The sequence below is a fragment of the Anomaloglossus baeobatrachus genome, chromosome 4 (genome assembly GCF_048569485.1).
Source record: "Anomaloglossus baeobatrachus isolate aAnoBae1 chromosome 4, aAnoBae1.hap1, whole genome shotgun sequence".
In the NCBI taxonomy this organism is placed as follows: Eukaryota; Metazoa; Chordata; class Amphibia; order Anura; family Aromobatidae; genus Anomaloglossus; species Anomaloglossus baeobatrachus.
Window position 1 is genome coordinate 685,546,854 of NC_134356.1, and position 72,089 is coordinate 685,618,942.

At 46.0% G+C, this 72,089-nt stretch overlaps 2 protein-coding genes across 5 annotated transcripts; one reads left to right on the top strand and one right to left on the bottom strand.

Annotated features, from left to right (window-relative positions):
- Positions 1-5,737: 5,737 nt before the first annotated feature.
- LOC142302162 (uncharacterized) lies at positions 5,738-50,319 on the top strand. 4 transcript variants are annotated; one of them, XM_075343245.1, is made up of 8 exons: positions 5,858-5,943; positions 28,734-28,774; positions 33,061-33,161; positions 33,246-33,273; positions 36,351-36,508; positions 37,430-37,588; positions 47,431-47,571; positions 50,022-50,319. In XM_075343245.1, exons 2-8 carry the CDS (start codon positions 28,765-28,767, stop codon positions 50,307-50,309), a joined length of 885 nt encoding a protein of 294 aa, XP_075199360.1. In that variant the 5' UTR covers positions 5,858-5,943; positions 28,734-28,764; the 3' UTR covers positions 50,310-50,319. The 4 variants fall into 4 exon arrangements, with proteins under 4 accessions (XP_075199358.1, XP_075199360.1, XP_075199359.1 ...); XM_075343246.1 differs by lacking the exon at positions 5,858-5,943 and adding an exon at positions 26,890-26,911; XM_075343244.1 differs by lacking the exons at positions 5,858-5,943; positions 33,246-33,273 and adding an exon at positions 26,821-26,911.
- A 4,165-nt stretch (positions 50,320-54,484) lies between these two features.
- Positions 54,485-55,444, bottom strand: LOC142302834 (olfactory receptor 10A7-like). The gene has a single exon (XM_075343946.1). It carries the CDS (start codon positions 55,442-55,444, stop codon positions 54,485-54,487), a length of 960 nt encoding a protein of 319 aa, XP_075200061.1.
- Positions 55,445-72,089: the final 16,645 nt, after the last annotated feature.

Consider the following 72,089-nt stretch of genomic DNA (forward strand, 5'->3'; position numbering starts at 1 on the left):
GCTCCATTTGAGGTAGCTTCCATCTGCTCCCACTAGGTTATTCTCTGAGTTTACATAGTAAAAGTGGCGTGTGAGAAGGTAGATCTGGAAGTCATGTGCTAATCATGCTCCCACAAGCCGGATCAGGAAGACATTTGCATTTCACAGGGATTATTAAACTTTCAGGAGTCAGTTGAAGATATGGGTATGCAGATGGACATTTTATACAATACACATACATTGCAATGGCCAATTTTCTATACATCTCTCACTTTTATGTTCTGTCATTGGAACATGGCCTGCATATGATTTTTTAAGGATACCTTCTTAATGTGTTCTCTTGGAGTAACCCCCCTCTTCCCCTTGCCATGAACAGTAGTATTCCTGTGACTCTATTGGAGCAATTTCCCCGGGCTCGCTGACTTTCTTGGCATCGGCCAGGTGCATTTGGGTCAGTTAGAGAAGAAAATTAGGTCAAGACTAAACGCAACACGCAGTTGGGACTTTAGCACCCTTGGTCATTGGTGATCACATTGATTACTGCCCAGCCATCCAGGCTCCTAGATCACTCATCTGACAGCCCCCTACCTCAGCCGGTGGGCTGTAAGTTGCCACAGTTTTTGCATTTTGCTTCTGATAAACTTCATTTTGGTGCTAAGAAGCATTGTCCAATCCTCATTTGCTTCATTCTTTTCCCAAACACATATAAAAGTGTTAACATCCTGAGCATTCAGACTTTGGGGTACAGCAGCTACAGGTAGATTATTTGCCATCATCTCCTCTTCTCTCCGAAGACTTCTATACCCTATAACTCTATTCCGGTGGTCTCACAGAGTCACATGTTTCTAAGTCAGGGCAATTGTTAAAATTGTCACATTTTCCATTGCCCTTCTCAGATAATTTTGAACCCTTTAGAATTGGAGCTTTACCATACTGAGATATAATTTTCCCAAAATAATGTTCCACCAATTCCTTATTAGGTATGATGTCCGTTACCTCCACCTTCCTGGGTCCACCTATGGGAGGGTTCTTCACTACACAAGCACACCACCTACCTCTGTCAATTGTTGTATATGAAATATTATACATAAAATATGAACCTTGCCTGAAAGATCATAGAATCATAGAATCAAAGAATGGTAGAATTGGAAGGGACCTCAAGGGCCATCGGGACCAACTCCCTGCGAGTGCAGGCTTTCCTAATAAAGCTTCAGCGTTTTTCCAAGATGGTTGATGGCTTTTTCCACTTCTCTTGATCATCGCTGTTACACCAGTATCCAGCCTGATGTGACTGGCACTGTCCACCATTTGGGATACATGGTGAGCTGTGATAACACATTCTTTTCCTAATTCATCCCAGCTATATGTTTATCCAGTTTCTGCTTGAATATTTTCATTGATGGAGAGGTCACTACCTCCCGTGGTAGCCTGTTCCTGTTCTTTGACTGCCCTCACTACCTCCCATGGTAGCTTGTTTCACTCTCTGACTGCCCTCACTACCTCCCATGGTAGCCTGTTCCACTCTCTGACTGCCCTCACTACCTCCCATGGTAGCCTGTTCCACTCTCTGACTGCCCTCACTACCTCCCATGGTAGCCTGTTCCACTCTCTGACTGCCCTCACTACCTCCCATGGTCGCCTGTTCCACTTTCTGACTGCCCTCCCTACCTCCTGTGGTAGCCTGTTCCACTCTCTGATTGCCCTCACTACCTCCCATGGTAGCCTGTTCCCCTTTCTGACTGCCCTCACTACCTCCCATGGTAGCCTGTTCCACTCTCTGACTGCCCTCACTACTTCCTGTGGTAGCCTGTTCCACTCTGACTGCCCTTACTACCTCCCGTAGTAGCCTGTTCCACTCTCTGACTGCCCTCACTGCCTCCCGTAGTAGCCTCTTCCACTCTCTGACTGCCCTCACTACCTCCCTTAGTAGCCTGTTCCACTCTCTGACTGCCCTCACTGCTGTTAGGGCCAGGTGGACGGGCGGACCCAGGAGGTGGATCCACTGGGCCGAACACCTTACTGAAGGCAAGGGGTCCGGTAGCCGGAGCACAACAGGTAGCAGGACAGTCCGTTAGAAAGAGTGGAATGTAGAAGTCCCTGGGACCACGGAGTCACTGATGGTAGTCCGGGTGACGGAGCTCAGGTTCGGAGGCCGAGATGTTGTCAGGCGGAGTCCGGAACCGATGGAGCGAGAGGACGGGTCACCACAGGGATCAGAGATGGTACGGACTGACGGGATGGCAGACAGTCAGCGTTCGGGGTTCGGGAATCGGCAGGACCGGATGGCGAGGCAGGAGCGGCTCTAGAAGAGAGATAGGTAAGTATACCAGCAGAGACAAAGAGACCTGACTCCTAGCTTAGGAAACACGAAGAACAGGCCCCACCCACTTGGACATTAACCCCTTTATACCCTGTACCTGTGTGATCAATATCCTGTTCGTGGACGCTAGCCCTTTAAGAAAGGGTCAATGACCGCGCGCGCGCCCTAATGCGCATGCGCGAGGCCCGGGTGCCAAAAGCCAGGGCAGGGAGCGGTGTATAGGAAGCAGGGGAGCCGGCCTGGAGCAGGGCTGCCGACGGGCGCCGGGAGCGGGGACCGGGCCGACTGGGGACCGCAGGTGATGGAGGCTGGAGACCGTGGAGCGGGGGACGCCTGACAGAGGAGCCGGGGAGCGAAGCAGGGAAGCCGGGGAGCGTGGCAGGTGAGCCGGGGAGCAGAGCAGGGGACCCGGAGAGCGTGACAACTGCCTCCTGTAGTAGCCTGTTCCACTCTCTGACTGCCCTCACTACCTCCCATAGTAGCCTGTTCCATTCTCTGACTGCCCTCACTGCCTCCCGTGGCTGCCTGTTCCACTCTCTGACTTCCCTCACTACCTCACATGGTAACCTGTTCCACTCTCTGACTGCCCTCACTACCTCCCGTGGTAGCCTGTTCCACTCTCTGACTGCCCTCACTACCTCCCATGGTAGCCTGTTCCACTCTCTGACTGCCCTCACTACCTCCCACGGTCGCCTGTTCCACTCTCTGATTGCCCTCACTACCTCCCATGGTAACCTGTTCCACTCTCTGACTGCCCTCAGTACCTCCCGTGGTAGCCTGTTCCACTCTCTGACTGCCCTCACTACCTCCCATGGTAGCCTGTTCCACTCTCTGACTGTCCTCACTACTTCCCATGGTAACCTGTTCCACTCTCTGACTGCCCTCACTACCTCCTGTGGTAGCCTGTTCCACTCTCTGACTGCCCTCACTACCTCCCGTGGTAGCCTGTTCCACTCTCTGACTGCCCTCACTACCTCCCATGGTAGCCTGTTCCACTCTGATTGCCCTTACTACCTCCCATGGTAGCCTGTTCCACTCTCTGATTGCCCTCACTACCTCCCATGGTAGCCTGTTCCCCTTTCTGACTGCCCTCACTACCTCCCATGGTAGCCTGTTCCACTCTCTGACAGCCCTCACTACTTCCTGTGGTAGCCTTTTCCACTCTGACTGCCCTCACTACCTCCCGTAGTAGCCTGTTCCACTCTTTGACTGCCCTCACTGCCTCCCGTAGTAGCCTGTTCCACTCCCTGACTGCCCTCACTACCTCCCGTAGTAGCCTGTTCCACTCTCTGACTGCCCTCACTGCCTCCCGTGGCTGCCTGTTCCACTCTCTGACTGTCCTCACTGTCAGAACGTTTTTCCTAATGTCTAATCTGAATCTCCTTCCTTTACGTTTCATCCCATTGCTTCTTGTACTTCCTTGTGCTAATGAGAATACGGTGGTTCCCTCTGCACTGTGACTTCCTTTCAGATATTTGTAGACCGCTATTAAGTCTCCTCTCAGCTTATCACAGAATGTCCTCACACCTGAGGTCCTAGAGGAAAAGGGACACTTGCTTCATGTTCTCCTCGTGGAAAATGTTTTCAATTTCTGAATTCTGTCAGAATTAGGGGTTCACTTTCAGTAGGGCAGGGGATTTTTGTGTTGTTATGTGTACTGGTTGACTTGGAAAAGTTTCCTAAAGAACATCATGCTGGCACAGATATTTCTTGTTGGTGGTGCTTGTGTGCACATGTAGTCCGGCTGGAAACACCTTGAATGTTTCCTTTCCTGAGAAGTTGACAGGAATGTCAGTAAAACATCCTAAGTAATTATTATTCCTGATTCACTCTGTTCCCAGATACCTCGTTAAAAAACATTGGTTCACTGATATGGAGGGATTATTAATCCTGAATTGTAAAGTGCTGCGGAATATGTTGGCGCTATAGAAATAAAGATTATTATTATCTGCATTTTTCCTGCTCCATATTTTCTACTGATGAACACATTTCTGGATGATCAGGATTCCAAGCAGACATCTTATAAAAACAGACCAGATTATCAACGGGATTTTGGCTGGAACTGTGACTGCATCATTCCCACAAATGAATATGCTCTGACCTAATCTATTTCATTGTAGCTCGGCCAATTATGTTAAGGTTTTGGAAGGTTAACCTATGTCCCAATCTATAGTCTAGTGCAACCTTTAGCAGGTTTTCCTTTAGGATTTCCCTGTATTTAGCTCCATCCACCTTCCCATCAACTCTGACCAGCCTTCCTGCCCCTGCAGAAGAAAAGCCTCCCCACAGCAGGATGTGGCCTCCACCATGTGTGACTGTGGGGATTTTCTTTTCAGGATGATGTGCAGTGCTAGTTTTCCTGCAGGAGTTCCCTGTATTTAGTTCCATCCACCTTCCCATCAACTCTGACCAGCCTTCCTGCCCCTGCAGAAGAAAAGCCTCCCCACAGCAGGATGAGGCCTCCACCATGTGTGACTGTGGGGATTTTCTTTTCAGGATGATGTGCAGTGCTAGTTTTCCTGCAGGATTTCCCTGTATTTAGTTCCATCCACCTTCCCATCAACTCTGACCAGCCTTCCTGCCCCTGCAGAAGAAAAGCCTCCCCACAGCAGGATGGGGCCTCCACCATGTGTGACTGTGGGGATTTTCTTTTCAGGATGATGTGCAGTGCTAGTTTTCCTCCAGGATTGCCCTGTATTTGGTTCCATCCACCTTACCATCCACTCAGAATATCTTCCCTGCCCCTGCAGAAGAGAAACCTCTCCACAGCATGATGCCGCCACCAGCATGTGTGATAGTGGGGATCGTCTTTTCAGGGTGATGTGCAGGGTTAGTTTTATGCCCCACAAACAGTTTTTAATTTAGCCCAAAAAATCTTACTATCGTCTAATCTCTACTCATTATGCGATTTCTGGAGGCAATTGGTCACTAAAAATTTGATGTAGTTGGATCAGATTACAGGGGGCTGAATACAAATGCACAATTTTCAGATTTTTTTAAAAAATTTTTTTTTAGAAAACTGTGAATCATTTCTGTTACACTTCTCAGTCACTTGTTGCTTTGTGTTGTTGCATTGACATTAAATCCCAATAAAATATATTTATGTTTGTTGGTGTAATGTTAAAAAAATGGGGAACAGTTCAAGGGGTATGAATACTTTTTAAGGTCTCTATATATTGGATAAAATGCAACGAAAATTTAAAACCAGCAAGAAATGGATAGAAGATTTATAAGACCCTGGTGGATTTTACATCGGTGGAATGTCTCTATTCTTCTATAACTATTATATTGACACATTAGCATTGTGGAAATGAATTCTCTTGCAGACATGTATAGACTAAGCCCTCGTAGTACAGGAATGCAGTCCAGGGCCCGGGGCATTTCTTACATAGACTTTTCACTACACCTTACTGCAGTTGGCAGCTCGTCTGCTCTTCGGAGCTCAGACTCTTGCTCACCACTCCCATTCATTTCCTGGTAGTTTCAACACTTTTCATGTAATAAAACTCTGAAATCTCCATTATGACAAAGCTTTTGCTGGTGACAGAAACTCCCCAATCTCTGGATATTCAACCTCTCCATTTTGTCCAGCCGTCCTCCCTTGAGAAGAGGAAGAACAGAGCTGGATCTGACCTGGACCATCAGTGAGTTGATATTTTCCAATGAAACGAGCTTCCTAAATATTCCCGGTGTCACCTAGAGTGATGGGACTAAGCTTGGTTTAGTATAAATTGCTATATTGTTTTGGGGCTAGTATATAGACTCTTATAGGATTTTATACTTATATTAGTCCATAAGTATAGTTTATAATCTCATTATCTATAAGCTGATCATTGTTCATTAGTTGTTAATCAAGGAGCATGAAAGTGGAGTAGAGACAGCTTGACCTTCTATGGAACCATCTGTTGCTTTGGTTCCTCCTAAAGGGGAGGATGCATCCATGATGACAGCTTACATGATAACGGTAACCTACAGCAAGCAATAGGGAGTTATATTTTCTTGCCCTTCAGGCAATCATTCCCAATTCTACCACTGTTCCTGGAACTACTGTACCGCCCCGCTGCCTCGGCTGCGGCCGCCGAGCCGCTCGGATCCGTGCTCGTGTACTGCGGGTGGCTCGAGCCTCTCACGGACCCGGGGGTCACGTCGCTCTGCAAGGGGGGGCTGGCGCTACAAGCGGGGGATGCGGGTATTTGGTTTTGGAATGATAGTTCGTGACGCAACCCACGGGTTGTGGTGATCGTGGACACCACCGCTGCGGTTAAGGTACCGGGACTCCCGGGAGCGGTGTAGTGGCACAGGTAGGTGTTGACCGGTCCGTGGGTAAGGGATGTTGGTCCCGGGGCCCGGTTGCGGGGGCCGGGGTGCAGGGCACGGTGTTGCGGTGCAGTGCGGCGCAGTGCCTAATGGCACTGGTGTACTCACTCTGATACAAGACACTGGAGTCGCTGGTAAACCAAACGGAGTGATGAATGGGGCCCGCAGCCGGCTGCAGCTTTTCCTGTTAGGTTGGTAGTGTCCGCCTTTCTCCTGCACCTGTGTGTGAATCTTGACTCCTGTACCTGGGCACCGGTACAGGGACAGGAGTCAAGGGGTTAGGCCCCTGGACTACTAGACTAGGTGGCAGACGGCAAGCAGGACCACAGGCAACGGAAATCCGGTCGTGGGAGACCTAAAGTGGACTGGGACAGGGTCATAGCCCGCCGGTGCCAACAGGGGGAATCTGGTCCAGAGGCTGTGCACAGACGAGGTGCCTGGACCCTTGTCAATTGACCAGCCAGGGACAAGGTTTCAGGCCTTGTTCTACAGAAGCACAGAGAGCGAAACGGAAGCCCAACGCGGGGGATAGGGTGTCTGCCAGAACCCACAGAGATCCCAAGGGTCAGATTTCGCGGGCCACAGCTCCCAACATACACAGTACCGGGAGTGGACTTCCCCGTTCCAAGCGGAGTTGTCCCATTGAAAACACAAACACTGAGTGCAGGAGGAAAGGACCCCTGTTTGCTACACCCGGGTGTGGGACCCGAATACACCCACCGGAGGCGACCGGTCACTGGCAATTTAGTTTACCACTGGACTTTGTGTGCAATTCTTTGGAACTGTGAGTACACCAACCATCCCTGGTACAACCCTGCACTTCATTCTCAGCAGTCATTGCTCCCATATACCCCTGAGCCCCGGGAATACACCTCCCCTACCCATGGAGGGGATTCCATCCTGCTGTCCTGCTTCATCAGCCCCGGGCATCCCATCACCAGGCAGCGGCGATGCTACCAACTCTCACCGCAACCCACGGGTGGCGTCACTGACAAAAACTCTCTCCCCTGTAAATATTCCCCTTTCCTATGGTTGTGAGGATGGACGGTTGTACGAGCCCGGGTCCGGCTACCACTCGAGCCGCAGCAATGAACCCAGATCCGAGCAGCCCCTGCAGCGGTCCGGCCCCCGTCCACACCATATTGATAACACCAGAAGCCTAACACCCAGTGATAGCCATGTCATATACAGGGACATCTACAACCCTTTGCCCTCATGTACAATAAAATCTATAGCATCTTCCTAACAATGCAGTTACAGACACAAAGTCTTACACTATATACAGTTATAGACACAGATTGCCACTTTTATAGACAGTCACAGTCATGGCGACTTCACATCAAATACTGCTACAGTCACAATCCATCCCCATATACAGTTACAGCCACAACCTGTCCCCCTATGTAAAAATACAGACAAAATCCATCCCTCAGATACAGTTACAGGAACAACCCATCCCCAAAAATATTGTTAGAAAGAAACCTTTCTCCCTAAATTCAGTTACAATCAAACCCAGCCCCCATATCCAGTTACAGACACAACCCATCCCACCTAATACAGTTAAAGACGTGACCAATCTCATATAGTGATGGACACAACCTTCTGATCCTATACAGTGCAAGAGATGGCCAATGGACATGTCATGGAGGGGAGATATGTATCACAGTTGTGGTTATCCTCAGTGATTTAAATCCGGAAGCAATCTCCAGTACATTTAGGATTGAGAGTGTTAATATGTTTGATAAGGGCCAGTTTTATGAGCAGTCAGAGTGATGAGTGGGATTGACTGCTTACATATCCCCACTCCAGGGTGGGGTATGTTGGATATAGAAGGATCCAAGTGTATCATTAGCTGTCTTTATGTGGAGGTACGAAGGCCTCCTTTGTGAAGTCTCCATGCTTCTGTACCGCCCCTGTGCAAGTGGCTGAGCCGCTCGGATCCGGAGCCGCGGTGGCTCGAGGGGTCTCCGGACCCGGGGGTCCGCGCGGACACTCAAATTTAAAAGGAAAGAGGGGATATGTACAGGGGGATTAGAAGTTCGTGATGCCACCCAAGGTGCGTGGTAATGTGAGAGACCACCGCTGCTGTTGGGGAGCCCGGTGGCGATGGTGAAGCAGCAGGATGTTTAACTCCTCCATGGGTAGGGGGTTTGTGCCCGGGGCCCGTTGGATGGTTGGTGTTGGGGTTGCCGTCGGGGATAGGAAGAGGGGCTTTTCAGTGTACTCACTCAGTCCAGGAATAACAACACTGACAGCTTGTAAACCAAAGTTCTGAGCACCACTGCAGCTTGGAGGGAGCACGCTTGGGTCCATGCCCTTGGTGTTGCAGTTAGCCTGTGGCCCTTTCCTTGGTGCCTGTTTCTCTAGTTGGACCCTCAAGCACATAAAACTCTTCAGGTCCCGCTGACCCGTATGGCTAACAGAGTGAGCTTGCTCTCAGGGTTCACGCGTAGGATTTCTTTGGACTGTATTGGGAAAGTCCTATCCCATTGGTGTGCTAGTACCCCGATTTTGGAGCGGGTTGGGGATGAATCTTGAAGTCTTCACCCGCGTCGGGTAAATTATTGGGACGCGTGAAGCTACTTCTCGGCCCAGGGTCTACGTACCCCGTCGAGCCCTGGCCCCTGCCTGGAGATGGCGCAAGGCCGCCGGCTACCCTCCTCGGCATTCCATGCCCCTTGATACGATCCCCTGAGACCAGGGTTCCAGCTTTTACCAGGCCCAGACCAACGTCTGCCAGCTAGTACTGAGGAGCCCTGCTCCTGACCTCCAACAACACTCTCGTGACCTCTCTTCTTGAGAGTCACTACTCAACTCCTTTCATTTTTTCACTTTCCCCTACCAACCCCCCATGTGGGCGGCCCTATTCCCTTCAGGCCCCCTAATGGTGTTTCTGGTGCGTACAGTGTAAAGTGTTCCTAGGATTTTGATTGGCTAAGCTGTTAGCAACACCAAAGGACCAGGATCCGTAACTAAGGAGGGTGGAAACTGTTCAGAAGGGCAGATTGTACAGTACCCTGTGATGACCTTATAGGTCAGGGCGTCACACTTGGACTTGTGTGCTGTAATAACACTGTAGTGCCGCTGTTAGGACTGTGTATCCTGTTTTCCTGCAAATAAAGACGATTTATTTTTCCTTGCTTTTGGCTCCTTTTTGGAGTTTAAATACAGTACCCTGGACTATATAAATATGTATGAAGCGATCTCTTTATTATGGTGGCTGTATAAATAATTAGGCAGTGAGCCCCCACTCTTCCCAAGTAATGACTGTATAAATCAGTATGTAGTGAACACCCTTATTGTTGACTCTATAAATTTGTATCCAGTGAGCTCCCCAAGTTTTAACTGTATGCAATGAGCTTCTCCAAGTGGTGACTATATAATTTGTATGTAGTGAGATCACCCTAGTGGTGACTGCATAAAGCTGTATGTAGTGAGCTCCCACTAGTGGTGACTGTATTCTGTATATCTGAATGCAGTTAGTAGATGGACATCTACTACATTATCTGTACTCAGATATCACTGTGTTATCTGTGGTGTTAAGGGCACTTTACATGCTGCGATCTCGCTTGCGAGATTGCTAGCAATCGTACCAGCCCCCGTCGGTTGTGCGACGCGGGCAAATCGCTGCCCGTAGCGCGCAACCTCGCTTACACCCGTCACATGGAGTTACCTGCCGTCCAATAGAAGCGGAGGGGCGGAGATGAGCGGCCAGAACATGCCGCCCACCTCCTTCCTTCCTCATTGCCGGTGGACGCAGGTAAGGAGATGTTCGTCGTTCCTGCCATGTCACACACAGCAATATGTGCTACCGCAGGAACGAGGAACAACATCGTACCTACAGCAGCAACGACATTAAGGAAAGGAGCGACGTGTCAACGATCATCGTTTTTGACCGATTTTGTGATTGTTAATCGTCGCTTCTTGGTGTCACACGCTGCAATGTTGCTACCAGCGCTGGATGTGCATCACTAACGACGTGACCCCGACGATATATCGTTAGCGATGTCGCAGCGTGTAAAGCACCCTTTGCATAGGACTGCAGCTGACATCTCCTACATTATCTGTTCTCAGTGATAACACTGTGTTATCTGTGGTGTTTAAATAGGACTGCAGGTGACATCTACTGCATTGAACCGCCCCTGGTAGTTACTCTATATATCTGTATGCAGTGAGTAGAGTTGAGCGATGTTCGAGGTTCGACAATTTCATGTTCGAGTGATTTTGGGGGTGCTCGAGATCGAACGCGAACGCGAGCTTCATGCTAAAAGCTCGATAGCTCGAGTTATGTTCGAGAACGTTTCGATCAGCAAAAAGCCTAGCTAGTTACTAGCTGGCTTTTCACTGTAATAGTGTGAGTCTCTGTGATTCACACTATTAAGTAAATTTCAGCGTATAGTGTGCGGGGGTGGCGCGTTTAGATCAGTGCTGCTGGGATAATGGCCATTTTTTTTTTTTCCCCTAAGCGCGCGTGCAGTGGAGCGGGCCAGCATGTCAGCCAATCCCAGACAGACACACAACTAAGTGGTCTTTTTTGCCAGACAAGCAAGGGCATGTGTCATAGGCTGTCCATGTCACATGTCCCTGCATTATAAATACGGGGATTTTCTCTCACGACGCCATTATCTGCTTTCTGCGTGTATGTGACAGTCACCGCTCACGCAGCTCCTGTTGCCGGTCCTGCTGTGTACGCTATACACACAGCGCTCTACAGATTAGGGACAGAAGTTTATTTCAGTCCTTTTCATGGCTGATTTCCTTGGGCTTAGAGCTATAGGTGACAGTCAGGTCCGTGGAAACGCTGTATACAGCTTCAGATAACAGCATCTGTGTACCTAAGCTCAGGGAATTCCTTGCTGCATTTCACCATTAGGAGGGATAGAAAGTGAGGCTTCCTTTCCTCTCCCCAGACCCAGAGAACCCGGCCACTGTACCCTCCTGCACACTTTTGCCACGCTATTTTTATAGCAAACAATGCTGGACATAAGTGGCATCCAAACAGTGTCTGCTATATTAATTTTGTGTTCCACTGGTGCCTAGCATTTTCCAGCACCTCTGCATTAAACCCTGATGCACATTTTGCTACGCTATTTTTATAGCAAACAGTGCTGCCAGTTTTAGGGCCATAGTTGCATTGTCAGGGATAGTCAGTGTTGGTTCTTCAGCTGTCAATAAAGATAGACCACCGCTGCAATCTACACCACCTCTCAATTTTTGCTACCACATTTTCAGTGCACAATCTTGTCGCTAACAAAATGAGTGGCAAAATGACAGATGCTGGTGGAAAGGGGAACAGGCGTGTTGGAAAAGGAAAAAAAGTTTGTGTCCGTGGGGAAGGTGGCAAAGCTACATTACCATCTGCTGAAGATAAGCCATCTTCCAGCAAAAGTAAGATGTCTACTACTTTCCATGGACAATCCGATGTGCTCCCTTTTTTACGGACCCGAACAACTGTAAGAAAGGTAGATGATGCACAAAAAAAGAACATGCTTGAATGGATCTCAAGTGCTCCAACAAGTGCTCTCTCCTCCACCTCAACTACCACATAAAAAAACAGTCCTCTGTTGTCACCCCAATCACAATTGCTTTCTCCCAGCTCTCAAGTCTCCACCCGCCCTGCACAGTATGGTGGAACTAAGATGGCTGAGTTTGCAGAGCTGTTCAGTCACACTATAGCCTGGGAATCAGAGGTCTGCTCCCAAGCTACAGTGAGTACAGACCAGAAAATGGTCTGCAGTGATGCCCAGAACCTTTGTGACTCAGATTCAGGCCCTGATGACCAAGTTTCTGAGCATAATGTAGACCCTCATTCCCAAACTGTAACACCTGTTGGTGGAGACAATGAGGAACATACTGATGACGATGAGACGCAGATACCAGATTGGGATGACAACTTAAATATTTGGTCAGGGCAGGAAGAGGCTAGGTCTGAGGGCGAGGGAAGTGCAAACACAACGCTTGATGATGAAGTTCTAGATCCCACTTACTGTCAACCCACAGGCAGGCACTTGAGGAGGTCAACAGAGGTGGTGGAGGAGGATGCAACTGACGAAGAAGTTACCTTGCGCCTTCCTGGACAGAGTCGGAGTACTGGAAGCACGTCTACAACTGCATCCTCAGCCACCACTCTGCCTCTGAGCACTAGTCGGGGTGGATCAGCAGGTCGCATGTCCTCTAAGCCTTGCCTAGCCTGGTCATTTTTTGACCTTGCAAAGGATCTCCCAAATCATGTGATCTGTAAAATTTGTCGTGAATCTATAAGTAGAGGCAAAAACCTCAGCAGTTTGACAACTTCTTCCATGAATCGTCACATGAAAAAATATCATATGTCCCAGTGGGAAGCTCACCGTGCTGCAATGCGGCCTAGCGGAGCGGGCCAACCACCGCCTGCCCCTTCCAGTGCATCCGCGCGCTCTTCATCTTCTATGACTGTGGGGACAGCTGTCAGACCTGTTCTTCCTCGCATACCTTCCACCACTGTAACCACAACAGGCAGATTGCTTGTTAGGTCGTCAGTTGGTTTGGAAGGGGAAACAAGTGCGTGTGTACAGCTCTCTCAGACATTGATAGCACCAACGTTGGATGAAGGCAACATCATGTCTACGCCTGCACTTTCCTCACAAACCTGCATTTTTCCAGGGACACCCTACTCACCACCGTCTACACACAGCAGCCAGATCTCGGTCCCTCAGATGTGGACATATAAAAGGCCATTTCCTCCGACCCATGACAAAGCTAAGAGGTTGACTTTATCCCTCTGTAAGCTCTTGGCTACCGAAATGCTGCCTTTCCGCATGGTGGACACACAGGATTTTAGAGACCTTATGTCTGTCGCTGTGCCCCAGTACCAGATGCCCAGTCGCCACTACTTCTCCAAGAAAGGTGTGCCTGCGCTACACCAGCATGTCACACACAACATCACTGCTTCCTTGAGAAACTCTGTGTGTGAACGGGTGCATTTCACCACCGATACTTGGACCAGTAAGCATGGACAGGGGCGTTACATGTCGCTGACTGGGCACTGGGTAACTATGGTGATAGATGGAGAAGGGTCTGCTGAATAAGTCTTGCCATCCCCACGACTTGTGTGTCAATCCTCTGTATGTCCAAGTTCCTCCAACACTTCTGCCTCCTCAACCTCCTCTGGGTCCTCCACCTCCACCCCAAGCCTGCCTGGTCAGGCCACCCGCATTGTAACTGCGCACAAGTAATCACGCACCCCTCATTACTATGCTGGCAGCAGAGCGCAACAGCATCAGGCGGTCTTTAGCTTGAAATGTCTTGGAAATAAGAGTCACACAGCGGCTGAGTTGTGGTCAGCTCTGCTGTCCGAGTTTCATAAATGGTTGTCTCTACTCAACCTGCAGCCTGGTAAGGCCGTGTGCGACAATGCTGCAAACCTGTGTGCGGCCCTTCACCTGGGCAAGGTGACACACGTGCCTTGTATGGCTCACGTGTTGAACCTTGTTGTCCAGCAATGTTTAACACTTTATCCCGGCCTAGATGGCCTTCTGACCAGGGCACGAAAACTGTTTGCTCACTTCCGCCATTCAACAGCCGCAGCTGAGCGACTTGCATCACTCCAGAAGTCTTTCGGCCTGGCGGTTCATCGCCTGAAATGCGATGTGCCGACACGCTGGAATTCGACTCTCCACATGTTACAGCGACTGTGGCAGCACCGCCGAGCCCTGGTGCAATACTTCATGACGTATAGCCTGGGCCAAAGAGATGCAGAGGTGGGGCAGATCACCCTGATGGAGTGGTCTCAGATCAAGGACCTATGCACCCTTCTGCACAGTTTCGACATGGCGACGAATATGTTTAGCGCTGACAATGCCATTATCAGCATGACAATTCCAGACATTTACATGCTGGAGCACACGCTAAACACTATTCGGAGTCAGGGGGTGGGACAACAGGAAGGGGAGGAACTACAGGAGGATTCATATGCGCAAGGGACAACAACATCACCAAGGTCCAGACGTTCATCATCACCAACGCGGCAGGCATGGGACCATGGGGGACAGGGATCAACAAGGGCGCATGGTAGCAGGCGAAATGTTGAGGAAGGGGCAGGAGAACATGAAGAAATGGAGGACGAACTGTCCATGGACATAGAAGACTCAGCAGATGAGGGAGACCTTGGTCACATTTCAGTTGAAAGAGGTTGGGGGGAGATGTAAGAGGAAGAAAGAACGGTTAGCACCTCTATGCCACAAACACAGCGTGGACTTGGTCCGCATGGCTGCGCAAGACACATGAGCGCCTTCTTGCTGCACTACCTCCAACATGACCCTCGTATTGTCAAAATTAGAAGTGATGATGACTACTGGATTGCCACACTATTAGATCCCCGGTACAAGTCCAAATTTTGTGACATAATTCCAGCCATAGAAAGGGACGCACGTATGCAGGAGTATCAGCAGAAGCTGTTACTCGATCTTAGCTCGGCTTTTCCACCAAACAACCGTGCAGGTGCAGGGAGTGAATCTCCCAGTTGTAACTTGACAAACATGGGACGGTCTCGTCATCTTCAACAGTCTACCCGTACCAGTAGGACTGTATCTGGTGCTGGTAACAGCAATTTTATGGAATCTTTTCATAATGTTTTTAGACCCTCCTTTGCAAGGCCACCAGAGACAACAAGTCTGACACATAGTCAACGGCTGGAGAGGATGATACAGGAGTATCTCCAAATGAACATCGATGCCATGACTGTGCAAATGGAGCCTTGCTCCTTTTGGGCTTCAAATCTAGAAAAATGGCCAGAGCTCGCAACTTACGCCTTGGAGATTTTGTCGTGTCCAGCTGCCAGCGTTGTCTCTGAACGTGTCTTCAGTGCTGCTGGGTGTGTGCTGACAGATAAGCGCACGCGTCTGTCCAGTGACAATGTGGACAGACTGACGTTCATCAAAATGAACAAGTCATGGATCCAGAAGGAATTTACTACCCCTGTGTCATCCTGGGGAGAGTAAATGCTTGTGGATTTGGAATGTGCTTGATGCAAATCAAAACATCCTGTTTGCAACTAGGGCACAAGTGCTGCCACTGATGGGGTGTCTGTGGAGACTCCGCTTGGAGTAACCCTTTCTGTGTTTTTAAAAATGTGCCAAGATGAACAAGTCATTGTTCAGCAAAGACTTTGCTACCCACCCCGGTGTCATCCCGGGGACAGTTAAGGCTGGCGTATTTTGGAATGTGCTTGATGCTAATCAGTACATACAGTTTGCAACTGGGGCACAAGTGCTGCCACTGATGGGGTGGGTGTGTGTGTGGCCCAATTTTTGGAAAAAAGGAAGACTCCGCTTGGAGTCACCTTGCTTTGTTTTACATGACTTTAGAAGGGCGTGCCATGCCTATATCTGTGTCTCCTCCTGTTTTTCCTCATCCAGCTGTTTAGTTTTCGCATGGGTATTTGTTCCTGTCATTTTCCCATGTGTTTGTGTTGTCTTGGGAGTTGTTTGGCACCTTTTGGACAACTTTGAGGGTATTTTCCAGGTGTTTTTAGGTGTTTGTGATTGCCTCCCATTGTTTTCAATGGGGTTCGAGAGGTTCGTCCAACGGCTTGACGAGCTCGAACTCTAGGGGGGTGGCTCATCTCTAGCAGTGAGCATCTTTTAGTGGTGGCCATCTACATCTGTATTTAGTTAGCTTCCCTTTGAGGTGAATATATATATATATATATATATATATATATATATATATATATATATGCAGTGAGTTTTCCCTTGTGGTGGCTGTATATATCTGTATGTAGTGAGCTTCCTCTAGTGGTGGCTGTATATATCTGTATGTAGTGAGCTTCCTCTAGTGGTGGCTGTATAATCTGTATGTAGTGAGCTTCCTCTAGTGGTGGCTGTATAAATCTGTATGTAGTGAGCTCTTCCTAGTGGTGGCTGTATAAATCTGTATGTAATGAGCTCCGTCTAGTGGTGGCTGTATAAATCTGTATGTAGTGAACTCCCTCTAGTGGTGGCTGTATAAATCTGTATGTAGTGAGCTCTCTCTAGTGGTGGCTGTATAAATATGTATGTAGTGAGCTCCCTCTAGTGGTGGCTGTATAAATCTGTATGTAGTGAGCTCCCTCTAGTGGTGACTGTATAAATCTGTATGTTGTCAGCTCCCTCTAGTGGTGACTGTATAAATCTGTATGTAGGGAGCTCCCCCTAGTGGTGGCTGTATAAATCTGTATGTAGTGAGCTCCCTCTAGTGGTGACTGTATAAATCTGTATGTGGTGAGCTCCCTCTAGTGGTGGCTGTATAAATCTGTATGTAGTGAGCTCCCTCTAGTGGTGGCTGTATAAATCTGTATGTGGTGAGCTTCCCCTAGTGGTGACTGTATAAATCTGTATGTAGTGAGCTTCCTCTTGTGATGACTGTATAAATCTGTATGTGGTGAGCTCCCTCTAGTGGTGGCTGTATAAATCTGTATGTGGTGAGCTCCCTCTAGTGGTGGCTGTATAAATCTGTATGTGGTGAGCTCCCTCTAGTAGTGACTGTATAAATCTGTATGTAGTGAGCTTCCTCTTGTGATGACTGTATAAATCTGTATGTGGTGAGCTCCCTCTAGTGGTGGCTGTATAATTCTGTATGTAGTGAGCTCCCTCTAGTGGTGACTGTATAAATCTGTATGTGGTGAGCTCCCTTTAGTGGTGGCTGTATAAATCTGTATGTGGTGAGCTCCCTCTAGTGGTGGCTGTATAAATCTGTATGTAGTGAGCTTCCTCTAGTGGTGGCTGTATAAATCTGTATGTAGTGAGCTTCCTCTAGTGGTGACTGTCTGTAATGTAGTGAGCTCCCTCTAGTGGTGGCTGTATAAATCTCTATGTAGTCAGCTCCCTCTAGTGGTGGATATATAAATCTGTATGTAGTGAGCTCCCTCTAGTGGTGACTGTATAAATCTGTATGTAGTGAGCTTCCTCTAGTGGTGGCTGTATAAATCTGTATGTAGTGAGCTTCCTCTTGTGATGACTGTATAAATCTGTATGTAGTGAGCTCCCTCTAGTGGTGACTGTCTGTAATGTAGTGAGCTCCCTCTAGTGGTGGCTGTATAAATCTCTATGTAGTCAGCTCCCTCTAGTGGTGGATATATAAATCTGTATGTAGTGAGCTCCCTCTAGTGGTGACTGTATAAATCTGTATGTAGTGAGCTTCCTCTAGTGGTGGCTGTATAAATCTGTATGTAGTGAGCTTCCTCTTGTGATGACTGTATAAATCTGTATGTAGTGAGCTCCCTCTAGTGGTGACTGTCTGTAATGTAGTGAGCTCCCTCTAGTGGTGGCTGTATAAATCTCTATGTAATCAGCTCCCTCTAGTGGTGGATATATAAATCTGTATGTAGTGAGCTCCCTCTAGTGGTGACTGTATAAATCTGTATGTAGTGAGCTTCCTCTTGTGATGACTGTATAAATCTGTATGTAGTGAGCTCCCTCTAGTGGTGACTGTCTGTAATGTAGTGAGCTCCCTCTAGTGGTGGCTGCATAAATCTGTATGTAGTGAGCTCCCTCTAGTGGTGGCTGTATAATCTGTATGTAGTGAGCTCCCTCTAGTGGTGGCTGTATAAATCTGTATGTAGTGAGCTCCCTCTAGTGGTGGCTGTATAAATCTGTATGTAGTGAGCTCCCTCTAGTGGTGGCTGTATAAATCTGTATGTAGTGAGCTTCCTCTAGTGGTGGCTGTATAAATCTGTATGTAGTAAGCTCCCTCTAGTGGTGACTGTCTGTAATGTAGTGAGCTCCCTCTAGTGGTGGCTGCATAAATCTGTATGTAGTGAGCTCCCTCTAGTGGTAGCTGTATAAATCTCTATGTAGTCAGCTTCCTCTAGTGGTGGATATATAAATCTGTATGTAGTGAGCTCCCTCTAGTGGTGGTTGCATAAATCTGTATGGAAAGCGCTCCCTCTAGTGGTAACTGTATAAATCTGTATGTAGTGAGCTCCCTCTAGTGGTGACTGTATAAATCTGTATGTAGTGAGCTCCCTCTAGTGGTGGCTGTATAAATCTGTATGTAGTGAGCTCCCTCTAGTGGTGGCTGCATAAATCTGTATGTAGTGAGCTCCCTCTAGTGGTGGCTGCATAAATCTGTATGTAGTGAGCTCCCTCTAGTGGTGGCTGTATAAATCTGTATGTGGTGAGCTCCCTTTAGTGGTGGCTGCATAAATCTGTATGTAGTGAGCTCCCTCTAGTGGTGGCTGTATAAATCTGTATGTAGTGAGCTCCCTCTAGTGGTGGCTGTATAAATCTGTATGTAGTGAGCTCCCTCTAGTGATGGCTGTATAAATTTGTATGTAGTGAACTCCCTCTAGTGGTGACTGTATAAATCTGTATGTAGTGAGCTCCCCCTTGTGGTGGCTGCATAAATCTGTATGTAGTGAGCTCCCTCTAGTGGTGGCTGCATAAATATGTATGTAGTGAGCTCCCTCTAGTGGTGGCTGTATAAATCTGTATGTAGTGAGCTCCCTCTAGTGGTGGCTGTATAAATCTGAATGCAGTTAGTAGATGGACATCTGCTACATTATCTGTACTCAGAGAGATATCACTGTGTTATCTGTGGTGTTACATAGGACTGCAGGTGACATCTACTGCATTATCTGTACTCAGGAAGTTATCACTGTGTTATCTGTGGTGTTTACATGGGACTGCAGGTGACATCTTATGCATTATCTAGTAATCAGGCCTCATTCATAAAAGCTTTAATGCCCAAGAATTAACATTAAAAAACCCTCTGCACAATTCAGAGTTGAGCATTTTGTGATTTTTGGCTTTTAAGCAGCTCCTAAAAAATAGGTGAAGCTGGGGTGGGGGTGGGACGAGGCTGCACCTGTCCATCAAACGTAACATAAGGGCCTGCACCGACTTTGAGCCCCTGACATTTCTCAGAGAAGAGGCACCAATGTCATTAAGTGGCGTGGTTTCTGGGCATCATACAGTAGCGAGTCTGGTCATCAAGACTGATGTGCTGTACTCCAGGCTTTATGATTGGGCCCACCACTGCGTTATGTTCTGCAGGTTCTGGATTGTCTGCATGTTTAGACCTCAGGTAACAGCAGAAGTCTAATGAGACACCTGCTCCTAATCTCAGCTCCTTCCTCTCACTCCATCTCCTATTACCAAGAAGCAGTTGGGTGGACTCATGTAATAATCCCACCGACTCCATCGCTGACGTCCAGTCTTGAGTGGACTTGGTCCTCCTAAGGTTCTTGCAGGAACTGAGGTATTGTCTCCTTTCCTCACTCCTCGTTGAAGTTTTGTCTTTTTGTGTTGTTTCATGAGATCATGGTCATGTTGAGTCATTTGGTTGATGAGAAGGTCCCAGGCTTCACTTTGTCTCCCTGAGTCGCATATATTCAACAATGCATTGTTTACATGGAGCTGAAGATATTTTAATCCCTGGCGCTTTGAGCTGGTTTTTTTTACACTAATGGCGCCATTAGACGAAAACGTGGTAAAAACCCTTATGTAAGTTGGGCCGATCCAGTTCTGATGACGTTATGTGTGTGGAGTAAGCCCCCCGTTACCTGCAGTGTGTGGAGACCCTCCTCCATGTGAGCGCTGTGCTCCGTCTCTAGCATGGAACCATTCTTCACTCTGGGGGCTTTGCTCCTAATGTGTAAGCATTTGGGAAAAAAAGCAGCTGTAGGCCTTGTGCACACGCTGTGGATTTTTCCGCAGATTTGCTGCAGAAAATGTCTAACATTGCTGCAGTCAATTCCCCTATGGGTTTTAAAAAATTCTGTGTGCACGCTGCATTTTTTTTTTTTTTTTTTTTTTATACCCGCGGATTTTTCGCTTTGGAATTAGACTCTGTACCCGCGGATATATCCGCAGGTGCGTCCGCAGGTTTCCCGCAGCTGATCCCCCGGAACCCGCAGCTATCCATTGCTGTGGGATTTCAGCGAAATATCTGCGGTAAACCTGCGGACATTCATGCGACTTACCTGCGGAAGTCCCGGCCTCTATCTCCATAGTGGAGGGCCGGGATTTCCACATGAATAATTGACATGGTTATGTGCAGCTGCGGGACATCCTCAGAATATTCTGCAGCCGCACGTATATACAGCATGGACACTGCACTCCCCATGTCCCATAGGATAATATGGGGAGTGTGTGCACTTGCTAAAACGTGCGGATTTATCTAGAAAATCTAGATAAATCCGCAGGTTTTCCGCGGCAAATTCCCCGGTTACAGAGTCCCGTGGGCACATAGCCTTAATGAGCATGTCACGTCTTTTTCGCAGGTACTTTTGGTTTTTGCCATAGATAATGGTAAAAATGCATGGGGACCAACTTGCGGCAAAAACGTGTGTGTGGTTTCACCACGGTTTTTACCGCGGGTGCGGGATTTTTTCAGAGGGTCAGTTTTTTTTTCTTCTTAAGAAAAAGGCACTTTCTAGTGCTCACATGGCCTCACTCCTCCTAAGATTGTGTTCACATTGTGTCTTTTGGCCATCTGCTGCTAAAAACTGCTGAAAAAACGCTTAAAAGAATTTTCAGATTTATTTTTATGGACTGTAAGGCGGGCTTTGCACACTACGACATCGCAGGTGCGATGTCGGTGGGGTCAAATTGAAAGTGACGCACATCCGGCATCGCAAGCGACATCGTAGTGTCTAAAGCCTAGATGATACGATTAACGAGCGCAAAATCGTCGTAATCGTATCATCGGTGCAGCGTCGGCGTTATCCATAATTACGCTGACGCGACGGTCCGATGTTGTTCCTCGTTCCTGCGGCAGCACACATCGCTGTGTGTGAAGCCGCAGGAGCGAGGAACATCTCCTACCGGAGTCACCGCGGCTTCCGTAGGATATGCGGAAGGAAGGAGGTGGGCGGGATGTTTACATCCTGCTCATCTCCGCCGCTATTTGCCGCCTGCCGTGTGATGTCGCTCTGACGCCGCACGACCCGCCCCCTTAGGAAGGAGGCGGGTCGCCGGCAAGAGCGACGGTCGCAGGGCAGGTGAGTGCATGTGAAGCTGGCGTAGCGATAATTTTTGCTACGCCAGCTATCACACGATATCGTACCTGCGGGGACTACCTCGTGCGACATCGCAGCATCGGCTTGCGATGTCGCAACGTGCAAAGCCCGCTTTAGGCTAAGTTCACACATCAGTTTTTTTCTGTCAGGCAGAATCCGTTTTTTTCCAGATCTGGCATACTGGATCTGGCAAAAAATGGATCAGGTGCATCTGTTTTTTGCCAGTTCCGTTTTTTTGGTGATTTCGTTTTTAACCCTAAACCTATGCATGTTTGGTGTCTACGAACTCGCACTGACCTGAGGCATCACACCCACACATCAGTTTTACCATATAGTGAACACAGTAAATAAAATATCTCAAAAACAATAGTGCTATCGCATGTTTTTTGCATTTTTTCTGCATTTGGAATTTTTTTGCCGTTTTCCAGTACACTATATCTTAAAACGTATGGTTTTATTTAAAAGTACAGCTCGTTCCGCAAAAAATGAGCCCTCACATGACCATATTAATTGAAAAAAAAAAATAAAAAAGTTACATCTCTCAGAAGAATGGCAAAAAAATACGGAAAGCGGAAAATCGGCCGGTCGGGAAGGGGTTAAATCCCTCAATCCCCCCTTTTATTACATATATAAGATTTAAGAAACCCTTAATTTAAAAAAATAAATAAATTTCCCCATTTGTATACACCATGGTTTTTTTTAAAAACAAAGACCCCCAAAGTACCATAGGGGCTTTCCTTTGAGAAATAACCCAATCATGTAAAGTTACCTTAAAATGACAACAAATACAAAGGTTTTGGAATAAGTTTAAGATTTCTATTTTTAATCTTTTTTTTTTTTTTTTTTTTTTTCTGCAATGGAGGAGCTCCATAGCTTTATATAGCTGTGTTGTGCCACTTTGAGCATGCTCAGTTTAAAAAAACTGATCCGTCCATGTATTCCAGTTTTTGCCGCATCCCGCCGGATCCTGCGTCCATAAACAGCCATTATACATTATGCCGCATCGCGCCAGATGCGGCAGGATGCGATTTTTCTCATGACATAAAAAACGTCTAGGTCTGTATTTTTTCCCGCCGTCGGATCATACAATTACGCCGCATCCGGCAAAAAACGGAGAGAACGCACGGCCATGCGGCACAATCAGGCTTGCCGCTTACACACTTCAGACTTTCAAAAATGGCTGGTGGAAGAAAATAAGTGCGTGGAACGTGGAAAGGCTTCATGGTGGAAGATGCTCTTTACTGCACACTGCCAATCTAAAGGTTGCCCCCCCCCCCAAAAAAAAAACTTCTGGAAAAATACTTGTAAGGCTACTTTCACACTTGCGTTGGACGGGATCCGTTGCTATCCGCAGCCTTGAGTAATCACGGTAACCGTTGCAGGAAACCGTTATATTCCTCATAGACTTCTATTAGCTACGGATAGCAACGGATGGTTTTGCATTGCATCCGCCCCGCGGCGCATCAGTTGTTTTGACGCTGACCGCCAGTGACTGTTGAGCGGATGGAACGCTGCATGTAGCGTTTTTCTGTGCTTGGCGGAGTGTAAAAAAAACGCAACCTGCAGGAATCCGTTGGCGTCCGTTGTTTTTATAATGGATGCCTATGGTGGCGGATTCCGTTAGAATCCGTCATTTGACGGATTCCGTTAACGCAACCGTCTTTACACAACTGCACATGCCCAGATGTGTAAAGTCAAGAGAAAAAACCTATAACGGATTGCGTTATTTTGTACAATCTGTAGCATCCGTTGTGCCACTATATGCAACGCATCCGTCCCACAACGCAATGCTACGGATCCCGTCCAACGCAAGTGTGAAACTAGCCTAACACTCTTCAAAGCTGCTGTAAAAAATGCAAAACTCCTCAAATTAATTTCTGGAGTTTTCAGTGCTGAAATCCATCAAAAAGTGTTCAACAACCCATGAGGTTTTTTTATGATTTCCGTTCTGAAACTCCACAAAAAGAACTGAGTGAAAACAATCTGGAAGTTACTGCTTTAAAAACTCATGAAAAAAAAACCCTGTGTGAACATATCCTAATGGAGTAAAAAAAAAAATTCATAAATAAAGGCAAAAGTTGTATTGAAGTAACAAAAAAAAACGACAAAAAGAACAAACACTGAAAAATTGACCAAAAATACCAAAAACAGCTCCCAAAAGCTTAGGAAATTGCCAAAAAAAAAAAAAAAAGCGCTTCATGATTACAAAACTGTTTTTGGGTTTTGCACTGCAAAGCTGAGTTTTTGACCAAAGTTCTGCCACAAAAAGGCTGCAGTTTGAACTGCAAAGTGCGGACAAGAAAACCAAATTCCCATAGACTTTGCTTGAAAAGCAGAACACAACCATTTTGGCATTAAACGCTGCAGTTGAAAAAGCAGCAAAAAAGCAATGTGCGGACATAGCCTAAGAGGAGTGCTACCTGCCTTGCACACGTTTCGGTTTTTTTCATGGGTTTACGCAGTGTTTTCAACTGCAGCGTAAATGCATGAGTTCTGTGTCCCCAGCAAAGTCTATGAGAAGTCAGCAAATTCCATGTGCACTTTACGTTTTGGATGCCAAATATTTAACAAAATCGATGCTTTCAAAAAAGCAGCATGTCACTTCTTATGTGCGTTTTGGATGCTTTTCCCTCTGTCTATGGTTGGATGCATTTTTAAAAACACATGCAGTGACAAAACGCTGCAGAATATTTGTCAAGGCAGAATGCAACGTGCGCACATAGCCTAAAGGGGGCTTTACACGCAGTGACATCGCTAGCGATGTCGCTCGTGAAGGCACCTGTCCCCGTCGTTTGTGTGTCACAGGCAAATCGCTGCCAGTGGTGCACAATATCGCTAGTACCCGTCACACATACTTACCTTCCTAGTGATATCACTGTGGCCGGCGAGTAGCCTCTTTTCTAAGAGGGCGGTTCGTGCGGCATCATAGCGACGTCACATGGCAAGTGTCCAATAGAAGCAGAGGGGCGGAGAGCAGCCTCATGGAACTCACGCCCACCTTGTTGTCGGAGGACACATGTACAGTGTTGTTCGTCGTTCCTGGGGTGTCACACGTAGCGATGTGTGCTGCCTCAGGAATGACGAACAACCTGCGCCCTAAACTAGCAACGACATTTGGGAAAGGAATGACGTGTCAACAACCAACGATTTGGTGAGTATTTTGCATCGTTAGCGGTCGCTCGTACGTGTCACAAGCAATGACATTGCTAACAAGGCTGGATGTGCGTCACAAATTCCGTGACCCCAACGACATCTCGTTAGCGATGCCGTTGCGTATAACGGGGCCTTAAGGCCGGGTTGATGCTTCCACATTTCATGACATGTGATGGGTCCTGATTATTGGACTGGCTACACGGTGTGGACCCAACTTACCAGCATCATGTATGACGTCCATGAAACCAGAATGATTGAACCGACCTTAGGGAGAATTCAGTAATTAAACAAGACTTAACTAATAACACCACTCAGAGGAGTCGCTCCACCGCCGAAGCTGGTGAGTCTGGGAGACAAACCTACTGGAGCTGTGTAATGATTGTGTATGCCATATAAAAAAAAAACACTGGTTATTAAGTATAAGGCACCATTAAAACCACATTCACACAATGTGATCACATTCCATTTTTTTACAGTGAGTTTTTTTTTTTCAAAAACACAATTTTTGCAGCAAAAACACGTCCGTTTCCAGGTCATGTTGTGTCTGTTTCCACACGTACTGCTGACACGGACACACGTAGACCCGTTAAATGAAATGGGTTTGCGCACACATCCATGTAGAGCGCAAGCTGTCCATCTGCTCCACATGACATGTCCATTTTCTGCCAGCAGCACAGGTGTCACATGGACTGCACACTGATGGGATTCATGTGGCATCAGTGTGACAAGTACTGGTGGCCCCCCAAGTAAGACAAAATCGAAACGTACGTTGGGGATGGACGCACCTTGGCACCCTCACTTGACATCTTTGTACCAAGTGTAAGATTGGATGATGGTGGTGATAGGTGTGTATGGACTAGACAATCTTTGTATATGCATACTTGGTGTATGGATGCTATTTTAGCGCCACCTAGCGGCTGTTTGCGGTACATCTGAATAATTCCAATACATCTTTTTGGACTCTTTACAAATCCCCCCATTCTTCCACATATTCTGTTTTAATCTTCCATGGAATTTTTTGCTGTATTTAGGTGCTAGTGTGCCGTCCATTTATAAGGCTTTTGTTTGGATGTCCTCACATTTTCTTGTTCATCTTTTATATTATGTGATGTAACTTGTGTTGCTAATTGTAACCTCATATGGGATAATATATTTATATATTGTCTTTTCTACTTAAATAAAAATCATTGTTATTTCCGGACTGAGGCTATCTCTAGGGCTCATGCGCACGTTGCGAAATTTCATGCATTTACGCTGCGTCTAGCACTGCATTGTAAATGCATGCGTCCTGCGTCCACTTCACAATCTATATAGATTGTGCATGACACATGCGCACGTTGCTTTTTTGAACGCAGCTATTTGGATGCTGAAATTTTACTCCAAATCCGTGCGTTCAAATAAGCAACATGTCACTTCTTTCGTGCGCTTTGGATGCTGCTCCCGCTCTGTCTATGGTGGGGGCTGCATCCCGAGCACATGACATCGGCATTTATTCTGCTGAAACACTGCATCCATTACGCAGTGTTTCTGCAGCGATTTGAAGCGCACACGTGCTGTCAAATCACTGCAGAAATTTCAGCATTTACGTGCGAACAAGCCCTTATAGTGAGGTTGAGATTGGCCAAAATAATCCCCTAATTATTGTTTGTGTTCAAATCAAGTGTGACAAGTACTGTAGGAAACACATGTCACTTTAAAAAAAAATATATACTTACCTGTCTTTAGCGCTGCAGTTTCTGCCTCTCCTGTTGCTTCTGGGTCCCGCTCATTATGCTCATGAATATTCACTGCACCGACTGTGGACATGGAAGCAACAGCCGCACTGGAAATGGCAGCACCGGAGACAGGTACCTCATGATGTCCATGTGCTATCCGGATATCCCACAGATAGCACACAGACACATATACACACCTACACCACGGTCCGTGCAAAACGTTCATTTCTTGAATGGGTGTGTGAAGGGGGGCTTTAGGGCCTGTTCAATGCAGTTTTCCACCTTCTTCTTATTTGGCAATTACCTCCACTACAGGAAGCAGGAGATGGCTGGGAGGGTGCACTGATCTGCGTGCCCACACCAAGAGTACTTCAGGCACCTGTGACTTGTTTGAACAGTCATTTCATGCTACAAGACTCTCCTTCAGGCCAGTTTCAGACGTCCATGTTTCAGGTACCTGTAACATCCATTTTTAACACGAATGCCACACGTACCCATGTTATTCTCTGGAGTTACACACATGTCTGTGTTTTCACATGGACCTTGTGGTCCCACACAGACATATCCATTTTTTTTTCTCTGGCAGCACGGGTGGCATTCGGCCTGCACACGGATGTGATCCATGCGACATCAGTGTTACCCGTACCGGAGAAAACACGGGTCTGTAAAATAAAAGTATTTTCTATCTTCACCTGTATCCAGCGCTGTTTTCTCCGGCTCTAGTGCCTCCTGCTTCTGACCCCCACTTATTATACTTGTACCGCCAGATGCTCGGCAGCCAAGCCTCTCGGATCTGGACCTTCAGTGAGTAGCTCAAGGGTCTCCGGACCCGGGGGTCCTGCGGTCACTTCAATCAAAAAGAGGGGTTTGGGGACTTAGGTGTACGACCGGAGCCGTGTTTAAGTTCGTGACACCACCCACGGGTTGTGGTGAAGGTGGACACCACCGCTGCAGTTACAGGGCACCCGGGGGAGATGTTGCACAGCAAGTTGTTAACCCCTCCGTAGGTAGGGATGGTGGCCCCGGGACCCGTTGGGGGAGTTTGGGTGGTGCAGGGAGATGGGCGGCCGGAGGGCACTGATATACTCTCTATTAGTAAACACACGAGTCTCTGGTAAACCAAGGTGATGGTGGTCGGTGCCCGCAGCCGGCTGCAGTCTGGTCCCCCCCACCCGGTTGGTCGTCTCCGTCTTTATCCCGCACTTGTTTTGGTGGACAACCTGCACTTGCAACTACAGGAGTCCGCTCCCCGGCTTGTGGTCGCCTAAGGAGCCCTTTGCCCGCAGACGCTGGTCCGTGGGATCTCTCTGCGGTGGCTTTCTATCCCCCTCGTTGTACCTCGTTGGGCTGTTGTCTTCGGACTTTGGGTGGGACAGAACCTATAGTCCTGGCCGCAATCAGTTAATTAGCTAGCCCCCAGTAGCATCTGGACCTAGCTTCAGGGTCTGAGTACCCCCCTTTGTGCTCAGGTTTCCAAGTTGGTTCCCCCGAACTGTCAAACTGCTCTACTGTCTTTTCCCGCCTCAAGCCTTCTGAACTCCTCGGTGGGCGTGTCCAACGGCCTGGCTCCGTCCCCTGGTGTGTATTTATCAAGCACTGAGGGAGGTGACTAGGGTTTAAATGGTTTTGCTGCTGTCACCTTGTTAGGGGACTGGTGTAATGCGGGGCCCTATATGTGACTACCTGGCCCAGCCAGGGCGTTACATACTCGCTGAATATTTACTGCACCTCAGACCTTGTAGCAGGAGCATCGCGGGGACAGCATTGCTGAGCACAGTATCGCCAGTGACAGGTGAGTTTCCAGCGAGCATTGTGTGTGCAGTGATGTCCAGGAGGTCACCGGAGGTCCCAATGAACTCTGAGCCCATGAAGTCACCGTCGTGAGACCCGCTGTAGCGCAAGTGTCGCAGGGGTGTCATCAGGAGGTCATCCTACACCTGCCTCTCAGCTAAATTAATGTTTACTCAAGCACACCCCCAACATGCCTAATTGCCTGCATTAGAGGCTCAGTGAGCTGAACTTCAAGGAGCATTCCCAACCTATGGTGCACCATGCAGAGGATGCACTACCGCAACTTTCATTTACTTATTAAAAATACCATGTGGTAGATCAATACAAATTTGCAATTGATACTGTGTCTTTATTGTACGATAAATCATAATTACTAAATTTTGGAAAGGTCTTTGTAGGTTCTTCCAGCCCTGTGCTAAATCTTTTGGGGCGGTGCTGGTTCTGTATATTCTCCCTCTCTCTAAAGTGTATATTTATTTTACAGGATGGAACATACACAACGCTGACAAACGGCCATGACATCCAGTAAGTACATATGAGCAAGCCTGAGTTTTGTTTTTTGAAACTAACACCAACTAAAAAACACCAGGCTCGGATTCGGGGTCCGGATGCTTTACATGCGAACTTAATTTGCATAAGCATCGCTGTGCTCAAGTACGCTCGGTGCTCAGCCCAGTGCGAGCCGCGTGCAGTGTCTAGACGACTCGTATTGGGGGTAACAGCAGCGTGATCGGATGCAGTGTGCAACAAAAAAAAGTTTTGAAAATGCCCGGACAGACTCTCTTAGAAGTGATCTGCTTATAGCTGGCTGTATGTGGGCGGAGACTCAAACTGCCAATCAGTGTTTCCAAACCTCCATCATGCAAGGTTTGGTCACGGAAAAGTTTGGATCGTTTGCGGCCAGCGAACCAAACCTCCATAGGTTCACTCATCTTTAGTCATAATGGTTTTGTTTAAGACTAGGAAGACAATGGCATTGAGGATGGAATTTGCAATTGCTAATGATGGGCCAGCGTGCTCAGTACTCGAACAAGAATCGGAGTGCTTGTTTACGCTCACTACTCGGCCAAGTATCGCAAGTGCTCTTATGTGTCATTCGTGAATGATCTGTATCAAAGAGCGGTCTCTGTCCAATGAATGATTGGAGCTGGGACTGTAGTGAGAGCTGCTTGCAGTCTCCCCCTGGAAATGCTCTGCTGTACTACAAGCTTGTGAGTAGCAACTTCAGGGGTGCAACTAAAGGCTAGATACGTGTGTGTGTTTGTGTTTGTTATATTTCCTTTTTTTTTTTTTTTTTTTTTTTTTTTTTTTTTTAATGAAGCTGACATTAAATTAAACAGAAATCCACTCTATGTATTGTTAATGTGGTAAACGACTATTCTAGCTGCAAACATCTGGTTTTTAATGCAATATCTACATAGGTGTATAGAGGCCCATTTCCAACAACCACCATTCCAGTGATCTAATCGTACATTGTGTTTGCTGTGTTAGAAGGCTAATGGATGTTTAGAAATCCCTTGAAAACCCTTGTGCAAGTATGTTAGCACAGCTGAAAATAGTTTTGCTGATTAGAAAAGCTATAATACTGACCTTACTTTGAGCTAGTTGAGAATCTGGAGCGTTACATTTGTTGGTCCATTAAACTCTCAAAATGGCCAGAAAGAATTTTCATGTGAAACTCGACAGTCTATTCTTGTACTTAGAAATGAAGGATATTCCATGCGATAAATTGCCAAGAAATTTAAGATTTCCTACAACGATGTGTACTACTCCCTTCAGAGGAGATCACAAACAGGCTCTAACCAGAGTAGAAAGAGAAATGGGAGGCCGCGCTGCACAACTGAGCAACAAGACAAGTACATTAGAAGCTCTAGTTTGAGAAATCGACGCCTCACAGGTCCTCAACTGGCAGCTTCATTAAATACTACCCGCCGCAAAACACCAGTGTCAACATCTATAGTGAAGAGGCAACTCCGGAACGCCGGCCTTCAGGGCAGAGGGGCAAAGAAAAAGCCATATCTGAGACTGGACAATAATAGGAAAAGATTAATATGGGCAAAAGAACACAGACATTGGACGGAGGAAGATTGGAAAAAAGTGTTATGGATAGACGAATCAAAGTTTGAGGTGTTTTGGATCACACAGATAAACATTTGTGAGACGCAGAACAACTGAAAAGATGCTGGAAGGCTGCCTGACGCCCTCTGTCAAGCATGGTGGAGGTTATGTGATGGTCTGGGGTTGCTTTGGTGTTGGTAAAGTGGGAGATTTGTACAATGTAAAAGGGGTTTTGAATAAGGAAGGCTATCACTCCATTTTGCAACGCCATGCCATACCCTGTGGACAGCACTTGATTGGAGACAACTTCATCCTACAACAGGACAATAACCAAAAGCCACCTCCAAATTATGCATGAACTATTTAAGGAAGAAGCTGGCAGCTGGTATTCTATGTGTAATGGAGTGGCAGCCCAGTCACCAGATCTCACCCCTATAGAGCTGTTGTGGGAGCAGCTTGGCCGTATGGTACCAAAAAGTGCCCATCAAGCCAATCCAACTTGTGGGGGGAGGGGGGAGAATGGGGCGAAATATCTCCAGATTACCTCCACAAATAACAGCTAAAATGCCAAAGCTCTGCAAAGCTGGAATTGTGCAAAGGAGCGATCTGTGCCAAAAGCAAAGTTTGTAAATTATTATTTCCAGTAAAAATCATTATTTCTAACCTTGTCAATGTCTGGACGATATTCTCTATTCATTATACAACTCATCTGAGAAATAAAAGTAGGATTCTTCATGGAAAAGACAAAATTGTCTGGGTGACCCCAAACATTGGAACTGTGTGTGTGTGTGTGTGTGTGCGTGTGTGTGTGTGTATATATAATATATATATATTTATATTATATTATATTATATTATATTATATTATATTTCTTTAAGCAATAATGATTTATGTGGTTCCTAGGCACAGTCGCGAGAGTTTTGATTTCACAGTTATAACTTTGTCAGCTGAGACTTCCGCTTCCCCATAGCTCAGCTTTTTTAATGTTCACCTATAGTTGAAGACATCTGGGTTTCCTGTAATTTTTTTTTTCTTTTAATAATTTAGCGGGGGGAAATATATACAGTCATATGAAAAAGTTTGGGCACACCTATTAATGATAACCTTTTTTCTTTATAACAATTTGGGTTTTTGCTATTTCAGTGTCATATATCTAATAACTGATGGACTGAGTAATATTTCTGGATTGAAATGAGGTTCATTGTACTAACAGAAAATGTGCAATCTGCATTTTATCAAAATTTGACCGGTGCAAAAGTATGGGCACCCTTATCAATTTCTTGATTTGAACACTCCTAACTACTTTTTACTGACCTTACTAAAGCACTAAATTGGTTTTGTAACCTCATTGAGCTTTGAGCTTCATAGGCTGGTGTATCCAATCATGAGAAAAGGTATTTAAGGTGGCCACTTGCAAGTTGTTCTCCTATTTGAATCTCCTATGAAGAGTGGCATCATGGGCTCTTCAAAACAACTCTCAAATGATCTGAAAACAAAGATTATTCAACTTAGTTTTTCAGGGGAAGGTACAAAAACTTGTCTCAGAGATTTAAACTGTCAGTTTCCACTGTGAGGAACCTAGTAAGGAAATGGAAGAACACAGGTACAGTTCTTGTTATCCCAGAAGTGGCAGGCCAAGAAAAATATCAGAAAGGCAGAGAAGAAGAATGGTGAGAACAGTCAAGGACAATCCACAGACCACCTCCAAAGACCTGCAGCATCATCTTGCTGTAGATGGTGTCAATGTGCATCGGTCAACAATACAGCGCACGTTGCACAAGGAGAAGCTGTATGGGAGAGTGATGCAAAAGAAGCCGTTTCTGCAAGCACGCCACAAACAGAGTCGCCTGAGGTATGCAAAAGCACATTTGGACAAGCCAGTTACATTTTGGAAGAAAGTCCTGTGGACTGATGAAACAAAGATTGAATTGTTTGGTCATACAAAAAGGCGTTATGCATGGAGGCAAAAAAACACAGCATTCCAAGAAAAGCACTTGCTACCCACAGTAAAATTTGGTGGAGGTTCCATCATGCTTTGGGGCTGTGTGGCCAATGCCGGCACTGGGAATCTTGTTAAAGTTGAGGGTCGCATGGATTCAACTCAGTATCAGCAGATTCTTGACAATAATGTGCAAGAATCAGTGACGAAGTTGAAGTTACGCAGGGGATGGATATTTCAGCAAGGCAATGATCCAAAACACCGCTCCAAATCTACTCAGGCATTCATGCAGAGGAACAATTACAATGTTCTGGAATGGCCATCCCAGTCCCCAGACCTGAATATCATTGAACATCTGTGGGATGATGTGAAGCGGCTGTCCATGCTCGGCGACCATCAAACTTACCTGACCTGGAATTGTTTTGTAAACAGGAATGGTCAAATCTACCTTCATCCAGGATCCAGGACCTCATTAAAAGCTACAGGAAGCGACTAGAGGCTGTTATTTCTGCAAAAGGAGGAGCTACAAAATATTAATGTCACTTTTATGTTGAGGTGCCCATACTTTTGCACCGGTCAAATTTTGTTTAAATGCGGATTGCACATTTTCTGTTAGTACAATAAACCTCATTTCAATCCAGAAATATTACTCAGTCCATCAGTTATTAGATATATGAAACTGAAATAGCAAAACCCCAAATTGTTATAAAGAAAAAAGGTTAACATTAATAGGGGTGCCCAAACTTTTTCATATGACTGTAATTTGTGTTGTAGACTATCCAAACAACCCACTGATATTTTTTTCATTTTTCAGATCAGAATTGTCCTCTAATCCAAACCCAACCTCAAGGACCATGGCAATCTCGCACGTCATCCACCGCCTCTGTTCCTGGTGGATTGGGAGACCTGACAAAGGTTGGACATGTTTGTACTCTTTAGTCCACAGATGTTCTTACACTTGACTTCTACAGACAAATATTTATCATTTATTCATTACAGGTAGAAGAAATTATATTTAAAGACAAAGGTAAAATGATGGTAGAGTATTGTTCTTTATGATGAACCCTTCCATTCTTGTCTGGTCTTCTAATAATCTTTTGAATGGTCAAAAGATTTTTTTTCTGAAATATAAAGTTTATATTGTAAGATTGGGAAAGCTACTGAAAATAAATTCTGAGATGGGAAAATCCGAGGTGAACATTTCGGCTCGTTTACATCAGGTTTTTTTTAATGTTCGAGAAAAACTGAGCAAGTTTCTTCAGGGACTTTGGTCAGAACTTTATCCGTGTTTTGATTTGAGTTTCAGCATTTTTTTTCTTGTACAAAAACTAAAATCAAAGGAAGGTTGAGTTCCCCTGTCCTGTAATCCTCCCTTACAACGGATCCGGAAGAGATCCATTGGGAAAAAAAGTTCTGAAAACACAACTTTTTGTCTATTGTTAAATAACTGATTCATTAATGGATCGCTATTTGGCCATCTGTGTTTCTTGCGTGTGTAGCAGATCGATTTTTCTTACAGGATCCGTTTCAAATGGAAGCTAAATAGTGATCCGTTCTCCATAGACTCCAGTTTTAAAAAAAAAAAAAAAAAAAAAAAAAAAAAACCAGGCAGAAATCAGGTATTTAACAACAAAACAAAAAGTTTGTATTAGTACAACTTTTTCTCCAACGGATTGCTGCCGGATCCAATGTAACGGATGCAAACTGGACACATGTGATCTCAGATAAAGCATATACCCTGTTGTAAAAATAATAGCACATATAACCCACATAGGGCACTGATTAACACTGTTTTTAATCAAAAGAGCGTAAAGGTTTTACTATTTCGGGATCATCCCGCTTGGATGCTTTTTTTTTTTTTTTTTCTCTCAATGAAACTGTTTACTAGGTACACGTTAAATTTTCCATAGTATAATATTATTTTTTGTGAAATGGCCACAATGTGAACATGCATCTTTACAGTGTGTATACAGTGCCTTGTGAAAGTATTCGGCCCCTTTTTTGATATTTTTTTTTTCTTTTTTTCTTTTTCAACCTTTTCCCACATTTTAGCCTTCAAACATAAAAAAAAAAAAATGTTGAAGAATCAACAACAAGTGGACACAATTGTGAAGATGAACGATATTTATTGCTTATTTTAAACTTTTATAAAAAAATAATAAACTGAAACTGTTGCGTGCAATATTATTCGGCCCCTTTTAAGTGAATGCTTTTCCCACTCTGTCTATGGCAGAGCAAGCTTCCAGAGCGCATGAATTCTGCAACGATGCTGCATTCACAATGCCTCCAAAATGCAACTTTTCAGCTGCATTTTGAAACACACAAAACGCTGCACAAGATTTGTCATGGCAGAACACAACGTGCGCACATACCCTTAGACATGCCCCACCCTGTGTGACAGCTTGTTTGACTGCTTTCAATCATGTTGCTGTCTGTGTTTCTATACTGATGTAAAAAGAAATTAAATTAATACAAAAATTGGCTTAGGGTCCCCCTATATTATGATATCCAGCATAGTTAAAGCATACAGCTACAGGCTGAAGCCCCCAGCCATGTGCTTATCTAGGCAGTGTATCAAATTAAAGACAGCATGCGGCATTTAAAAAAATAAATAAATAAATATTTAAATACATTAAAAAAAAGGCGTGCGGTCCACACCAATTTTGATACCCAGCCATGATAAAGCCGACAGCTGGGGCTGGTATTCTCAGGCTGGGGAGACCCATGCTTTTTGGGCCCATCCGCCTTAAAAATAGCAGTCTGCAGTTGCCCAGGATTGTCGCATCCATTGGAATGCGATAATCCTGGAACTTTACCTGACTCATCCAATTGCCCTGGTGCTGTGGAAACTGATTTAATAAGGGGTTAATGCCAGCTCACAGCTGCCACTAAGCCCTAGGTATCTGAGACCCCCCATTACTAATTTGTAAGTGAAAGGAAATAAAAAGAAACTGGTAAAAAAAAAATCTGTATTTGAAATAAAATACACAAACCCTCTTTCACCCCTTTTTATTAACCCCCAACACACCCAGGTCCAACATAATCCACACAAAGTTCCATGGAGATTCCAGCTCTGAAACATCTGAAGTGACAGCGCGTGGGCATATTACATGACCGCCCATTTTGGGCTTCAGGCAGAGAATGACTGAGCTGCAGTGATGAGCGGTGACATCACTCTGGTTTTGTGGTCCCAGCTGTAGGTTCCCACAGTCATCCACTTGTGACCACAGATGGTAACCTGTCCTCCGGTGACCTCATTGAACTCAGGTGAGTTCACTACGTTCACAGACCTGCATCTCCTGGCAGAAAAATGCTTGGCTTTACTAATCTAGAGGTTAGTGGCAGCTGTAAGCTATTAACCCCTTTTATTACCCCAATTTTCACCGCACCAGGACAATCAGGATGAATTGGGTAAAGTCCATGGCTGGGTATCTAAATTATGGGGGGGACGCAAGCCTTCTTTTTTTTTTTTTTTTTTTTTAATTAAATTTAATTGTTTTTCGAAGCCACATGCTGTCCCTCTTATTTTGATATGCAGCCAAGAGAAGCACATGGCTGGGAGCTGCAGCTTTTAGCAGTATGCTCTATATGTGTTGAGTATCATAATATGGGGGGGGGGGACCCTATGCCAATTTTTTTATTTTTTTTTATTCATTTCAACAGCAATATAGTCACACAGACAGAGTCTGGGATAGAAGGCAGTCAGAAGTGCTGCCATTCAGGGTATGGGTGCTGTCTGACTGCAACCAATCACAGATGCCGAGACTGCTGGTGGGCTAGGTAAGCAGTAAATACGCATGAAGGATAATTAGTGGCCCTGGAAGTAGCGTTACAGCTGTGCGGGAGGCTTAGTAAATATAGTGTGCCTGTCCCCCCCCCCCCCCCCCACCTTTATCCTTTATTTTCATTAACTGATTTTTCTGGATCATTACCCAAAGTTCCCTGAGAACTCGGGGCCTGGGGTCAGTGGCTCGGGTTATTTTGAAATCTTGTGGACCTGGACTCTTGTACTCGGGTTCCGCCCATCACATCACTACTTGTAAGTTGTTGTACATATGGCTCGTTGCCGAGTGTATGCTTACTATACTATTACCCATCTTTTAGACTTCCAGACTTGTGATGGACAAAACATTTTTTCGGTGCATTCTGAGACAGAAAAGCCCGGGCCGATCCTAAACCTATATCTTAAAGACTCATATGGGATGGATGTAGTCCGACTTTATTTGCTGTCATATAATGAATGTGATGACCATGAGACGTATGTAAGTATTGTGAAGTCATAGTTTTAAAAACTCACTACTAAACCTTTTCTCCCTGTTAGCTTATTCTAAAATTGAGCATTTGATTTGGGGATCAAAACGACCAATGCAACAACCCTTAAAACTTAATGAAATCCTACGACAGATTTGTTCTTGCATAATCCTGTGCCATGAAATGAAGGTGCAGAGGTAACAAGTCCACCTACACCCTGGGACCATAGCGGCTCCAAGGGCCTCACTGCTGCTTATAAAGTCACTATTGTAATAAATGGCCAACGTTTGTGGAGACATTTTATAGACTTGATGCCTTTGTGTGTTCCCATCTACGGCCCTGTACAACCTCTTCCACTTTTGTTCTTTTCTTAGTCACCTCGTAGAGGATATTTGTTCTCATTGGGAAACAAGTGGTAGGCTATCCATGTCATAGTTGTGCTGTGCATTCATATTATACTACTATTAAGAGCCCATATCATGCAGTACTTCCATAAGATGCCTAAAAATACCATAACTGGTGGCATTAAGTTACGAGCCTAGTCTTGGCCTGGCCCACTGGGAAAGAGAGAAATTCCTTGGTAGGCCTCTGTCGGCCTCTGTCCTTGGTATACCCCTGTCCCCAGTAGGCCTCTGTCCTCGGTAGGCCTCTGTCCTTGCAAGGCCTCTGTCCCCGGAAAGCCACTTATCCTAAAACATGAGTAGTAGTTGGCCCAATACATGTGATTTCTCTATGAAGACACAAAATCAGCATCACATCTTTCATCCAACAAACTTCCTAGTTTATTAATATATAAAACCAAAGGTAAATTTGTGAATGAGGGTAATATTTGCACGTAGCTAAACAATGGGCACCCAGAGTCAATTGTGGACCCTTGGCACCCTTGTTGAGTCATCTACCCACATGCATGCTCTATTTTTTGTTCTCTTCAGTTGCAGATTGTTGCTCTTCCGAATCACCCTGTGGGCCATGTAAAAATTGATTCTGTGTCTGGCAACCTGAATATTTGCATTCGGATGACAGAGGACACATCCACATATATTGCGAGCCTTCCAATGTTCCTACACACGCAGAAGAGCACTTCCATAGAGGTGAGTGACCTCCTCCATCTACAAACATCGATAGAATGAGGGAACATTGGCTGTAAGGGTAGATGGGACTTATTTTCATTTCATTCCCTGACAAAGAACTAAAATGTGCACTGGGGCTGGCACCATCCCGGAGGGTTTAGGGTAGACATCACTATTGTTCTTTTTACTTTGTATAAGTGTCTTTACTTTTACTACACTGAACAAAAAGTATAAACTCAACATTTTTGTTTTTGCTCTCATTTTTTTTATAAGCTGAACTCTCTGATCTAAACTTTTTTCTATGTAACACAAGAGGCCTTTTTCTCTCAAATATTATTCACAAATTTGTCTAAATCTGTGTTAGTGATCATTTCTCCTTTACGGAGATAATCCCTCCACCTCCCAGGTGTGGCATATCAGGATACTGATTAGACAGCAATAAGTTCACACAGTGCGTTTTTCGCGGCGTTTTTGCGCAGTTTTCGGGTGCGTTTTTGCTCAGAAAACTGCATGACTTTGCTTCCCCAGCAAAGTCTATGGGTTTTCATTTTTGCTGTCTGCACACAGCGTTTTTTTTTTTTTTTCAGCTGCGTTTTTGTGGTGCCACAAAAAACGCAGCATGTCAATTATTCCCACGTTTTTCACTGCGCTTTTTATCCATTGAGTGCAATGGGATGTTGAAAGACGCAATGAGAAATGCAAATAGCTGCGTTTTGGTGCGTTTTAGTGCGTTTCTAAGACCAAAAACGCAGCTATAAACGCAGGAGGTGGGTAGTAAAGTGACATGTACAGGAAGAGGATTCCTTCTATAAGTAAACACAAAAGCGTGAATCCTCCCGGTACCGTCACCGCCGCTTCCACCTCCCGTCCTGTGCATGTCTGCTGCCGTGCGGCGTCATGTACGGGCAGGTGGTGGAAGCGGCTGCAAAATCAAAAGTGAACAGTAAAAAAGTTATACTCACCTGTCTGCAGCCTCCCGGTGCCATGCCCGCTCCCATCTCCTCCCAGTACCGCCGCTACGGGTGTGTGCAGTCTCCCCGGGTGCGTATGCCTGCAGGATGCAGGACCTGGCGATGGCTCACCTGATGCAGTCACCTGACGTGTCAGCTGATCGTAAGTCTCGGGCTGACGCCAGCGCTCGGCCGGCTTAACCTGTCAGCGAATGCGTCAGGAGACTTCATCCCTGATTACCGGCAGCTCCTGCAGCGATCGGAGGGGATCAGACTCCGCTGCAGGAGCTGCCGGTAATCAGCACATAAGTGAGTATTTTTATTTATTTATTTTATTTTTTTTTGCACCAATGCATCAGCTGATTGTATAAACGGCTTTTATACAATCAGCTGCTGTGTGATGTGATTCAGGCACTTGATCCTGACACATCATCTGATCGCTTTGCCTTCCAGCAAACCGATCAGATGATATTGGATCCGGATTGGACAGCGCGGGACCCTTGACCCAGGATTACTGCGGAGGGGGCGTTCTTTATTTCAATAAAGATGGAGTCACTAATTGTGTTGTGTTTTATTTCTAATAAAAATATTTTTCTGTGTTGTGGTTTATTTATCTTTACTAGAAATTCATGGTGGCCATGTCTAATATTGGCGTGACACCATGAATTTCGGGCTTAGGGCCAGCTGATAATATACAGCTAGCCCTAGCCCCATTATTACCCAGTGAGCCATTCGGCATCAGGGCAGCTGGAAGAGTTGGATACAGCGCCAGAAGATGGCACTTCAATGAAAGCGCCATTTTCTGGGGTGGCTGCGGACTGCAATTCGCAGCGGGGGTGCCCAGAAAGCATGGGCACCCTGCACTGTGGATTCCAATACCCAGCTGCCTAGTTGTACCCGGCTGGACACAAAAATTAGGCAAAGCTCACGTCTTTTTTTTTTTTAATTATTTCATGAAATAATTAAAAAAAAGGGCTTCTCTATATTTTTGGTTCCCAGCCGGGTACAAATAGGCAGCTGGGGGTTGGGGGCAGCCCGTACCTGCCTGCTGTACCCGGCTAGCATACAAAAATATGGCGAAGCCCACGTCATTTTTTTTGTTTGGGGGGGCAAAGAAATCCTGCATACAGTCCTGGAAGGAGGATGCTGAGCCTTGTAGTTCGACAGCTGCTGTCTGCTCTCCTGCATACAGTATTGGATGGAGGATGCTGAGCCTTGTAGTTCTGCAGCTGCTGTCTGCTCTCCTGCATACACTATTGGATGGAGGATGCTGAGCCTTGTAGTTCTTATCCCCCTGCCTCTCCCTCCAGCATACAGTCCTGGATGGAGCATGCTGAGCCTTGTAGTTCTGCAGCTGTTGTCTGCTCTCCTGCATATGTGACGCCCTGGGCAAGCCAGGGGTCACAGGTCATAACACCACCACACCCTACACCCCAGTTAGGAACACCAAGGCTAACCAAAAATCCTTGTTGCCTTCCTCCAGGGGCTGATGTCCACACCAGGGGGTGGGCCAGGCGGTTGGCTCCGCCCACCGAGGAGTTCACAGCTCTGGAGGCGGGAGAACCAGGCAGATTAGAGATCAGTTTAGGAGAGTGAAGAGTAAACAGTGAAGTGGTAAAAGAGGAAAGTGGAAGTAGTGACAGCTTGTAAAGCCTGAAGTTGGTCCGGGTGTGTGCCCCGGACAGTGACAGCAAGGTCAGCAGACGGCGGTGATAGTCTGCAGGGGGACTGCTCGGAGGTTGCTGGAAGGACCGCGGACGGGTGGTGACCCGGCGGTCTGGAGCAGTATACGAAGAACAGTCAGCACCAGGGCAGGGGCCTTTCGGATCCCGGCAAGGCTAGGAGTTGCCATAATTTGCCAAATCCGTCAGTGAAGGGGACGACTGTCTCCCAACAACCAAGTCCCGATTGAAGGCAACAGTCCAACCGTAACAGAGAGACACCGCCACCGCCAGGGCACCAGTTTCTCAGGGCCAGCGCCTGCGGGCAAAGTAGGGCTCCTCCGGCCCATATCCAAGCCGGGGAGCGGGTTACCGGTGGGAACCCATCGCAACCATCATCATCTCAGGTGCAGGAAAAGGGACCGTCACCGTCAACTACTGGGGAAAAGCAAGTGCAGCTGTCCGTGGGAACCGTCTTTCCAGCCGTGTGTTTTACCGAGAACTGTGTCATCATCTCAGGCTGAGTGAGTACCACAGTGCCGCAAGGCACAGCGCTGCCCCTGCGTCCCTGCGTCCACCAAGCTCTGCATCTCCCACCTCATCACTGGGCCCCGGGACAACCAACCCCCTACCCACGGAGGGGAGGACTAACATCTGGCTGCTCCATACCATCACTCCCGGGATCCCCATACAGAGCAGCGGTGGTGTCAACGAATCACCACAACCGTGGGTGGCGTCACGGACAATAAACAATCCCCACTCCCAAACACCCCTTTCACTCACGGGCGAGGAGCACCGCTAGAGTCCCCGGGATCCGGGCCATTGCTCGAGCCACCGAGCAGCAGCAGGCCGCGGCAGCCGGACCCGAGCAGTGGGAGAAGCGCAGCGTCCCCTCCTCCGCCCGCGACACATACACTATTGGTTGGAGTATGCTGAGCCTTGTAGTTCTGCAGCTGTCTGCTCTCCTGCATACACTAGTGGAGAATGAAGAACATATTGAAGAAGGAAATGACATCAGACCTTTTGACCTTTTTTTTTTTTTTTTTTGTTTTTGTTCACTGATAAAAAGACGCAGTGAGCAAAAACGCAGCAAAAAAGCGTGCGTTTTTTGCCGCTTTTTTTGATGCGGGTGCGTTTTTGTGCGGTTTTTGCAGCAAAAAACGCACAAAAACGCAGCGTCAAAAAAACGTAGTGTGTGAACCTAGCCACAGGCAGGCCACAATAAATGGCCACTTTATACTGTGCAGTTTTATCACACAGCACAATGCCACAGATGTCGCAGGTTTTCAGGGAGTGTGCAGCAATTGGTTGCTGACTGCAGAAATTTCCTCCAGAGCTGCTGCCCGTAAATTGAATGTTCAATTCTTTATCATAAGGAATTTCCAAAGTGTTTTCAGAGAATTTGGCCGAACATCTGTGACACCCCTGGACTATCGGGTCGTCACAGGGTATTGCACAATCTGCCCTCCTGTGTAGTGTCCAACTCCTTCTTGGTTTTGGGTCCCTAACTACATGGTGTTGCCGACATCAGCTAATCAAACCCTAGATACCCTCTGCACCACACCCACCAAACACACCAGTGGACAGCTTGAGTGGAATAGAGTCGCCCACCTGGGGGGGTTGGGGGAGGAGGTCAGTAGTGTCAAGAGGAGAGAGTCAAGTCTGAGAAGTGAAAGTGAGAGGAGGTTGGGAGCGGGGCTCCCAGGAAACTATCTAGGTAGCAGACGGTGGTCTGGGCCCAGAGGAGCTGGACCCCCGGTTGCAGGCGATCATGGCAAGGGGTATGGATCTGTCGAGGAGGACAGCCAGTGGCCTTGCACCATCACCAGGCTGGGACCAAGGCACGACTGGGTACGTGGACCCTAGGTCAGGGAGTAGCTTAAGGCAACCCAATAATTTACCCGAGGAGAACGGAGCCTTCAATATCCGTTCCCACCCACTCCAAAATCGAGGCATTAGCGCAATGAGGGGGATAGGACTTTCCAATTCAAAACTGTCCAGAAAATCCCAAGCGTGAGCCCTGAGCGCAAGCTCCCACACTTAGCCATAGTGGGGAGCAGGACCTGGCAAGTTTCACACTACCGGGACCACTAAAGAAGTAAACTTAGTGCAAGAAGCAGGTCACGGATCACCATTGGAGACGGGACCCGAACTAAGCTCCCCTCAGTGGCAGCGGTGTCTAGAGACTTGTTGACCAGCTGTCGGTTTCAGCTTAATGGTCTGAGTGAGTACCACAGTGACCCCCCCCCCCCCCCCCCTCCCTTGCATCCAACGGCACTCTCCTTCAATCACAGAGTCCCGGGGCATTCCCCCTACATGTGGGGGGTCACAAAACCTGGCTGCCCCATTCAATCACCCCCGGGTACTCCCAATTGCAGCGGTGGTAATCCTAGTTACCACATACTACGGGTGGCGTCACGAACTCTATAAATCCCCTGTAAATATCCCCCTTCATTTGAGTGGCCGCACGACCCCCGGGTCTAGAGATGCTCGAGCTACTGAGGACCCGGATCTGAGCAGCTTGGCTGCTGGCATGGGGGCGGCACACCTCCAACGTCCTCATAACCTCAGACCACATGTAACCACACTAGCCCAGGACCTCCATCTCCAATAAGATGGGGTGCAACAATAGCTGCATAACCAAAGAATTTCTGCACAAACTGTCAGAAAGTGTGTTGGGGATGGTCATCTCCTGCTCATCGTCCTCATTGGGGTCTCCACCTGACTCCCATTCATCATTGCAATTGACTTCAGTTGGCAAATGCTCAGTTGATGGCACGTTGGAGAAGTGTTTTCTTAATGGATGTGTACCGCCCCCTGTCAGCAGCCGAGCCGCTCAGATCCGGAACCGCGGTGGCTTGAGGGGTCTCTGGACCCGGGAGGGGGTCGCGCGGACAATCGAAGTGAAAAGTGGGGATATGTACAGGGGATTTAGAAGTTTGTGACGCCACCCACGGTGCGTGGTTAGATGGAGTACCACCGCTGCTGTTGGGGGCACCCGGTGGCGGTGATATGGCTGCAAGGTGTTTAACCCCTCTGTGGGTAGGGGGTTGTGCCCCGGGGCCCAGTGATAGTGGCGAAGGGGTGCCGTTGGGGAGGAAAAGGGTTTCTCTGTTCTCACTCAGTCAAAGAATACTGGCAAGGAGGGAGCACGCGTGGATCCGTGCCCTTGGTGTTCCTTGTTAGCCTGTGACCTTTTCCGTGGCACCTTCTTCACTGTTTGAACCCTGTAGTGTGGAACTAGTCGGGTCCCGCTCACCCGTATGGACTGTGTTTTGGGAAAAGTCCTATCCCCTCATTGCACTAGTACCCCGATTTTGGAGTGGATGAGGGATCAATCTTGATCTTGAAGACTTCACCTTCATCGGGTAAATTACCAGGATGATTGAAGCTACTTCCCGACCTAGGGTCCACGTACCCAGTCGTGCCCTGGCCCCTGCCCTGAGATGGCTCAAGGCCGCCGGCTGCCCTCCTAGGCAAGCCCGTGCCCCTTAACATGATCCCCCCTGTTTTCGGGGTTCCAGCTCCTACCAGGCCCAGACCAACGTCTGCCACCTAGTAGTCTCAAGGAGCCCTGCTCCCAAACGGTGAGCTCTCCCTACGAGAGTCAACACTCCATACTCCTACTCCTTCACTTTATCACTTCTCCTCTACACTTTTTACTTTCCCCTACCAACCCCCGAAGTGGGCGGCCCTATTCCCTTCAGGCCCCCCAATGGTGTGTCTGGTGGGTGTGGTGCAAAGTGTTCCTAGGGTTTTGACTGGCTCTGATCTTAGCAACACCAAAGGACAGGGATCTGTAACCAAGGAGGGTGCAGATACTAAGCAGAAGGGCAGCTTGCACAATACCCTGCGATGACCTAACAGGCCAGGGCGTCACAGATGAATCCCGCTATTCACTGTACAGGAAGATGGCAGATTGTGTACAGTCATGGCCAAAAGTTTTGAGAATGACACCAAAATGATATTTTCACATGATCTGTTGCCCTCTGGTTTTTAATTGTGTTTGTCTGATGTTTACATCACATACAGAAATATAATTGCAATCATATTATGAGTACCAAAAGGTTATATTGACAGAAGGAGTTAACGCAGCAAGTGAATATTTGCAGTGTTGACCCTTCTTCTTCAGGACCTCTGCAATTCTCCCTGGCATGCTCCCAATCAACTTCTGGACCAAATCCTGACTGATAGCTGTCCATTCTTGCATAAGCAATGCTTGCATTTTGCCAGAATTTGTTGGTTTTTGTTTGTCCACCCGTCTCTTGATGATTGCCCACAAGTTCTCAATGGGATTAAGATCTGGGGAGTTTCCAGGCCATGGAGCCAAAATCTCTGTTTTGTTCCATGAGCCATTTAGTGATCACCTTTGCTTTATGGCAAGGTGCTCCATCATGCTGGAAAAGGCATTGTTGGGCGCCAAACTGCTCTTGGACGGTTGGGAGAAGTTGCTCTTGGAGGACATTCTGGTACCATTCTTTATTCATGGCTGTGTTTTTAGGCAAGACTGTGAGTGGTGCGATTCCCTTGGCTGAGAAGCAACCCCACACATGAATGGTTTCAGGATGCTTAACAGCTGGCATGAGACAAGTCTGGTGGTAGCGCTCACCTCTTCTTCTCTGAATAAGCTGTTTTCCAGATGTCCCAAACAATCGAAAAGGGGATTCATCTGAGAAAATGACTTTCCCCCAGTCCTCAGCAGTCCACTCCCTGTATCTTTTGCAGAATATCAGTCGGTCCCTGATGTTTTTTCTGGAGAAAAGTGGCTTCTTTGCTGCCCTCCTTGAAACCAGGCCTTGCTCAAGCAGTCTCCGCCTCACAGTGCGTACAGAAGCACTCACACCAGCCTGCTGCCATTGCTGAGCTAGCTCGGCACTGCTGGTAGTCCCATCCTGCAGCTGAAACAGTTTTAAGATACGGTCCTGGCGTTTGGTCCTTCTTGGGCGCCCTGGAGCCTTTTTGGCAATAATGGAAGCTCTCTCCTTGAAGTTCTTGATGATGCGATAGATTGTTGACTGAGGTGCAATCTTTGTAGCTGTGATACTCTTCCCTGTTAGGCCATTTTTGTGCAGAGCAATGATGGCTGCACGTGTTTCTTTAGAGATAACCATGGTTAACTGAAGAGAAACAATGATACCAAGCACCAGCCTCCTTTTAAAGTGTCCAGTGGTGTCATTCTTACTTAATCATGACTGATCGCCAGCCCTGTCCTCATCAACACCCACACCTGTGTTACTGGAACAATCACTAAAACAATGTTAGCTGCTCCTTTTTAAGGCAGGAATGCAATGCTGTTGAAATGTGTTTTAGGGGTTGAAGTTCATTTTCTTAGCCAATATTGACTTTTCAAATAATTGCTGTTAAGCTGATCACTCTTTATGACATTCTGGAGTATATGCAAATTGCCATTAGAAAAACTTAAGCAGTAGACTTTGTAAAAATTAATATTTGTAGCATTCTCAAAACTTTTGGCCATGACTATATGGTCTTGTGTGGGTGAGAAGTTTGCTCATTACAAGTGTTGAGTGGAGTGGCCTATGGTGGCAATGGGGTTATGGTATGGCCAGGTGTATGTTATGGCAACAAACAGATGCAGTCAAAATGGCACCAATGAAGTGCACAGATACCTTGATGAGATCCTGAGGCCATTGTTGAGCCAATTATCCACTACACCTTGTGTTGCAGCATGACCATTTACGGCCGCATGGTGCAAAGGATCAGTACACAATTCCTGGAAGCTGAAAACATCCTGGTTCTTGCATGACCGACATACTCACCGAATGTCAACCATTGAGCATGTTTGAGGCTCTCGATCGCCATATATGACAGAATGCTCAAGTTTTGGCCAATATACAGCAACTTCTGAGGAACTTTCCCCGGCCACAATGACCAACCTGATCAATTCTTCAAGAAGGAGATGTGCTGCAGTGTGTGAGGCAATTGGTGATCACACCAGATACTGATAGTTTTCTGCCCCCCCCCTCCCAATACTGTAAAGGTGCACATTTTTGAGAGGTCTTTTATTGTGGCCACCCTAAAGGGCCATTTACATGCAGCGACATCGCTAACGATATATATCGTCGGAGTCACGGTGTTTGTGACGCACATCCGGCTTCGTTAGCGACATCGCAGCGTGGGACAGGCTGGAGCGACCTTAAACAACCGCAAAAGAGGCAAAAAATGTTTGTCTCTGAGAGGTCGTTTAATTACCAAACTTTGTTGTCTGGTCAGTAATGATGTTGTTCATCGTTCCTGCGGCAGCACACATCGGTATGTGTGACACCGCAGGAGCGACGAACATCTCCTTACCTCCATCCACAGGCAATGCGGAAGGAAGGAGGTGGGAGGCATGTTCCAGCCGCTCATCTCCACCCCTCCGCTTCTATTTGACTGCTGCCGCGTGACGTCGCTGTGACGCCGCATGAATCGCCCCCTTAGAAAGGAGGCGGATCGCTGGACACAGCGACGTTGCAGGGCAGGTAAGTCCGTGTGACGGGGGTAAGCGAGGTTGTGCGCCACGGGCAGCGATTTGCCCGTGATGCACAACCGACGGGGCGGGTACGATTGCTAGTGATATCGGTACCGACATTGCAGCGTGGAAAGAAACCTTTAGGCACACCTGCGCAATAATCATCCTGTCTAATCAGCATCTTGATGTGCTGCACCCTGGAGGTGAATGGATTATCTCGGCAAAAGTGAAGTGTCGCGATCAGATGTAGTCAAATTTGAAAAACAAAGACATTTGTGTAAATAAAAAATGTCTTAATTCATGAAGCTCGTGAGAAATGGGAGCCAAAACAAGAGTATAGAGTTTATATTTTTCCTCAATATATAAAATGACACAGCAATATGGTTTATCACTATTTTCTTCTACAAATGTTTTACTCATTAAAATGTACTCGAGTATATATTTTCAGATTTTCTTCCAATTTTTGCACTTTTATAGCCTTCAATTTCTAGGGTTGTTTTTTTTTTTTTTTTTTTTTTTGGGGAGGGGAGTTGGGGGTCTTAAGGCCTTTTTGCCCATGGACTACATCAGCCATATTTCTACTGTTGGGAGTTTTCTATCGCGTTCAGTGTCATTTCATTGCCTCTTTAGTATATTGGTTGGAAGGCTAGATGAAGAAATTTTCATCTCCACCGACCCTTAATTTTTCTACCCTTTCAGTAGCAGATGTCTATCAGCATGGTTAAAGCTCAAATTTTGCCTACATTTTTTTCTAATACCAATTTTCTTGTTTTTAACCCCAAGATCCTAAACATGAAGGGGTCTCATCAAGTAGCCAAGATAACAGGTGAGAGAGGCGAGAAGTCTATGCGGGTCATCTTCAAGTTCCTTGATGACGTGAATTCCTGTGCAAAAACTGTAATCCTTGGGGCTTTCCTCTACTTGGTGAGTACGTGTACAGCTTTCAATTATGATAAAGTGTGAAAAAATAGCCGAAGGCATACAATATTCCCGATGTTGTATTGTATGTTTCCTGTTTCTTATGACCGGTTGAGATGACCACATGGCTGGATGATACCAATGTGCCAATATGACCAAACCCTCTGTGTGACTGATTAATTATTGTTTAATCTATGGTTAAGTCATGTACCTAGACTTTTTTTTTAATATTTTATCTTGTATCTCCTCTAAAACACTATTGATCAAATTGAGCAAATTTTAGCAAAATTAGATTTTGCCAATTTGCACAAATGTTCCCAGGATTTTTGTTTCACAGCAATTGATTGTTCTTATTTCTACTCTGGGGTTTCTCTCGACGACTGAGCATAATTAAGATAAGATGTCTATCACACATAGTAATAATACCGCCTCACTGTTCAACTTTCCGATTGCTCACTGCCCGTCATTCGGTCCTCAAGTCCTTTTACTTTTCTTCGTTGTTGGTCTTGAGACAACCTGGGTATTAGAGTGCACACATTAGTGTACAGAGCTTGCTAGAGAGTCATCACAGTGAATTAAATTGTTCAGTGCCTTAGTGTCACAGCAGAGGATGGGGTGTAATTGTATTATTGGGTATCTGAAGTGATGACCGGAGTTAGTGGGTGGGAGATGAGATAATGGGTGTGACCACCTTAGCTTAGTTAACATTCTTAAGTCTACATAGGCACGGAGTTGTTTAAAATAGAAGCGGGGATCTGGGGGTAAACCCCCTTTTGTATTATTAAAGTGACATACTTGTGGCTTAACTGGTGGGAGTGATACCTGTCTTGGTGGGTGTGGCCCAACAGGCAGCCCACATCAGGCCACATCTACCAAATATGCCGCTTTGAGGAAGGGGGGGCATGGCACCCCTGTACCCCCTTGTCTGGGGGCTTACCCCAGACCCTCATTTCTGTTATAAACAACTCCATGCCTGCATGGACTTAAGAATTAATGTTAACTTAGCATGCCAACTATCTCATCTCCCGCTCATTAACGCTAGCTGGCCATGCCCACTTTTAAGAGGGCTTCACACGTTGCGACATCGCTAACGAGATGTCGTTGGGGTCACGGAATTCATGACGCACATCTGGCTTTGTTAGCGACGTCGTAGCGTGTGACAGCTACGAACGACCGTTAACGATCAAAATTACTTACCTGATCGTTGACACGTCGTTCAAATTCAAAATATCGTTGCTGTTGCAGGACGCAGGTTGTTCGTCGTTCCTGCGGCAGTACACATCACTACGCTTGACACCCCGGGAACGAGGAACAACATCATACCTGCGGCTGCCCGCAATGAGGAAGGAAGGAGGTGGGCGGGATGTTCCGGCCGCTCATCTCCGCTTCTATTGGGCGGCCGCTTAGTGACGCCACTGTGACGCCGAATGACCCGCCGCCTTAGAAAGGAGGCGGTTCGCCAGTCACAGCGACGTTACTAGGCAGGTAAGTATGTGTGACGGATGTAAGCGATGTTGTGCGCCATGGGCAGTGATTTTGCCCGTGACGCACAACCGACGGGGGCAGGTACACTCGCTAGTGATATCGGCACAGATAACGCAGCATGTAAAGTGGACTTTAGGATCTCCAATAATACAAGTATGCCGAGGATAGAGTCTATTCCAGCCATATACAACACCACAAAGGAAGGGGGAAGGAATGCCCTACTGCTAGAGGAAAAGGGAAAATGGTGACCTCTAACAACCTGCAGCTCATCCTCACTGCTTTCAGCAACCCTATACAGGTTGCACACCAGTTACCAAGCTAGATACCTGGGACCCTGTCTTCCTCTGGCAAAAAAAACATAAATAAAGATGGAGGGTATGAGCGCTAGTCAACACCCCTAACACTAAGGAAGATGAAAAGGAAACAGTACAGGGTAAGCATGAATGCCATCACCTGAGCCCAGGTAGATAGCATAAAAGTAATAAACTGATCGGAGTAGTACCCAGCCACCACAGAAGTCTCTGGAGTAACATGGGATGACCACTGCAGATCACAGCTAGGAACAAACTATAAACCCCACCCAAACCATTCCAGGGTGAGGATAATAAAGGAAATCAAAGGATGGCAACTGAGGGGAAAAACTGACAGTTTCCCAGGGTCAAAGAGCCCACTGGCTGCAGAAACGTGGAACTGTCAGATAACATGTGCCGATAATCTCTGTGATCTTCTAACACTTGCTGCCACTGTATTTAGTCAGCAGGCCATGATACCTCCATGACACATCCATGATCCATGCTTCTGATCCCGGTGGCTCTTGGGAGGAAATAAATTAATTTGTTCCCAGTAGCTGCGATTTCAGCTAGGGCAGTATTATAATACTGTTTATCTGCATATTAATCCTATATGTACAAATAACTTTCCAAGGTGAGAGGTTCCCTTTTAACCTATTAAATGTTTTATTTCTATTTCAGAGCTATCACCTGCATGAGATCTCAAGGCTGGAAACTTCTTCTCCAACTTTTAAAGATCTATGGATCATCAACAGTGTGGATTGGGAGAATAGATTTGGTTTGAACAGCCAACGTTGTGATAAAGTGGGGATTGTGGACGTTTCCAATAACAAACGTGGCTGCTGCAGGAACTGTGGCGATGAATGCAGGGATTGTCTCTGCTTTTTTGGAGAACTCTTTCTCTGCTGCGCTGAATGCTGCAATTGCTGTTTAACCTGTGTCCTGCTCGTGCTGTGTTGTACGGACTGATTGTATTTATTAAAGAAAAATTAATTTGGTTATACAGTTGTTGTTGTTGTTGTTTTTTTTTTTTGTCAATGAAGCATAAAAATGTGCAAGATTTCTGCTAACTTCCATGGCATTGTTAACACTGTTTCAACATTTTAAGCTTAAAGTCCATGTTGTGCACCCTATATATAGCCTAATGTGTTGATTTGAGAGGAAGGCAAAAAAAAACCATGAGGCAGACACTAATTATTCCTAATAAAGGGGACAATTCCTTCATGACTCCACATATAGCAATCAGATGAGTTCCCAGATCAACGTCCATCATACAGTCTTACGCATATAATCAGTAATTATCAAAAAAGACATCCAGACCTCCTAGTACTTTTTAGATAATCTGTCATACTGTGATTGTTGGATACTGAGGGATAGGGGGCTCCTAAGCTGTCACTCTCGCTAGGTAACCCTAGATTATCCCTAAGCTCAGGATTACTCCTGATGGTGGAGATGCTTAAGTCACATTCCTGGCTATGCTCCTGACCAGAACTAGTCTCATTCCTCCCTCCCACCAGTGAAGAAAGGGACAAAAGTAATTTGGAAGCATAGACAAGAATAACCAAAACTCTGACACTGCACACACACAATAGGCAACAAGAGACTCAGGAGAAAAAGCAAGAGCAGGTAGGTAGCAACAAAGTGCAACAAGGGTTAACTCCACAACAGCACTCAGCAACAAATACCAGATAGTCTAGATCACAACACCTCGCCAGATCAGCTAAGATTAACTATAGATGGCATAGAAGGATCTAGGCAACCTATATAGGAAAGGAGCAAATATAATTGTCTTCACCCCACAACATGTGCTCAAAGGAGACTAACAAGAAGACCAGAAGACATTAACTTTTGCTAGCCTGCCTATGAACTGCTACTCTGAATGTCGACACCTGAGTCTGCCTGCATTGATCAGACACTAGAGAAGTTATCGGGTGAAGTGTCAGAATTTGTAGTCTCAATGGAACCCAAAGCCACCATAATAGTTGTGCAAGTTTGTAAAAATCTCTGTGTGACATCGTTAATAATGAGCGACCAGTACAATGCTGGATGTTAGGTACTCAAAATGATGAGTGAACACTATGATGCTCGAGTGCTCATTACTTGAGTCAAGCAGGTCAGATGCTCAGACAGCTCAACTCGAGTAACAATCATTATGGATGTCACTGATTGAGCACAGCCACCCATAAATAGGATTTCCGGGGAAGGGAGGGCTGTTTTTTGTTTTTGGGACCGACTACATCTGAAAATGTTGTTTTAAGAGCCATTCAGAGACTACAAGTGGCTCTCACTGAGGTGTCGGCTCCCATAATTCACTGAAGGGAACCTGTGCTTTGTGTTCACTGTTTCACGAAAGACCCATCTGAGCACTCACAATACTCATCTGAACACAGAGTGTAGCCAAGCACCCCAATGCTCGATTGAGTCTGAAGCAGAAATGAGCACGGTCACCCATCATTATTAATCTAGCATTACAGCAACATGTGCCAAAGAGATCCATAGTCTCACTGCTGTTACACTAAGAATCCATAGTCTCCCAGCAGTCTGAGAGTGATTAAACCTTCCTCTAGACCAGTGAGTGTTTCCCAAACTCCAATCCTCATGGCCCTCAATAGCTCATGTTTTCCGGATTTCCTTAGCATTGAACAGGCTCTGGAATCATCAAGGCATCACCTGTGCAATCATAAGGAAGTCTAAAAAGACACATACTAGTGATGGCATAGTAGTTTCTGCTTTTTTTTTTATGCAGCAACATCTGATTTCCATGTAGCAACATTTTTCATAAAAAATTTGAGATGCCAGCCTTATGCGGGCTTTACACGTTACGATCTATCGTGCGATTGCGAACATACGATCTATCGTGCGATTGCGAACATCCTCTTCCTGAAGGGGAAGGGACGTTCGGCATCACAGCGAAGTCACACAGTCGCCGGCCAATAGAAGCGGAGGGGCGGAGATGAGCGGGACGTAAACATCCCGCCCACCTCCTTCCCTCCGCATAGCCGGCAGGTGCCGCGGGATGCAGGTAAGCTGTGTTCATTGTTCCCGGGGTGTCACTCGGAGCGATGTGTGCTACCCCGGGTACGATGAACAACCAGCGCCATGTTAAACAATTTTTTAAAACTCAGCAACGAGTACACGACTCACGATTTGTGAGCGATTCTGCATCGCTCGGAGGTGTCACACAAGACTACATAGTGAACAATGCCGGATGTGCGTCACGAAAACCGTGACCCCGACGATGCATCTCATGATAGCTCGTCTCGTGTAAAGCCCGCATTAGACTAAAATTTAACAATCAAAAAGACTGCTAGAACACCATTGCAAATGTGAACAGGGTGCTAGCTAAAAAATACACAATCTATATGAAAGCTGCAAACCAAATTCAGACAAATATGAACAAGCATAACTGCTCTATGATACATAAAGAAATGAAAAACACAATTAGCTATATGACAAAATTGGAAAAAATAAAAATGTGACATTACATGACTGTTAAGGATTATTTGAAAAAAGAGATTTTTCTAATGTATTGATCAATTCATTACTGCCCCATAACCACTTCACGGTAATCTGTTATTTATGGGGTCTCTAACCAAATGTCATCTCTATGTGCGGTTAAAACCTGCTTGTATATGGGGAGACAGAGACGTGGCTATATAGGACATTGAATAAACATGGCTGAAGCAATTATGCTTATTCATATTTCTCTGAATTTGGTGTGCAACTTTCACTTTATATAACTTGCTGCTCGATAACCACTACATGGTAATCTCTTATTTATCGGGTCCCTAACCAAAAGTTACCTCTATGCGCGGTTAAAACTTGCTTGTGTATGGGACGCCAGGGACCAGGCTATATAGGAAACTGAATAAACATGGCTGAAGGGCGGGACTGGGTTCCCAGACAGAAAAAAAAAGTGCATAACAATAAAAAAAAGACTGCTGGAACACCATTGCAAATGTGCACAGGGTGCTAGCTAAAAAGATACAATCTATATAAAGTGAAAGCTGCACACCAAATTCAGAGAAATATGAATAAGCATAACTGCTTCAGCCATGTTTATTCAATTTCCTATATAGCCAGGTCCCTGGCTTCCCATACACAAGCAGGTTTTAACCGCACATAGAGGTAACATTCTTTTAGTGACTTGATAAATAAGAGATTACCGTGAAGTGGTTATCGGGCAGTATTGAGTTGATCAATACATTAGCAAAATATCTTTTTTTTTTCAAATAATTCTTAGCAGTTATGCAATGTCATATTTTCAATTTTTCCAATTTCATATTTTCCAATTTCATATGGCTAATTGTGTTTTTCATTTATGTATTATAGAGCAGTTATGCTTATTCATATTTCTCTGGATTTAGTGTGCAGCTTTCACTTAGTCTATATTTTTTTTCTAATTTATATAGACACTTGTGTACACCTCCATCCGTTGATGCCCAAGTTGAAAAGTAAACATTAAATTTAATGTCGGAAATTTTTTATTTTCTTTACAAAGTACCAATAATTTTATTTGTCTTGTCTTCTTCAATTTTCTTTTCCTCGTCTTTAAATTTTGCAGCTTGGCTTCACTTATGTAAATTTGGCAGAATCGCTATGCCTCACACAACTTGTGGACAGGTGTGGTGCTGTTTTTGGGGAACAAAAAGTAATGTTTTTCGAATCTTGGCCTTCTCTTTGAGCAGAGCGCCATTTAAGAGTTTAAAAACGTATAGGCTAGCCAGTGTTTCCTGGGCAAAAGTATCCAAACTTGACTCATAAAAGATCACGCGAACCAGAATTCAAGTGCCACCAACTAGAGGTAGCAATCTCCATGCGCTGACCGGACAATCTTCTCAAGGATGAACTTTAACCCAGACCTGAGTTGAAGGCCTCTCACCCAGCCAACTGGTCTACAATGGGGCAACGATGTTGGCAAGAGCCCAGTTTGGAGATCATTTTGGTTTCATTATATCATGTTCGAAGAATAGTTGAAGGTTCAAGCTTGACTTCTTGAGTTGCCAACTCCAATAGATGACATTTAAGACTCTGTTTTCTTTTCCAGCAGATATTTTGATTTCTAAAACTGAAAATACTGTATATGATCAATATCATTTTTCATTTTTTTTCTTTGTTTAGTTGCCAATTTTTTTTCATTTTTTTTATTTTTTATTACACTGCTTATTTCTACTCGGAATGAACAAGTATATGAACGTTGCAAAACATGCTTGCATTTCTTGATTCCTTAAGCTGTAGATTATGGGATTGAATAAAGGAGTTAATACAGTGTAAAAAAGAGAGAGGATTTTGTTGACTTCCACAGAGCGCTGTTTGGAAGGAACCAAGTAAATGATGAGTATTGTTCCAAAGTATATACAGACAGAGGCCAGATGTGAGCTACAAGTGGAAAAAGCCTTCTTCCTCCCAGTCTCTGATGGTATCGAGACAATAGTGTAAAATATGGAAACATAACTTAAGATAATGAGCACAAAAGGAAGGATACCCATTAACATGGCATATACTAGAACTTCTACCTGCAACAGTGAGGTGTCAGATGAAGACAACTGTAAAATGGGTTCTACATCACAGAAAAAATGATCAACTGTATTTGCACCACAGAACTGTAGGTTTGATATTGTTAGCACTATTATACACATTCCTATAAAGCCAGAAAGCCAAGCCCAGACCACCAGATGAATGCAGGTCTTGAAATTCATAATGGAAGAATATCTCAAGGGGTTACAGATGGCTAAAAATCGATCAAAAGCCATTACTGTAAGAAGAAGGCACTCGGCGCTCCCGGAAGATGTGTAAATATAGAACTGGATAATGCAACCATTCCAGGAGATTGTCCCTCCATCGTTCCACATGACGTAGATCATATTAGGCATGATGTTGGCTGTGAAAATAACTTCACAAGAGGAAAGGTTACAGAGGAAAAAGTACATGGGAGAGCTGAGCCTTGGGCTTGTGGCAATCAAGCCAATTATTAAGAAGTTCCCAGCCAGAATGATGATGTATGTTAGAAGACACATGAGGAGAACGATGGGCTTCACCAAGTGGAGATGTCCAAATCCCAGAAGGACCAGTTCTGTCGGTACTGTCTGGTTCTCTCTGCACATTCTCTGTTTCAATGTAATAAGATATTATTGAAACTCCATCTATTATATAAAGCTGAGTGTATGTATGTATATATATGTGTGTGTGTGTGTGTGTGTGTCTCCACTCAAGGAATCCTCACCGTCTCATGTACAATCACATAATTTTGCACAGACACCACATTTGACTCAGGGAATGTCATAGACTATATTTTGATGGGAACTTTAACCTCGCGCTTTACAGTTATTTGCCAAAAAACCTGCCTCCATGAAAGTCAATGGAGCTGAGAGTCTCAATGCAGCCAGAACTTCAGAAGAATGTTAGCGTTTCACAATGCGCAGCCAAACCCTTGAATGGAATGTTGGTGTGTCACAATGCAGACAGGGAAAGAGACAGATAGGGAAAGACAGGGAAAGAGGGAAAGAGACAGACAGGGAAAGGGATAGACAGGGAAAGAGACAGACAAGGAGAGACAGGGAAAGAGAGAAAGAGATAGACAGAGAGACAGACAGAGAGACAGTTACTATCCCGGGCAACACTGAATTCTACAGCTAGTATTCTATAAATTTAAAGAGGCCCAACCACCATGATTTTCCTGTATAAACTAAAGCCAGTTCTATCCTGGTGCTATCATGCTGATTCTAACCATACTTTTAGTTGTGAGATCGGATGTACAGTGGGTACGGAAAGTTATCAGACCCCTTGAAATCATGGAGAGTTTTGAGCAGGGGCTTAACAATAGCAGTCACAGAGGTCGCACCCACAACCAGGGGTGGAGGGGGCATGCAGACCCCAGCATTTATTTCTACAGGATATGTGACTCAGGATGCACATCCAGCTCAATCCCAATAGAGACCGACAGCTGTTGTCTGCGTGCACATGACTGGGGGTGCATAGCAGTGACATCTTGCCTCACCATAGCAGGTACTCAACATCAGCTGCTGGCCACTTCTCCGGCTACAGAGGAGGATGCTCCACAATGTGGGAGTGAGGGAAGGTGAGTGGAATGTTTCTTGTCTTATTTAATGCGTTAGAAACAGAACAGGGACATATTGTGTAAATCAGGATGGGCCAAGGTGAGGACATAAAGTATATACCAGGATGGGCCCAGGATAGGAACATATATACCAGGATGGAGAACATATATATCAGGATGAAGGCCATGATGGCGACTTATATACCAAGATAGGTGCTGGATTGGGATATATAGACTAGGATGGGGCCCAGTATAGGGACATATATACCAGGATGAGTCGAGGATGAAGACACATAAAGCAGGATAGGCTCAGGATGAGGACATATACACAAGGATGGGGCCCAGGATGGGGACATATATACCAGGATAGGCCCAGGATGATGACATATATACCAGGATGGGCAAAGATATATCAGAATGAAAACATATACACCAGGATGGGGAACATATATACCAGAAAGGGGCTAGTTGTAAATGGAAGTATCTTACTGCTTAACCATGATTTAGACTCAAACCTATTTTTAGAGTTGAAAGTAAGAAAAAGTTTACATAAATCAATAACTAAGAAAAAGCTTTATAAAAGTAGTCAATGTTAGTGATGTATGGTGTGCTGGATTTTTCAAAGGAGGCAAATGCAATCAACCAACAGATGTGTTCTGTTCACCATCAACTTTCCCCAAATTTTGTAATGTGTTCTCTTGTAGGATCCTTTCTGATGACTGCTCTCACCAATGTTCATAGAAGTTAATTAAACAATAATTAAAAATATAATTTTTTTGAGATTTTAAGAAACATTACACTTTTTTGTAATTAACAAGAAGTATTATATACCATGAAACCTTCTGTAGACCAGATACCCACCGTTCTCCCAATGATTTCCTATTCTGTCCATTAATGTTTATTATAAGGGAGACATTCTAATAATTCAGGATATAAACAGCACGTAAAGGGGATAACAGCTATAATAACGAGTGAAGACATGATCACACACACAACCGACTTCCAGGCACATCATTCAGAAGCTTCCGGCTCTTTTGCTGTATTTATAAATATTTTTAGCCTTTGGAGATTAATTGTCTTAATAACTGCAGAGGAATATTCCAGAAAGATTAATTGATCTAATTGGCTGGGGAATAAATTATTTTATATTAAGTCTCTATTTCTCACTGAAAGAACATAAAGAATTAGGATGTAAGTATAGAATGTTCTAAAATATAAAATATCTATAATATAAAAATAATGTCACGGTTCCGCTTCCCTGTCCACATGGCTAGGGGCGGAGCCTTGTTCTGAGCCTCACTTTCGGAACTTGGATGCTTTAAATACTGTCATCACCGGTGAACCAACGCCGGCTATAAGCTTAGCTCTGCTTTGACTGTGATCCTGATCCGTGCCCTCATTCTCTGTCTGTGTTCCATCACCTAGTCGTTCTGTCACTCCTCTGTCCCTCCTCCTTACTGCCCACAATAGCCCCAGTTTCCCCCCCCCTACCTCCCCACTCAGTTGCTTCCTCTGGTACTTACCTCGGCCTGACCTCGACCCTGCCTCTGCTCATTCCTCCGGTCTTCCTTCTCCCCGTACTGTGTGTGACTCGGCCTGCCTGACCATACCCCGCTTCTGCTTTCCGGCTGATGCTGCAAGACTCTACACCAGCACACACTGTGAGTGCTTATGCAGCTTCATGTAGTGTCTTTCCCTGCAGGACTCCAGCTCCCCCTAGCGGCAGCCTGACAATTAATAGAAAAAATAAAAAATCTAGTTGTACTCAAGAGACGCGATTCACGCTGTGTTTCTACAATGTTTTTCACTTGTGTCTTGTAGCAGTACATTTTTAAGCGACAATATGAAATGTATGGTATGCCTCAACATCACACGGCAAAAACATGGAAATGTTAGTGGGTACCTGACATGAGCAGATTCAGAAAAACTCGGAGGAAAGAGAAATCAGGGACACACAACAGGTGTAGTTTCCTCACATCACTTTCCACTTGCTAAATTATTTACCGTATGTTTTGTTTTATAAGACGCACTGGATTAAAAGATGCACCCCAAATTTGAAGGAGGAAAATAGGAAAAAAATAATTTTTACTGTTAAATTGAGGGTCCGTCTTATAATCCTTATGTCTCTTATATTAGCTCACCAGGGGGAGCGGCGGTGGTGGAGCGGCTCAGGAAGGTCACAGAAAGCAGGGTAGGTGATGTTTCGGGCTTGGAGGAGGGGGTGACGCTGCTCAGGAGTGTCGCCAAAGCTGTGGACTTGAAGGAGGGGGTGTCGTGGCTCAAGAGGGTCAGTGTGCGGAGGGTCGGCGATACTGCAGGCTCGTGGGGTGTCATGGCGGTGAGCACCATTGATCTGCCAATGGGCTCAGAGCAAGGGGTGTCGCAGCTCAAGAGGATCAGTGTGTGGCAACGGAGGGTCAGCGATACTGCGTGCTCGTGGGGTGTCACAGCAACGGGCACCATTGATCTGCCGGCAGACTACGGGCTCCATTGAATCACCAGCTGTTGATGCGATGGATTTCAAGAAGATGGCCGTGAAGGCAGTTTGTGTGCAGATGGGCCTCCTCGGCCATTTTCTTGAAGTCCATTTCATCAACTACTGGCAAATCAAAGCAGACCGCAATCCGCCAGCAGATCAATGATGGCTGCCACCGCAACACCCCACAAGCCCACAGTATTGCCGACCCTCCGCTTCTGCTCCACTAAAGTGACATACCCTCTGAATCACTGACCCTGCGCCACCACTGCCACCCCAGAGAGCCATATGCAGTTTGTAAGATGCACCCCCATTTCCCCTCCCCAGTTTTTGGGGAAAAAAGTGCGCCTTACAAACCGGAAACTACAGTAATTTACATAATCAAGAAAGAAAAGAAGCACCTACGAATCCGGTTAGGGACAGAAGTACAGTAGATTATCTTCTTACTCAGGGACAGGTGTATGCTACCAGTAAGCAAGCTCAGATATATCAAATAATACTCCTAATGATGAGCGAGCACTACCGTGCTTGGGTACTAAGTACTTGAATTCCCCATTGACTTCCATTGTATGTGATACATGAGCCCAGACCATTCAAGAATCCAACCTGCTCATTTCGAGTACATAATAGTGCTCTCTCATCACGAAATACCACCATACACTGACCTTAAAGTGGATATAATATGGTTTTACACATAGTCTGTAGTATTTTATCCCACTGAATTCTTTACATGACAATGCTGAAGAATATATATTTTCCTATATATGTGATGCGGGACGGTAGCTGTGGGCGAGGTCTGCTTCTTTTGCTCCCCAGCACGCTACATAAAATTGGAGATTATAGCTGTGCATGGGTGTGTGTGGTGGCACTGTGGCTACTGTGGACATCAGACTCCTTTGTTCTCAATATGAGGAACCCAGATAAGTTGATGAAAACAAAGTTCTCTTTACTTCACCATAAGCACATGTCATACGGGGTTCAGCTCTAAGCTCACGAGGTGTCATGGTGCCTTCTGACCCTGTTCACATGGCAGAATTTGACAGGCAACTGTGTGCTATTGATTTGCTCATTTCCTCTGTGAGTAATTGCTCTGAGTTTGTTTGGGTTTCCCCCAGTGTGTCTTTCTCTGTATGATTTACCACTCTAGTCATGGCCTTCTTCTGGTTTGGGGGTGAAGGGGTATTACACCTAGAGCTGATCAGGAGTCAGGGCTACCCTGGTGGTCTAGACCTCTTCACCTTCAGAAGCATCTCTGGGATAAAAACAGTTAGGGCCCCCTAGCATGTGGGCCAGATTAAGAGTTCCTATTTCCAGTTCCTACGTTATCTTCGTTACATTATTATTGGCCCCTCCAAATTTCTCCATGGGCCCCGTAGCCTCCGTTGTGAAGCAGGTGCAAGTGCTAATACTTCAGGTGGTGGAATTACAAGGGGCAGTTCAGTCTTGTTCGTCGGTGCAGTCTGAGTTGGTTGCTGGATCATCTGAACCTTAACTGCCACTTCTGGAGCGGTTTTCTGGGGATCGCAGTCGATTTGTCTCCTTCTGAGAGATGTGTAAATTGTATTTCCACTTGTGTCCTCTTTCATCTTGGAGTGAGACATAGTGGGTGGGTATTGTGGTCTCACTGCTTAGTGGTGACCCACACTCTTGGGCATTTCCATTGCCTCCTGATTCCCCTGTGTTTGGGTCTGTGGACATTTTTTGTCTGCACTCGGTCTCATCTATGACGATCCTGACAGTGTCATTGTCTGACTCTAAGATCCATTCACTTCTACAGGGGAGTCAGCGGGCTGACAATTACTGTGCTGAATTCCGGGGTTGGTCAATGGACACACAGTGGAATGACCCTGCTCTTAGTACCAGTTTTTTTAAGGCCTTTCCGAGCGGGTAAAAGAGGCTTTGGTGAGGTGTGAGACTCTTCCCTCTCTTAAATTTGCCATGGATCTGGTATTCCAAATAGATTGCTGGTTCCGTCAGAGGTCTCAGTATACTAAATCCATCTGGGAGGAGTCAGCAGAATCCACTTCACCCCCGGAGACCTTGTCCTAGTGCATGCAGCTCAGTGGGACGTCTCAGGTGAGGAGAGAGGTCCCTATTCCTAAAAAATAATTTATTTTTTTTTTGCGGTAAAAAGGGATATTTTACTTGTGCTTGCCCCTTTGTGCCTAACAGTGGTCGGCTGTTGGAAAACTATTAGACCCAGGGGGATTGTGGATTCCAAGCAGTGTCTACATATCTCCTCATATGAGAAGATGAAACAGCCCCCATTGTTCATAGCCAGAAATATGTACCTGGTTACAGATGTGTGAGGCAAGCCCCGGTATCACCTCACAAGCATGGTTTTTGTGTCGCATAAATGTGAACATTGTATTTGTTGCAACTTTACCATCTGCTGCTGTCTGTAATGATGTGATAATACTTTATAAAGGACAAAAATGTCAATATTCAACCACAAGAGACCGCTGAGCACAGATGAAAAACTGAAAAACTGCAATAGGTAGCTCAGATAGGGCGGAGCTACAGGATGATTAAAAAAGTACATCCCAGGAAGTAGAGCGGCGGCCATCTTGGGAGTGGTTGACAGTTGGCAGTGAATGAATACAGAGACAGAGGATGTGCGGAAGAGGGAAGAAATAATATTAGTAAGTAGAAATTTATCATCTTGACAGACCAGACCGTGACTGTGACTGTGTACTTCAGACTATTGTCCAGTACAGACCCGAGCCGGTAAGAGAAGCAAGGCCCCCTGCGCCATTGCAGTGGGTAACCGTGCACGCACCTCACTTCATTTTGGCACCAGAATATTGGCGACTGAGTCAGGGCCTGTAGATAGTATACAGTGCTGGCCAAAAGTATTGGCACCCCTGCAATTCTGTCAGAGAATACTCAGTTTCTTCCTGAAAATGATTGCAATCACAAATTCTTTGGTATTATTATATTCATTTAATTTGTCTTCAATGAAAAAAAATAAAAAAAATTGTCATAAAGCAAAATTGGATATAATTCCACACCAAACAAAAAAAAGGGGGTGGACAAAAGTATTGGCACTGTTTGAAAAATCCTGTGATGCTTCTCTAATTTGTGTAATTAACAGCACCTGTAACTTACCTGTGGCACCTAACAGGTGCTGGAAATAACTAAATCACACTTGCAGCAGGTGACATGGAGTAAAGTTGACTCAACCTCTGTCCTGTGTCCTTGTGTGCACCACATTGAGCATGGAGAAAAGAAAGAAGACCAAAGAACTGTCTGAGGACTTGAGAATCCAAATTGTGAGGAAGCATGAGCAATCTCAAGGCTACAAGTCCATCTCCAAAGACCTGAAAGTTCCTGTGTCTACGGTGCGCAGTGTCATCATGAAGTTTAAGGCTATGTGCGCACTGGAAAATGGAATTTTCTCAAGAAAATTCCGCAGGTACTGAAAGATTATTGCACCCGCGGTAAATAACCGCGGCAAACCGCACTCGAAAACCGCATGCGGTTTGCTGCGGCTTTACCGCGGTATTGTTCGCGGTATTGCCGCGTGCGGGTTGGTACATGTGCTTTATTGCATTCAATGCAATAAAGCACATTGAAAAAAAAAATCATTTCCTTCTTAGATACTAGATAGATAGATAAAGAGACAGAAGAATAGATAGAAGGATAGATAGACAGATAGAGGACAGATCGCTGCATTTCCCACGGTCGGCAGTGAGTTCACATTACCAGCCGTGGGAAATGACCGGTAATTACCTCTGCTGTCTTGCTGCGAGGCTGCATTCATTCAGCACTGTGTGTCAGTCGCGGCTGGATGTAAGCAGCGCAGGACCTTTGGATTACGCCGGAGCTGTGGATTACGCCGGAGCTTTGTTTCGGGAGGGGTTAATAAAAGGGTGAACGAGGCTTGTTTGTGTTTTATTTAAAATAAAGGATTTTTCGGTGTCTGTGTTTTTTCACTTTACTTACGGGTTGATCATGTCAGCTGTCACATAGACGCTGCCATGATCAAGCCTGGAATTAATGGCAGTGATCCGCCACCATTAACTCCCTGTATTACTTTGACTGCCACTTCTACACGGCAGCAGGAAGAGCCGGGGACACTCCGGTACTGCCGCATAATGCATGCGACAGTCCCGGGGCAGCTGTGGCTGATATTCTCGGCTGCGGGAGGGGGAGTGAGGCGGCGGACATTAATCCTGCCCCTCGCCCTCCCCAGCCTGAGAATACTGGTCCGCCGCTGTGTGCTTACCTCGGCTGGACGGTAAATATACAGCGGAGCCCACGTGCTTTGTTTTCTATATTTCCGTTTGCTTTCTATGTGTGTTCTATGTCTGTGATGTCTGTGATCTGTGTGTTTGTTTACTCTCTGCTCCGCTTCCTCTTCCTGTAATGACATCACTTCCCTGCAAAACCGCAGGCAAGCGATGTACATTACCGGAGGTAAACCGCGAAATACCGCAGGGAATAGCGCAGGAAAACGCAGTGAACCGCACAGAATTTGCTGCCTGCGTTATTCCCTGCGGGATTTCACGATTACATTGGAGTCAATGGAGTGAAATCCCGCAGCGACGTGCGGAAAAGAATTGACATGCAATTGTTTTTGCTGCGGGAATCCCACAGCAAAACATGCATCTGTCAAAATCCGCCTAGTACGCATAGGATTTTTTTTTCCCATAGGTTTTGCTGGTGATTCACTGCAGAGATGTTATGAACATTTTCTGCAGCGAAACATGCAGCAAATCCGCAGAAAATCCGCGGCAAAATCCTGTAAGTGCGCACATAGCCTAAAGCCCATGGCACTGTGGCTAACCTCCCTAGATGTGGAAGGAAAAGAAAAATTGACGATAGATTTCAACGCAAGATTGTGCGGATGGTGGATAAAGAAACTCGACTAACATCCAAACAAGTTCAAGCTGCCCTGCAGTCCGAGGGTACAGCAGTGTCAACCCGTACAATCCGTCGGCGTATGAATGAAACCCTTCTTACCCCGAGACATAAAAAAGCCAGGCTGGAGTTTGCCAAAACTTACCTGAGAAAGCCTAAAACGTTTTGGAAGAATGTTCTCTGGTCAGATGAGACAAAAGTAGAGCTTTTTGGGAAAAGTCATCAACATAGAGTTTACGGGAAAAAAAAGAGGCATTCAAAGAAAAGAACACAATCCCTACAGTCAAACATGGCGGAGGTTCCCTGATGTTTTGGGGTTGCTTTGCTGCCTCTGGCCCTGGACTGCTTGACCGTGTGCATGGCATTATGAAGTCTGAAGACTACCAACAAATTTTGCAGCACAATGTAGGGCCCAGTGGGAGAAAGCTGGGTCTTCCTCAGAGGTCATGGGTCTTCCAGCAGGACAATGACCCAAAGCACACTTCAAAAAGCACTAGAAAATGGTTTGATAGAAAGCACTGGAGACTACTAAAGTGGCCAGCAATGAGTCCAGACCTGAATCCCATAGAACACCTGTGGAGAGATCTCAAAATGGCAGTTTGGAAAAGGCCCCCTTCAAATCTCAGGGACCGGAAGCAGTTTGCCAAAGAAGAATGGTCTAAAATTCCAGCAGAGCATTGTAAGAAACTCATTGATGGAACCGGAAGCGGTTGTGAGCAGTTATTTTGGCTAAAGGTTGTGCAACCAAGTATTAGGCTAAGGGTGCCAATACATTTGTGTGGCCCATTTTTGGAGATTTGTGTGAAATAATCAATGATTTGATTTTTGTTTCATTCTTTTTTGTGTTTTTCATTACAAGAAAAATAAATGAAGATAATAATAACAAAGAATTTGTGATTGCAATCATTTTCAAGAAGAAACTGAGTATTCTCCGACAGAATTGCAGGGGTGACAATACTTTTGGCCAGCACTGTAGATAGGCATAATAACCCTGTCAGGCCGCAGTTACTGCACAATCATCATTTGAGATCACTGTTTCCATGACTACACCATCTAACTCTTCGCCATTGAAGATTCTGTGTGGACCACAATAACCTCACTTACACCTAGGTGTCGGTAAGGCCTATCATGGACTTTAGGTCATATTTGAGCTCATGGAGGAGGGAGCTTATGTTGAACAATATAAGTACATGTTATTTGTTTAAGTTATTACAAACCCTTTCTGGCTAAGCAGCCATTGTATATTATAATTTGGTCAGTCATTCTAGGAGACACTGAGAAAGGAACCTCCATCAAGGTTCACTGTATTGATATTGGGGCTAGGGAATATTTAGCTGAGATTTAGAGTGAATTTATGGTAAGTCTGTAAACTGTCGTGCTGCACCGCAGGTGGCTTGTATAACACACCTATTCAATTCTTTCAGACTAAAGGTTATTAATAGGTAGTTGGCAGTTGGATTATCCAATCACGCCTGTAGGTAACGTATAGTGTGCATATTTTAGTTGACACGTATTGTAAGATGCCACGCTGTGCAGCACAAGGGTCTCAGCCTCTTCGCTAAGTGTTTGTGAATTTTCCCTGAGTGTTTTCCCCTGTTTTGATTACGTTCATATCCAAATTGAAGTAAATAACTTTTCCTGGTTGAATTAGTTTTGGAGCTTTTTATTTCCTGTTCGTGACTTGGCTGTGTCCTAAAGAGCCCACCACGGTACACGGCTTACACTCTACCATGGTATATCAATGTCTTTTACCTGCAAGTGTAAAAATAGTGAGGCAAGAGGTCTCTATAAAATTATTTCTTGATATTGGTTCTGGGGCTAATATTATCTATGACCAGTTTACCGCTCCTCTGGGTTAAAGGTTGACGTGTTATCCAGCCCTACACATATTTTTGCTATCGATTCATCACCTCTCGCCCACGGGTCTTCATATAATGTGTACAGGAATTTGAACTCTGCATAAGGGTTTGCCATCTGAAACGCATAACATGCCATGTTTTCAAAGATGTACCTGCGCCAATTGTGTTAGGATTCTTATGGTTCATACTACACAATCCGGTACTTGACTGGTAGATCCAGGACAATGTTCAGTGGAGCTCTTACTATAAGAAACTCTGTTTGAGGACTTGTGTCTCAACTGTAGCTGAGTCGCCCACCACAGTGGTGCAGCGGTCGCCTCCGGGACACTGAGGGGTCTTCTCTTTAGGGCCCCTCCCGGCAACAGGTATGTCAGGTTCACTTTCATAGGAGTCGTGACGCCACTCTCGGTTTGCGGTCAGGGCAGTGACTGCCACTGCAGTTTAACAAGCATCTGGAGCTGATGGTGTCTGCAGTCTGGTGGTATGGCCTCCCGAGAGTGAGGCTGGCCCAGGGGCTCGGGTGTATGTGCGTAGAACTACAGGTCGCAGAATAACTCAGTCTCAGTCCAGAGTGTCTTTCAACTTGTTTACTCATGTTCAGCTGGTTTTGTGAGGTAACCCGGGCAATACTGAGATAGACCAGAGGGAACCAGGTATCCTTCAGGCTGATATAGGAGTGACTGCTGGCTCACCTTCCTATCACTTCTTGTTTCGGACAACCCCTGACTTAAAGTACCGTGGGATTCATCCAGGGAAGTCGCAGCTGCCTTTTCTCCCCTTTCTGGCCCGTTTGCTGGCAGTTTGGACCAAGGTGGATAGCTTCAGAGCGATCCTCCTTATGGGCCCCCTCATTGCCGCTGATGCTCGGACTCTGTTTTGGTTGGTGTGGGAATTTTTTGTCCACCCCACCGGCAGGTTTAGGAGACCACTAAATGGATGTCTGGCTCTAGGGACCTGTTCCCCGTGCATACCTAGCTCTCCAGAAGTCTCCGTACACGACCAGCTGATTTCCTCAGTGTCCTGCAGATGAACTGGCTTCCTCAGCGTCTTTCTGTCTAACTCCTGGTGACCGTTCTCCCCCACCAACAGCCACTACACTTGCAGGGTCTGACTAGCGTGTCTGCGTGCCCGCTCCCTGCTTCAGACTCGGCTTGCTCCTCTGCTCCTTTCTGTCTGACTGCCACCACAACACTCTCTAGCTTCCAGTCTCTCTCCATCGCACCACTAGCTGAGATGTGGAGGCCATGCCCCCTCCTGGGTCTGCCCAGGGGTCCCTTCTAAGGTGTGTGAGACCTGGTTACTATGTGTCTGTGCGTACACAACCTACTCAGCCTTTAGGATTACCTGTTTGCCCTCACCCAGCATGGGTTCAGTACTCAGTGGTGCCTGACCAGGTCAGGGGCGCCACATTCCTCCTTGGTTATTAACAGCACGTCCTCGGGCTGCAAAGACAATAACATTTTTAATACAAACTGTTAAGACAACTTTCCCCACACAGGGGAGGCATTCACATAAAACATTTAAAACATTATACCAGGTACCATTCTTTACCACCCACCATCCACAAGTCCTGAACCCACCCAAAAACCTCCAGAAGGCAGATCACCGGTCCCTTTGGTGACCAGGTCTGGGCCAGCTCTATCCCAGACCTTTCCTCCAATCTTCCTCTCCTGAGGATGATGGTGTAAGGTCGGCCCCATAAACAGGTGTACCCGCTTCCGTGTGGTGGAGAGCCAGGCCCCATAAACAGGTGTGCTCCCTTCTCGTTGGTGAGCCAGGCCCCATAAACAGGCATGCCCTTGGCTTTTTGGATAGCAGGCCCCATCAACAGGCGATCTTCCTGGTGGTGCAGAGCCAGGCCCCATAAACAGGCATGCTCTGGTGTTGGTACCACTGGGGTAACTTTATACAATGCAAGAGTTTCTTTTTATAGCCAGTTCATAACCTGTGGTCCATAGTTAAAGTGCACAAAAACCTGTTGCAAAAAGGACAAATTTTTAAAAGTTCACACAAGAGTCCTTGTGGGCACATCTCTTTAAACGTTCAACGTTGCTTAACTTTCGGAAAAATGTTTTTAAACTAAACAGATTCTCTACAAAGACATATTAGATTGCTTTTACTCGCTGCTGTCTTCTGCGGGCTGGACTCCGCATTTCCATCACCTGGTCATCAGCAGGCAACCAGGTCACATACATGCTTGGACTGTATGCAACCAGGTCTTCCTCCCTGGCAGGGGTTGCTGCAGCCTCCTCCAGTTGCTGGGGGGACAGCAGCGCAACCTCATGGCCTCCCTCTCTCGCACAGGGTGCTGCGACCTCCTCTGGTCGGCTGCGGATCAGCAATAATGGTGGCTGGAACTCTTCTCGTTGGGCAACCGGGACAAAGGCATTTCGGCCTGGTCTGGTCTGGCCGGGATAAGAGGCATTGCGGCCTGGTCTGGTCTGGCTGTGGGTGTCGCAGCAGGGATCGTATCCGAGATCGCAATAGGGACCGCATCCGGGATCGCATCAGGGATCGCATCAGACACTGGCGACAATGCCGGCGGGGTTGGCATACCCGGGGGAACAGGGGCAGTCTTGGACTCACTCAGGCTCCGGCTGGAGACATCCCGCAGCAGGGTCGCTATCGCCGGTGATGACTCCAGATGGGCGGGGGCGGAACCTCCACGCGCGCCTCACTGTACCGATCTCTGCAGGTTTCTTATGGCTAACACCATCTTCATCTTCCACACGGCTATATCTCGCCTGCTCCGCTCCTCCATACTGTCGGCCATTCTTCCGACTTCAGCCTCCAGCTCAGCGGTGGTCATCGGCCAGGTCCATCCCAGCTCCTCGCGGTCGCTCCCCGCTGACACCATCTTGCCTCACTCGCTGCTCCACAGGTTCTGTTTACACTTCTCTCTAAGTTTCGTTTCTCGCATTGTTCTTCCCACAGCACTGGGACGCCCCTCCAGCCCAGGGGCAGATCCATCCCCATCTTTTTCTCTCGCGGGGCCAGAGCGTTTCAGGGGTTCTAGGATAGCCATACCACACCACATGGTTTCTTCTTTTTTTTTTGCACAGGCTGCTGTTGTTTCTTTGGCGCGCTTTCTGCGGTGGCAATATATCGGCGTTTCAAACTTTTCAATCGGCCCTCTAAGGTGCACGGTCACCTGTCTTAACAGGTCTAGTCCTTATCCCATTTGTGAAGCCAGATGAGTCGCCCACCACAATGCTGCAGTGGTCACCTCCAGGAAACTGCGGGGACTTATCTTTAGGGACCCTTCCGGCAACAGGTATGTCAGGTTCACTTGCATAGGAGTCACAACGCCACTCTTGGTTTGCGGTCAGGGCAGTGACCGCCACTGCAGGTTAACGAGCGTCTGGAGCTGATGGTGTCTGCAGTCTGGTTGTATGGCCTCCCGAATGTGAGGCTGGCCCAGGAGCTCGGGTGTATGTGTGTAGAACTACAGGTCGCAGAATAACTCAGTCTCAGTCCAGAGTGTCTTTCAACTTGTTTACTCACGTTCAGCTGGTTTTGTGAGGTAACCCGGGTGAAACTGAGATAGACCAGAGGAAACCAGGTATCCTTCAGGCTGATATAGGGGTGACTGCTGGCTCGCCTTCCTAGCACTTTTTGTTTCGGACAACCCCTGACTTAACCCCTTCACCCCCGGCCACTAAAACACCCTAATGACCGGGCAATTTTTTGCAATTCTGACCAGTGTCACTTTGACAGGTTATAACTCTGGAACGCTTCAACGGATCCTGGCGATTCTGAGATTGTTTTTTCGTGACATATTGTATTTCATGTCAGTGGTAAATTTAGGCCGATATTTTTTGCGTTTATTTGTGAAAATTTAGGAAATTTGGCGAAAATTTTGAAAATTTCGCAATTTTCAAACTTTGAAAATTTATGCCCATAAATCTGAGAGATATGTCACACAAAATAGTTACTAAATAACATTTCCCACTTGTGTACTTTACATCAGCGCAATTTTCTAAACAAATTTTTTTTCCGTTAGGAAGTTAGAAGGGGTCAAAGGTCATCAGCAAATTCTCATTTTTCCAACAAAATTTACAAAATAATTTTTTTTAGGGACCACATTACATTTGAGGTGACTTTGAGAGACCTAGGTGACAGAAAATACCCAAAAGTGACCCCATTCTAAAAACTACACCCCTCACACTGCTCAAAACCACATCCAATAAGTTTATTAACCCTTTAGGTGCTTCACAGGAACCAAAGCAATGTGGAAGGAAAAAATGAAAATTTTACTTTTTAACACAAAAATGTTACTTTAGCCATAAAATTTTCATTTTTACAAGGGAGAAAAGAGAAAGTACACAATACAATTTATTGTGCATGTTCTCCTGAGTACGCAGATACCTCATATGTGGTAAAAATCAATTGTTTGGGCGCACGGCAGAGCTCGGAAGGGAAGGAGCGCCATTTGAATTTTTGAACGCAAAATTAGCTGCACTCATTAGCAGACGCCATGTCGGGTTTGAAGACCCCCTGAGGTGCCTAACCAATGGAGCTCCCCCACAAGTGACCCCATTTTGGAAACTAGAGCCCTCAAATAATTTTTCTAGATGTTTGGTGAGCACTTTGAACCCCTGGGGGCTTCACAGAAGTTTATAGCGTTGAGCCATGAAAAGAAAAAAAAATTTTTTTTACCACAAAACGGTTGCTTCAACTAGGTAGCTTTTTTTTCACAAGGGTAACAGGAAAAAATGCACCATAAAATGTATTGTGCATTTTCTCCTGAGTACGCAGATACCTCATATGTGGTGGAAAGTAATTGTTTGGGCGCATGGCGGGGCTCAGAAGAGAAGGAGCGCCATTTGACAGCAAAATTGGTTGGAATCATTAGCGGACGCCATGTCACGTTTGGAGACCCCCTATGGTACCTAAACAGTGGAGCTCCCCCACAAGTGACACCATTTTGGAAACTAGAGCCCTTAAATAATTTTTCTAGATGTTTGGTGAGCACTTTGAACACCTGGGGGCTTCACAGAAGTTTATAGCGTTGAGCCGTGAAAATAAAAAACATTTTTTTTACCACAAAACGGTTGCTTCAACTAGGTAGCTTTTTTTTTCACAAGGCTATCAGGAAAAAATGCACCATAAAATGTATTGTGCATTTTCTCCTGAGTACGCAGATACCTCATATGTGGTGGAAAGTAATTGTTTGGGCGCATGGCGGGGCTCAGAAGAGAAGGAGCGCCATTTGACAGCAAAATTGGTTGGAATCATTAGCGGACGCCATGTCACGTTTGGAGACCCCCTATGGTGCCTAAACAGTGGAGCTCCCCCACAAGTGACACCATTTTGGAAACTAGAGCCCTCAAATAATATTTATAGATGTTTGGGGAGCACTTTGAACACCTGGGGGCTTCACAGAAGTTTATAGCGTTGAGCCGTGAAAAGAAAAAAATTTTTTTTTACCACAAAACGGTTGCTTCAACTAGGTAGCTTTTTTTTCACAAGGCTATCAGGAAAAAATGCACCATAAAATGTATTGTGCATTTTCTCCTGAGTACGCAGATACCTCATATGTGGTGGAAAGTAATTGTTTGGGCGCATGGCGGGGCTCAGAAGAGAAGGAGCGCCATTTGACAGCAAAATTGGTTGGAATCATTAGCGGACGCCATGTCACGTTTGGAGACCCCCTATGGTGCCTAAACAGTGGAGCTCCCCCACAAGTGACACCATTTTGGAAACTAGAGCCCTCAAATAATTTTTCTAGATGTTTGGTGAGCACTTTGAACACTTGGGGGCTTCCCAGAAGTTTATAGCGTTGAGCCGTGAAAAGAAAAAAAATTTTTTTTACCACAAAACGGTTGCTTCAACTAGGTAGCTTTTTTTTTCACAAGGGTAACAGGAAAAAATGCACCATAAAACGTATTGTGCAATTTCTCCTGAGTACGCAGATACCTCATATGTGGTGGAAAGTAATTGTTTGAGCGCATGGCGGGGCTCAGAAGAGAAGGAGCGCCATTTGACTTTTCAAACGCACAGACGCGGTGCACTGATCGGCCGCTGCAGGACGCACGGTCGGATGCGATAAAAAAAAGCGTCGGGGATACGTAAAAAAAAAAGTCACGCCAAAAATTGACCATGGATGCAGATACGTTATGTGCATCCCTGATCAGCGCTTGGCGGGATGCACGGACGGATGCGATAAAAAAAGCGTCGCAAATACGGAAAAAAGTCACGCCAAAAATTGAGCAGGGATGCCGATCCGTTATGTGCATCCCTGATCAGCGCTTGGCGGGACGCACGGACGGATGCGATACAAAAAGCGTCGGGGATACGGAAAAAAAAGTCACGCCAAAAATTGAGCAGGGATGCCGATCCGTTATCTGCATCCCTGATCAGCGCTTGGCGGGACGCACGGACGGATGCGATACAAAAAGCGTCGGGAATACGGAAAAAAAAGTCACGCCAAAAATTGAGCAGGGATGCCGATCCGTTATCTGCATTCCTGATCAGCGCTTGGTGGGACGCAC

Coding starts and splice junctions, on each gene's coding strand:
- LOC142302162 (XM_075343243.1), top strand. CDS start 5,822: ATGACAAAGCTTTTGCTGGTGACAGAAACTCCCCAATCTCTGGATATT. Junction 5,944..33,060: donor GGATCTGACCTGGACCATCA/GTGAGTTGATAT, acceptor TTCATTTTTCAG/ATCAGAATTGTCCTCTAATC. Junction 47,572..50,021: donor TTGGGGCTTTCCTCTACTTG/GTGAGTACGTGT, acceptor TTTCTATTTCAG/AGCTATCACCTGCATGAGAT.
- LOC142302834 (XM_075343946.1), bottom strand. CDS start 55,444: ATGTGCAGAGAGAACCAGACAGTACCGACAGAACTGGTCCTTCTGGGA.